Genomic DNA, 72,089 nt, shown 5'->3' with positions numbered 1-72,089 from the left:
GGTCATTCATTCTGGACACATGGGCATTCACGCATGTTGACTGGTAGATAGACTTTGGGACATACCGACACACTGACCTGTTGTAAACTTTCACTGAGATCACAAGGCCTCATCTTCACAGGATAATAAAACCCCCTTCTTAGCATTTCTTACCCTAGAAATAATCCATGAACTATTGTCCCCTGGACAAATGTGTTGATACATCCGTTATAAGAGCAAAATTGGGGAAAAAAAAAAAGAAACGCTTTGTTTGAACATATGATTTCCTTTAGCAGCATAAATTATTTCATGAATTCATTGATAAAATTATTTGGTTGATGGAGGGACTGAGTTCTGCAGTGCATGAAGATACACAACTATCTACTTTAAATGAGTAACTTGGACATTTCTTTTTTTTTTTTTCTTTTTTCCTTTTTTTTTTTAATGTAAAGAGATGTTAAATGATACACTCCTATTCCCTGCTCTTTACAATAGTTCTTAATGCAGTCTACTGATCAAATAAAACATACACATACTCACATCTAGACACACAGACCAGCTTTAATTCTGGAGGAAATTTTCCTTTCAAGACATCAGAGGCAAGATTCCATAAACCTTGGCAATTCTTCAAACAATAACTAAATCCTTTCTGTGCATGAGATCCACGTACCTGACTCACAGGGATGTCAGTCTTCCTCATGTAAATCAAAGTTTGAGCTAATTGGTATTTTATCCATTAGATTTACTTATATTTCACACTTCTGAAGACTCTTCTGGCATGGAGCTGTTCCCCACTGAGCATCAGAGATGTTTTTCTAACATAATTATCCATCCTTTTAGAATATTTCACAATACTGTAAACTTCACACCTTAATTATCTTTTCCAACACCTGCTGTTCTGCTATTACCAAAACCAGCTAACTTTGACAGAGAGCCTGTCCCTTCCTTTCTTGCTCCTAGATCCCTCCTTTCCTCAATAAACTCAGGTATCTTTTGTCACATAAACCTCCTTGATAGTAACACTTCATCCCCACTGGCATTCATAGGCAGGCACAAGGGCTGGATGTTCATCTGAGAGCAGTATCACTTCCAGCTAAAGGATTCTGTGGCAGCTTTGCAGCCCTTCCTGCCTTCACAGGCACACACGTTGCCACTGAGTGCAGCCCTAAATACAATGTCAACTTCTCCAACAGTTCTCCTTTCTGCTCCTCCGTCCTTTTCCTTCCTACTCTAAGGCTGACTCCTGATGTAAACTGCAAATGGAACAAAATGGGAACATAATTACAATGCAGAAGAGAGTAGTAATGATGTAAAAATATTTCCATTTTCCTTCAGAAGTGATGTGCCATCCTGCACTCTGCATTTCCATTCATTGTCCATTCATTGTTCAGTATGCATTCTGCTCCATATCAGACTCCACATTTCACACAGCGTGTCATTTCTTATACAGTCACTCTCTAACATCAGCATTGCCAGGCACATGAATAATTAATTGCACATTTTACAGGCCTGTCTGTAGGAGGACATGAAGAGAGTTATGACCTTCTTTGATTTATACTCAAGAGCCTCCACAAATTCAGCTTTAGAGCACAAATTTGCCTTGTTCCTAGGACCTAGCTCTCTGGTAGCAAACCTTTAGCCTCCTCTCTGAGCTTGGTTTGCCTCCCTTAATCTAGATTTTTCATTATTTCCACACAGAAAGTTGTTTTCAGCCCCAGTTAAAAACTTTTCTTAAAATACGAGCTCAGTTTTCTTTATTGTAATTAATCAGATTTCTTCCTCCTGTCTCCCCCAATCATAGTGAACATGGAGAACAGTTGCTCATTGTCTATTTTATAGCAACTTGCTACAACCAGAATGCTATCTTCATACTTGCTCTCATGTTTTCTTTTCTTGACTACACATATTCAATTATTGTTTAGACCTTTCTCTTAGGTCATGTTATCTAATCCTTTAATTATTCTTGGAGAGATCTCTGAGAGCAATCAGAATTTATCTGCATTTTACTTAAAATATGATGCTCAGACTGGACACAGTATTTCAGTAAGGCCTAGCTTAGCTAATTGCTTAGTAGACTGAAAAACATATCTCTATCTTATCATTTCATTTATCATTGTTTCTGATTTATTGCACCCCTAAATCCTTTTTCTGAAGTTCTTCAGCTGAATTACCATTTTTATATTTGTGCATTTGATTTCCTCTTCCTAACAGTCATTCTCCACAATTGCCTCTATTGAATTTAATCTTGTTGATTTAAAATTTTGCTCTCTGAAGTCTGCTAGGATTTCCTCTCTTACAGAAATTCTTGCAGGCAATTTTTAATGGTTAAGTTCTTTAATGACTTCAGAGTGAATTTCAGTAGGTCTGAACAAATTGAATCCATCTAACTTATCTAAATGTCTTTAATGCCTTCCTGATCTATCTTGCTCTGCACCTTTATATTGTCATTAAAATTAATTTAAGTACCCAGTGATGGTTGACATTTCCTTTTTTTTTTTTTTTGCATTGACTCAAATGAAGCACTGTGTACCTCAGTTGATTCTGCAGTATCAATCATACCTGCTGCTTCACTGTTCCTTTTTTCTTCACTGCTATCATGGTGAAAATACACACTACGGGTAGCAAGCAAAAGCTCAGACTATCCTTCCCTTTTGAAATGAAATCTAACTGTTATCACAATGAGATATCAGCCAGCTCAAACAAATATTTCTCATTTCTAGTGTGATTAAAATGTAACCAAGGTCAGACAAGAGGATATCTAGTCATGTCACTTTCTTACTTAGCAGAGTTTTTCCCCCTCATGTTTTTGAGATGGCAGAACACTTACTGGGCAAAACATCTCCCTTTTCTAATTAAGCTGCATTGGTTCTGGTGTGCTAAGGAAGACAGAGCCACACTCAGCTCCTGGGTTAAAAGCAAAATTCTAATAACGCAATTTTTTTTCATTTTTTATTTTCTTAGTGAAAATAATTAAATGGTCAAGAAGAAGACAGTCTCATTTTTCTTTTTGCAGATTTGGAGTTTGTTGCTGGCTATCAGATACATCTTTTGAAATCTGAAAAACATAGGAGAAATATGGAACAGCATGCAACTATGATGTTATATGTTTGGGCTTTTATGCTCATTGCTGTCCTGGTTCTGCAATGAACTAATTGTGGGTGCATTTTTGTACTTGAAAAATTTTCATCGCAGGGAAAATGGCCATGGGCTAGAACAACAAATCCAAGAATTATCTCTGAGAGGTTCAACGATAAATGCATGACAGCCTCATAGAATCACAGAATAATTCAGGTTGAAAGGGACCTCAGGAGGTCTCTAGCCCAACCTCCTGCTCATGGCAGGGTCAAATACAAGATCAGACCAGGTTCGTCAGACCTTTATCCCATTGACTCTTGAAAATTTCGAAAAAAGCCCGTGCTTGCGCTCCATGACTTCTCTGGGCAACCTATTACAGTGCTCAGTCACCCTCATAGGAGAAAAGTGCTTCTGATGTTCAGAGGAAACCTCCCATGTTTCAGTTTGTGCTGATCACCTTCTGGTCACTGAGCAGCACTGCAAAGAGCCTGGCTCCATCGTCTTTGCACCCTCCCTTCAGGTATTTATAAACATTTATAAGATACTCCTAAGCCGACTTCTCTCTGGGCTGAACAGTCCCAGCTCTCTCAGCCTTTCTTCTCAAGGGAGATGTTCCAAGCCCTTCATCATCTTCATGGCCCTTCATTGGACTCTCTCCAGTATGTCCATGTCTCTCTTGTATTGAAGAGCCCAGCACTGGACACAGCACGCCAGGTGTAGCCTCACTAGTACTGAGGGGAAGGATCACCTGCCTCGCCCTGCTGGCAATACTTTTTCTAATGTAGCCCAGGATGTAATCGGCTTTCTTTGTGACAAGGACACACTGCTGGCTCACGTTCAGCTTGGTGTCCAAGGTCCTTTTCTGCCAAGCTGCTTTCCAGCTCAGTGGCCCAAGCATATACTGGCGCCTGGGGTTGTTGCTCTCCAGGTACAGGATTTTGCATTTCCTTTTGTTGAACTTCATGAGGTTCCTGTCAGTCCATTTGTCCAGCCTGTCCAAATACCTCTGGATGGCAGCACGACCCTCTGGCATACCAGCCACTCCTCACAGTTTTGTAGCTATGGTGAGTGATAAAAAGGGCATTTGTAAAGTCATCTTTTTGTGTCTTTTCGCAGTCTTGAATTATTTTGTATGTACTTCCATGTTGGCTGCTTTTCCTGACACTTCTCATCGCTCTTGCTTTCTTGTGTAAATTCCACCAATTTATTAGATTCCAATTTCCTGGCATGTAAAAAAGCCCGCTACCTTGAATAACATCTCTGAACCTAACTCTATCCAATGAGACGAAGTCACAGACACACTGTGTGTGGTGGACAAAATAAAAATGTATGGCCATAACGGTGTGATGTGTCACATGGTGATAAAGCAGAGCTAACAGTTGCTCGAACCTCACACAATGAAAGGACAGCTATGGCCTACCAATATGTCCTGCCAGGAGCCTGCTCCAGCGCGGGCTTCCCATGGGGTCACAGCCTCCTTCGGGCATCCACCTGCTCCGGCATGGAGTCCTCCACAGGCTGCAGGTGGATATCTGCTCCACCATGGACCTCCATGGGCTGCAGAGGTACAGCCTGCCTCACCATGGTCCTCTCCACAGCTGCAGGGGAATCTCTGCTCCAGCGCCTGGAGCACCTCCTGCCCCTCCTTCTGCACTGACCTGGGTGTCTGCAGAGTTGTTCCTCTCACATCTTCTCACTCCTCTCTCTGGCTGCAATTGCTCCTGGTGGTTTTTTCCCCCTTCTGAACTCTGTTATCCCAGAAGCTCTACCACCAGCACTGACGGGCACGTCCTTGGCCAGCGGTGGGTCCGTCTTGGAGCTGGCTGGCATTGGCTGTATAAGACATGGGGGAAGCTTCTAGCAGCTTCTCACAGAAACTGCCCCATGTAGCCCCCCCCAACTACCAAAATCTTGCCATGCAAACTCAATACATTTAATGAAAATTATTCCATGTTTTGAGAATGCCCTGTTGGAACAATTCCTACTGAATCATGACTACATACAGGTGAGCAGATTAGAAAAACAGAGCTCAGAGAAAAGGGGGTTATTTGCCTGTTCACAGAGAGAATTCAACACAAGCCCTACATGACCTTTGTGATCTCTGCGTTGTATGTTCAAAAAATTAAAACTGGAGAAGAATCCACAAGCAGTAGCAAACTACCAATCTGTAGTACCCTTGCCAAACTTTTTTTTTTTCTAAAATAATAATTATTGCTTTCCATAGTCCAACCTCCTCACCATTTTGTGGAAATCAAGATAAACTTCTGAAGAAACAGGAACTGAAAAACATTTTTCTTCTGATCCAGCTACTGTCTAATCTCTGCAGCTAGTATCATATCATAGTAGATAGGCAATGTGTCTTATTAAACAGACTGCATGTAGGTGCATCAGTCTGTGAAAATGGGGGTGATTAAGGAGAGGAATTGCATTAATTCTGCCATTAACAATACTGATTTCTTGCCTGGAGGTAATTAGCTTATTTAAAACAAGCCATCCTTTTAGCTTATTAAAATATATATGAGAGCGCAATCCAGGATACGTAATTTGGAGCTTAGCGTTCAGCAGCCTCATGATGGGATTGCTCATTGGAGCTCATGTCTCTGCTCTGAGGGATTCAGATCACTATCAGGATTACCACTTACCTCTTGTTGAGGTATTCAGGCACACAGTCAAACTAAAGCATATTCAAACTTAAATACTTCTTTTCTGGATCAGAAAACAACTAAAGTATTATCAAAATCTGCAAGGTGATTGGAGTTCTGTATTTACTCTTTCACTGATTGCAATATCAAATTTGCTTAGTTCCAAATTTTAAAAACTATGGGGTTCTAAACTGCAAATCCTGTTTATTCAACAGGGCTTCTGGAAATTAAGGTGATGTTTGTCCCTGCTAACCACAGTCTCACAGAAATATCTTCATGGAGAAGATAGGAGACTGTCAGAGCAATTTCATAGGTAATGAACACAGAATGGTGGTGTTCATTTCAAAGAGTTTTCTTTATTAGCAATGGTGGTAATTGGGAAGTCAAGACTCTAGTTAATTATCAGAGTTTAAAATGAGTTTAAGGACTAAAAATTAGATTTTTATTTTTTTTGTGAACTCAGCAGATCTACTGCTGAGTCACTGAGACACAGAAATATGGCACCTCTTTATTTTTCTCTGACAGTCATTTTTTTCTAACCCGTTCACTGTAAGTACTTAATGGATTTGATATAATGGCATTTGAAAAGGGAATGCAGATCAAAACTGTATTGCAACCCATATGTATCCTACCATTATGTTACCAAAATAAGTTTTGCTGCTTCTAGAGTAGTCAGAATGTAAAACATTAGACTAATTATAGCATGCAACAAGACAGGTGAGACTATTATTAGCATGGTCAAAAATGAAGCTAAAACATTTTTGGTGATGGTTCAAGCGCATTAGGGATAATATGGTCTCATTTAATAATTAATAGCACAGTAACCAGTTTCACTAAAATCTGTCTGCAATAGGCTGTGAAACTGATGAAGGAATTCATGTACCTTCAGCCATTCATGAAAACCTGCGGATTTAATATGATAAAACTCCATTGCCTACTGACAAAATACCTCACTTTTTCATATCAATTGTGCCACTGAAGTCTCACAACACCTCTTCAGATTTGTATTCCACTCAAATATGACTTAAAGCGATCTAAAATTAACCTTCCTTTGCCATTTGTGGGCACGCTGCATAAATATTAATGTGTGAAAGCATTCCATTTATAATCAGTTGCACTGCCCAGACTTGGCGATCTCTCCCCCCACACACATCCCCTCTGACAGCCCACTGCTGACCTCACTGATGGGACAGACGCAGGTCAGAAACCTGCTGAAGACAGAAACGGCACTTTGCTCACATTTACATCCCTTCTCTGAGATCAAATGCTAGCTCCTCTTTGCACACCTTCTGCCACTCAGCCTGGCCATTTCTGTCGAGATGTATTTTTTTGAGGCAAAACTAAAGTCCAAGTGTTTGAGAGGGCACCGGTGCAAGAAAGCAGTGTTTGCTTTTTCTGGCTGTGAGACAATGTGCAGGCAGGACTAACTGGCTGCCTGAAGCTAATGTACATCCCAGTGTTGCACATGCTTCCTTGCCGCTAGAATTGAGACCATTCCTGTAACACTGTTGGACTTGATTAACCCCCTTGTGAGGATGCCGCCACTTCCCAGGTGCTTGGTGGCAATTGCTCAGCTGCGCTCAAATGACCCTGGTCAAAGGAGCCATTTTATAAAGGCAGGTTTAGACTTAGGAAAATGTGCCAAATTGGGAAGTGCCAGATTTAGCATTCCCAGGTGGGAATGTGGCTGTGCAAAACAGAAGGTTGTTTCTTCACCCTACAAATACAAATGGTGTAAGGTGACTAAGTAAATCTCCTGGGACATTCAGTGAGAGGGAGCAAAATGAGAGAAAAAGGAAAGACAGTACCAGAGGCCCAGGTTGTAAACATAAATCACAGTAGGCAATTACTGACTACTAAAGGAGTGCAACCTTCTGGGTCAGGCAAAAGTGGTTTAGGAAAGCAAAAAAAAACCCAGATAAATAAGTTTAAGGCAGATCTGGGAACCAATGAAGGAAGTGCTAGCAGGCTGAGTGGATGTGTTGCACTGTGCAAGCTTTAAATGGAAGATCAGAAATTGAATAATTGTATTAACGGGATGAGCACAAGCCAAATAAGAGCACAGATGTATATGTGGGGTTGAAAAAGTTGTTAAGTTCTGTATGCTGAACAATAAGGCAGACAAGCCCCAAGTTATGACTAGGTCACATTTAAAACAACTGTTGTGGATGGCTTTTCCCCAGGGCTACGGGTCTGCAACTTTAGGGTCTGTAATTGTGGAAGCCAGTACGGACTAAGCTAAAAGCGTGGTTAAGAGACACAGCAGTGGTATGGACAAAAGTAAATGATAATAACTGAAAGAAAAAAAATCTAGGAAGAGGAATAATTTAGAAGCTATACAAACTGTTACCTTTGATGGTGTAACTCCCTCAATAATCTTTCACAGGGTAAGCGGTGAGTGTGGTGGTAGAGTAAGGACTGGCAGAATAGAATAACCCCTAAGGTAGTGCTAAGAAATAGCACAGCAGAAGATACTCAGCATGACCAGATATATATAAACTCCCTCAAAAGCATGAGGAGGGTTTGAATTGCTGGGATAATGCCCCAAACAGCATTCTGCTGTATTGCTTGTAGGAGATCAGTGCAAGGAAAGAGGAAAGTGGGCTCTGCATCCTCTCCCTCCTAGCCATAGTCTTGGGGACTCTTGGCCCTCCCCTTCCTATGGCTCATGGTCAAAGTAACACTGGACCACTGGAGAAGGCTCCATTCTGGTGGAGCTGAGAGGTGATCAGGAAACAAATTGCCAGGTACTAGCAGATCCATGAATGTACCAAAGAAAGCTTGAACACCAGGGGCAGGCTGTGCCAAATCAAGAAGCAATCAAGAAGCTACTCTGATGGAGTAAATGCAAGAACCTAATGAAGTGCTAAAGGGTTGTTTGGGGTTTGGTTTTGGGTTGTTTTGGGGTTTTTTTAGAGAAGGAGCATGCAAAAGAGAAGTTGAATATTCCATTAGAATCACCCAGGCTGTTGATCCCTGCCATCCTCCTGCAGGAGCTGACCACAAAGGATGAGAGAAACACACAGCAGCCCTGTAAGCACAGTTTCAGAGTCATAATGGGTTTGTTACAGCTCTTTGGGAGATCTGGAACACTAGGATGGAGAGACAGTCATCCAGACCCTTCCAGACTATGGACTGATAATAATAATTGTGCTGGGGAATCTGGGAATTAACAGTTACTCACCACACCATGCACTATTGCAAAACCAGCTCTGCAATATAGACAGCCTTAGCTGTCTAAGCAAGCAAACCTGTAGCTCTTTTAATGATCAAGACTGTAGTAAAAGGGAAGGGCCAGAGATGTAAAAGCCGATTGCTATCACAAGGAACTGAAGTCCTAGACAGATTAAAGCAATAACAAAAATGACAGTGCTCTTAAATAGGGTTACCAGTATGGAGTGATGAGTTAATGAGAGACAACCATTGGGACAGCAGTATGGGAACCTAATTTGAGCAGCAGCAACCACTGAATCAGACTGGTAACCATTTCTTTGGTTAAATTGGCACAGAGGTTCCAACAAGCAAGACAAATTTTGAGACATGAACAAAAGGCTCCAAGGGATAATAAACACAGGAAAGAGTCAGGGCTTTAACATTTGCTAACAATGATCTGCAGCAGTCCGACCTAAGAAAGAGGGCTAAGAGTGGAGCATCGTACAAATAAGAAACCTAAATATGGTATGACCCCTAGAATTAGAAAACAAGAAGAGAAAAGGCAGCATCAGCTTTGAGGCTCCTCTAACATGCATTCTGAAAAGTTTTGGAAGAAAAAGAGAACCATATACGAAAGAATACCTAACTGGTAGAAGTATAACATTTAAAAGCGCAGAACAAGCCTAACCGATTGTCGTGGTTTTACCCCAGCCGGCAGCTGAGCATCACGCAGCCACTCGTTCACTCCCCCCCCATCGGGATGGGGGAGAGAATTGGAAAAGTTAAAGTGAGAAAACTCATGGGTTGAGATAAAGGCAGTTTAATAGGTAAAGCAAAAGCTGCGCGCACAAGCAAAGCAAAACCAGGAATTCATTCCCCACTTCCCATGGGCAGGCAGGTGTTCAGCCATCTCCAGGAAAGCAGGGCTCCGTCACGCGTAACGGTTACTTGGGAAGACAAACGTCATTGCTCTGAATGCCGCCGCTCCCCCCCCACCCCCTTCCCCCAAGCTCCTTATAAACTGAGCATGACGTCATATAGTATGGAATATCCCTTTGGTCAGTTTGGGTCAGTTGTGTCTCCTCCCAACTTCTTGTCCACCCCCAGCCATCCCGCTGGCAGGGCAGTGCAAGAAGCAGAAAAGGCCTTGGCCCCGTGTAAACACTGCTCAACAATAAGTCCATAGAACAAACACATCTCTATATTATCCATGCTGTTTCCAGCACAAATCCAAAACATATCCCCACACTAGCTACTATGAAGAAAATCAATCCTCTCAGCTGAAACCAGGACACAGATGCAATACAATTAACGTGAAAACAAGCAGTTCAAGCTCACAGACAGTTTTATTAAATTCACTGAAACATGTGAGTATGTGCATGAAAGAAACATAGCGGAATGGGGGGGGTGTACATTAGCTACAAAATCAGGAGAAAAAAGAAAGAAAAAGGACAAGTTTGAAAACAAACACCAACAAAGGGCTGCTAGCATGTAAGTAGCTAACAGCTGAAAGAATGGTGGATTAGGCGTGACCCTATGAAGGCAGAGAGAGAGAGAGGTATCGGGTATTTTATTGAACTCAGAGAGATCTGACCCTTGAAAACTGAAGTTAACACTATAATTTATGATTTTAAGTGATATCTAAAAAACAGTATTTTTTTTAGAGTACAGAGAAGGAAATGGAAAAAAAACCAAAACAACAACTAAAAAAAGGAAAGGAAAGATGGTAGAAATCTATGCATAAATAAGAACTGCTAATTTAAGCTAAACCAAACTTATCAGTTATAAATAATAGATAATAAGTGGATAATAAGCATTAATTTAGCTTATAACAATAGTATGAGGATATTAGCTGATTAATTGTATGAAATAAAAAAGTAAAAATGCAGTTAATCAGGCCTTTAACATCATTAGAAAACCCTGTGGAGGGAGATACTTAAGCTGGAGTAACTCAGACAACTAATAACAATCCTTTCTGTTTTATCTTCCAGAGGTAGAACAGAAAAGTAATTCATTCTAACTCTATGAATATTATTCATTATAAGTAGCTTGACTTTGTTTCACTTGATTTTAATTTAATTTTATTATCATATCTGAAAAGGGATAGATATAATACTTTTATAGGTCAATTGCCCTGTCTGAAGGTAAAATAAGAGAAAAACATGAACAAGCAAAAGTAACTGGGAAAATTGGATCTGAATCAAAGGTGTCTCTATCTCCAAACAGAAGAAAGTCTGTTTCTCTCAGTGATGATGGATATATCTTATTTTATTAAAAGTGAATATGATTAATAGATCACCAGCTTATAAAGGTGTGTATGTAATATAAAAATGCACATGGATATTACTTTGTCTATTTATAGAACTTAATATTTTGAGTGTTGAAAAGCAGAGGTAGATCAGTGAGATAGATACAGAAATGTATCAGCTATATTTTAAAAGACTGCACGTTTGTGTAGTGCTACCGCGAAGACATTTTAAAACAGCTATGTATAAACTGATGGACCTGGGATAAGTAAAAAGTAGCATAGGGTACAAACCAGAGGCTTCCCAACTACGGAGATATCAAAACACTACACATGTGTAGAATATGTGATATGTAGCAATTTGATGGAAAAACTTAAATTTTTATCAAGGAGCTGATCAGGTAATTTTAGGAATATATAATGATATTTCTTTTGAGATTAGAGCTCTGCATCAGGGATGGACTATGGAACAAAATGGAATTTTCTAAACAGTCTCTGCAGAAGGAAGACAGCAAACAGCAGGACAAGGCAGGCATGACACTTGGGAAGATTACAGCTTTCTGCTTCAGTCGTGGTCAAGAGTGATTATGAAATTGCCCCATCTATCTCCAATCAACCTGTAACTGTATATGTAGGCTCTAGTTCTCTTTGTGTGTGTTTTGTGCCCAAAAATGCCATAAATTGTGTAATTTATTATATGTATGTATGTTTGTGTATATTTAGTGTAAACTCTATGGAAGGATGTTATTTCTTACGACATACATTTAAAAGTAACACTTATTAAAGAAATCATTGCAATTGTCTGCTATAACAGACCAGTAAATTTTAGGGTAAATTTTAATCAATTGCAAGAAATGCTAAGGGTACTCAAAAGGTAGTCTGAGTTGGACTTCATGCCTGAAAAATCATCAGGGTGATTTTAGTGATTGTGCAAATTGTATAAGCTATAACAATTCAAAGCTCATCAGGTTGATGTGTAACCAATACTTCATAACGATGGGCTGCCCCAGCCCTTTGTAAGTTATCACATCACAAGACCAGACAGGAAAAAGTGAAAGCCTTGAAGAAGATCCATTGCCCTGTCCTGATCGTGACCTCAAATATGTCAGTTTAGAGTCTTAATATTAAAAACTATTAGTGGGATCTTTGCTTCAGTAAAACCTTTGTTTTATATAAACATGCATTTCAGAAAGGCTTTGCTGATGCAAACATAAATTTTAGACAGACATACTTCAGTCTAACACTTGATTTTCTTCCAAACAAGTAAAGCTCTTAACAATTCAGTTTTAAATTTACTATCTGACATGGGACAGCAATACCAGAAGTAGGCAGCACTAGCACGGTGCAGGTTAAGGGACATGTGTACTTTTTAAGTGCCAAAACCTCACTGCAACATAGTAGTAATGGCGGAGTAAGCTTTCAGTATTTCTGCAGGAGTTACAAAACTAGGGAAGTCCTATGACACAGCAGTGCAGGGCTACTTTTTCTGTTCTTTTGAATCCTTTTCAGTTACAGAAGACAAGGATATCCTATTGCGGTGAATAAGAGCGTATCTTTCAGTATCCTCCTTAATCTTTCCAATTAGATTTTTTTTTTCACTGCTTTGTCACATTTCAGGGACACAGTTTTAATTAGGACTGCACAAAGTAGTATAAATGCTGCCACTTGGCTAGACCCATTAGGCTATCCTCCTCCAGCCTCACCTACTTGGTCCCATGGTCTCTGGAACAATGCAGCCTCCACAATGATAAATGGAAGCCTGAAACAGCAAACTTACATAACAGCATGAGCCATCATGACTTATACACAGGAGAAAAGATAGGAAAATGCTTGTCATTTCAAAGGTCTCTGAGGACGCCTTTAAAACAGCTTTCTAAAATTATGCTGGTGAGCAAAAAGAAAAAAAAAACCCACCCAAGATCAAAAAGTTTTTATGTTTGGTCCATGATCAGCTGCTGTGGAACAAAGGTGGCTTGGTAGTTTTCTACTCTTACAGTTATAGCACCAGCATTGGCCATGACAAGCTTGATGTTTACCATCCCTGAAGTCTGGCTAGTTTTAGGATAAAGAATAAGAAAATAAAGGAAATCCCAGTGAAATTATGAAAGCTTCTTCAAAGATTGAGATGGAAATTCAGGATGGAGAAACTCTCTACAATAAATATCAGGAAAGAAGGACTCTGAAGACAAGAAAGGGTAATCATAGTTCCTAAAAAACTGGCTGAAAAAAGAGGACCAGTTTGTTTCAAAAGGTGGCAAAAAAAAAAACCCCAGCTTTAAGAGCACACGTAAAACCACATACGGATATAAGATTGCAGATCACAGACACTATGGATAGGCAAATATTGCATGAGATAGAATGCTCTGAAGCTGCTATTCACTTTCTGCCTCCTTTTCCCAGAAGACGCAGTCAGTAAACTCAAGACTCACCTTCCCTTCTGCGATAGACTCTCAAGAAGACATCCATTAACTGAACCCCACCATGCCCCCAGGCCATAAAGAGCTGCTGACACATCCTATGGAACTGAGCTGCTCAGACCCAAATTTTAGGCTAATGTCATGCTGTCCCCAAAGCTACAGGGCAACCCTGTCTGTAGCTCCTATTCTCCTTGAATATGCATGAGTTTTTCTCAAGTTCCAATGCTGAATAAAATGTGAATCCCCCCAAAACTTGCAGAGATTCTTCTCTTTCCCCTCTGTGACTATTGCAAATGTCACCTCAAAAGAGTGGTTGAATGTGTTTCATCCCCTCCTTACCACGCACACTGACCTGACTGTTCATGGTTCAATAGAAAGCTACAGGTTCTTCCAAAGGTCTCCCATGAAATGGCTGTACTGAGTGCAACTGGACTGGGTTTATGACTGGAAACAAAAGCAAAAGCAAAACTCCTATGTGCTCATTGGCCTCAAACCATGCTAACACTCTTAATGCACAAAGGAAGTTTTCTTCACTTAGTATGGGGAGGACGAAAATCAATCTAATGCAAGTCAAAAGCAAGACATAGTGAGAGGAAAAGGTAGGTTAGGACGATCTGCCAGGCAAGACTGGTACAAGGGCCAGCCTGCTCTAGAACCCGAGGCCAGAATTTCATAAATGAAAAGTGAAGAAAGCAGTAAGACAAGATCCTTTGAGGTACAGGTACCTGGGGAGAGAAAGAGAGATCAGCAGCAAAGGAGAAAGAAAATGCAAGACTGATTGATACTGAACTACAGGAAAAGGATGGTGAGATTGGGAAGCCATACAAATAGGGAAAAGGGTAAGACGAAACTTTCATGGTAGTGAAGGGCGAATTGGGCTTTGCTAGGCAAGGACTCTCTCTGCACGTGAGGAAAGGGAGGTACTGGGATCTCAGAGAGAGATCCCAAAGGGGAGACAAGGACTGCCTGAGAAAACAAATAGGAACAATGCAATGAGGAGGAAGAAAAGAGACTAGAGTAAGAACAAGGCATGATACAGCATAAGGGAGCAGACATGGAGGAACAGCGTAGGATAGAGCAGAAGGGAAAAAATATGGGAGAAATAGGTTGAAAGGTTAGAGCCCTAAAAACAAAGCCTTTCCAGACTCTAGAATGGCACCCAGATTCCTGAGCATCTCCAGTCTTCTGCTGAAAGCAAGCAGCCATGAAACTCAATAGCCCCAGACTGATTTAATGCTGATGAAAAAAAGAGAATGACAGCTAATTGTGACTAGTCATTATCTCATTAATTTGAAGGGAAGAGAGCTGTAGAGAAGATTTAAATACATAATGTTCACTATCAGTGACAGCCCATATATAAATAAATCCTGAATGACAGAATATTTGATTTTCAGTTTTCACAGAATCACAGAATCACAGACTGGTAGGGGTTGGAAGGGACCTCTGGAGATCATCTAGTCCAACCCCCCTGCTAAAGCAGGATCACCTAGAGCAGGTTGCACAGGATCGCATCCTGGCGGGTTTTGAATATCTCCAGAGAAGGAGACTCCACAACATCTCTGGGGAGCCTGTTCCAGGCTTGCTTTCTTAAAAAACAATATCTAGGACATGACATATAAAGAATTCCAGAAAATTGCAGCTTATGGTTGCAAGTCAAGAAATTGTCAAACAAATAGCAAAATTAAGGTTGGTGAAATCTGAATTCAACCCTTTTTGTGTTACCTTATGACACAGTTTTGGATGACCACTTATTGACTGTAAGGGACCACTTATTGACTGTTCCACAAGTGAATCAAGTTTAGACCATGCCAGCAGTGGGTCAAATTATTAGGCTTCTCCTGCCAAAATAATTGCTTATTGTCAATTTGCATATCTCAGTGGCCTACTGTTGGTTTTTTGGGGTTTTTTTTGAATGTGGTCCCTCTGAGATCCTTGACTGAAAAAGACTATATTCTATTGTTGTTCATATGCTACTTTAAGGATTTTAACTTTTAAAATTGGACATGGTTTTGGTTTCCCTTCCCTACTGTGAAACCTTAAATGTCTAATAGTTCTAATTGCCTATCCCCTTGTGATACTCTAAACCTGTTTACTCCTTCATATTAGTGCATTTTTCAAGTAACTCATTTTCAATAATGTACTAATTAAAATTCAAAACTAGAGAAAAAGGCCAGTTTTGTCATTTCTTCCTTTCCTAATTTTCATCTATGTCCCATGCCATTTCCCTGTAACTCATGCAGCCCTCATCTACTGCCAGCCAAGCTTCACTTCATAAATCTAGCTACGTTGACTTTTTTCCTTTATGTTAGTTTTAAACATAGTACCACATAGCATGTTCCAAATTGCTTCCTGGATTCTTCATTTGACGTTCTTCTTTCAGTCATATCCTCCGTGTCAGCAATACTAAGTCTGGCAGTATCTCATTTCTTATTGTTTGAGTTAATGATCACACTGAGTTAAAAAACAATTCTGAACCACTTCCACAAATATACCTCCAGGCGTTTTGTCCAGTTAATGAATTCCAGTCAATGCATGAATAGTTAACATTTACCATAAATATAACTTCATCCTCTAATATGATTTTGTCCTTTGTGCTAGGAGAGTGCCAGAAGAAAAGCATGATTATTACTGCACCCTAGATGAAAAAGTAGTTGGAGATTCTTTAGAACCCTTTCTACAACTGACACACTAAAATGCTAAACTAGGTGTATAATTTCAAGATTAAGCTGAAGACAACTCTAGTGCAGTGAATGATTTAATATCCATAAAACCACAGTTCACCTCAAAGACTTTAATAGATGAAACTCACCTGGAATGAAGAGCACTATACCACTTCAGGTAGTACAATAATGTTTCTCTCTTAAGCACTATTACAGTAACTGAAGTGGTGTTTAGACTTTATGTTGACTGTCACTGAAGAGAGATACATGGCTCTAAAGACATTACCCCCAAACAGCAGCTATACCTAGGGTGGCAAATAAATCAGTGTCTCAGTTTTAGTTATTCATGCAAGGCAATGAATCCAGACAATAAGTTCCAATTTGCACAATGATCTATTGTTCTGTCTCCCAACCCTGAAAGACATGATCCATCTAGATTGAACTGAATGGCACCACACCATCCACCACTGTTGACTTACTGGTACTCTTGTTAGTTATGAAAGTGAAAGGGCCAGACTGTTGCCTCTGAATCATAGGTAACAGTGGAAAAACAAATCCAGCTAAGTATATTATTTGGTCGGTGTGATGGTGGTTAACAGAAAATAATTTATCCTAATCTAGCAATCACCAAGTCTGACTTGCTTTTTATTCCTATTAGTCCATCATGTTCCAGGTCCAGTCCAAGTCCTTATTTCTCTGGCATAGAAGAACCAAGTGGATACAGCACCAGGTAGTCTAGATGGATGCACCCCAAGTACTGGACCACTGTAACCTAAACTTCCTATGGAAATGGGACTTAAGATAATCAGGCCTTCTATTAACACATCTGTCCTTTTGTTAGCCCATCCCAACAGTATTTAAACTTTTGCTAAATTCCATCAGATTTGAGTCATAGCCTCAAGCTTCGAGGTTATTATACTTCTAGAGGTTTTGTGAAAATCAGGAGCTGGCTAGAAGAGCCAGACTTCTGCTCCTTTGAGAAAAAGGCAGCTGTAGTTCTGTGTCTTGTGCATATCGTGTCAGCCAACAGACTGATCTCAGGTGATACTTCATATCTCAGCTGATACCTTGACACCATGACACAGCTCAAGACAGCACAGTTCATAGTGTCTTCGGGACAACACTGGTGGAAACTAGTGGTAAGAATAAAACTTGACCCCTTTCTTTATTTAAAAATTGTATTTAAGTTGTGAACTTGTTTGATTCACCAAACCAAATTATTCCTTGGTTCCAAATTGTGGCTCATGTTGAACTCATGGTCAACCCTGTGAAGCAGACCATCTGTTACTGCTGGTATTGGCAGAGAACTACAGGCTGGTTTTATGCAGTTTAGGCCATCCATGACAGCTTTGCATTAACTTAAACAAAAGACAATAAGCTGCATACCAAAATTAAATCTATTTTAAATCATTAACTAATTAACTCTCAATTCCCTCCCAAGAAGTACATAACAATTTCCTTAGCTTCATTTTAATGTGACAAAAGAGACAAAGAAATGAAGTTAGCTAGCCCTAGTGCTGTGGCAAATCCATGGGATGTCACCACTAGGACTTCAGAACCTCCTGACTGCCAGTGCAACGCTCCCTCCCCAGCCCATCTGGGCCTCCTGGCTGTGACAAAACTAGCAGCTGCTTGCAAAAACAAGCTGAAGGACAGAGATAACAGCACCTGAATGCTACATGAACAAGGGATTTTGGTTAATAATATAAACCAATTATTTTCTTCTGGCTCTGTCTTCCATCTTAAAAAGGATTAGTCAAAGGGTTAAGCAGGATTATGGAATTAGCCTTTCACCCCTGAAAAATGTAAGTTCAAATATCAGTTTGGGTCATGAATGAAAATCAGTTTCTTCCTTTCCAACCTAGCACTTATATGTTAGAAAAGCAAAACACAAATTGGCAGAACACTCCTGGGAGTGGAACAGCAACAGCAGCTTGTATACAAGTATACACAGAAAGTGTGTGTGTGTGTATACATATATGTGTAGTATACAAAGTACATATATGCATATATCTACTTACACTAAAGAATAGGGAAGATGGACTGAGGTGTTTAGAGATAGGATGGCTTTGAATTGTTGATACGAATCCGAATCAGGTGATCAAGGTTTAGTTTCATCCCTGCTGTGACTCCTTGCAGTAATCTCCAACGAGACTCACCTTTAACCACCTAACACCAGTCCAAGCTAGTCACCAAAGCTCCTCTTCAGTCTAGGCAGAAAGACAGGCACAAGGCTATCCATTCCACCTACCTCCCATACCTATCCAAGGATGACAATACAATGAACGTACACAGTCCTTTGGAAGTAGATTGATCTCTCTCTCTCAGGTTGAGATGTACCCAACTTAAATCCCTTCCTGTGCCCCATCTTTGTTTTGCCCAATCTATTTAAAGTTTCAAAACCAGGTGACTTTTTATTGACAATTCACAGCAAAAGGATCCTGTTATGTGCCATGGAAATTCAATGTGACTAAAATACTAATAAATTATTAAGAACAAGATGATAAATCTCATTTTACAGGCAATTTCCAGCAGGAAAAAAGGGTTGGAAAATTATGGACAACAAAATAACCCTTCCCGCTCTAAGGCTTTGATTTCTACTGTCCTGGTTTCGGCAGGGATAAAGTTAATTTTCTTTTTGGCGGCTGGTATAGTGCTGTGGTTTGAATTTAGGATGAGAATAGTGTTGATAACACACTGATGGTTTTAGTTGTTGCCAAGTAGTCAAGGATTTTTCAGCTTATCATACTGGCCTGCTAATAAGAAGGTGGGGGACACCCGAGAAGCTGGGAGAGGACACAGCCAGGACAGATAACCCCAACTGACCAAAGGGATATTCCATACCATATGACGTCATGTCCCATTTATAACTGGGGGCGGGCTGAGAGGTGTGTCAGCTGGTGGCCTGGCACAGCATCTGGGTGTCTTACACAGCATCAAATTCAGTGTGATGGCATTTGTCTTTCAAAGTAACTGTGTGTGACAGAGCCCTGCTTTCCTGGAGATGGCTGATCACCTGCCTGCCCATGGGAAGTGGGGAATGAATTCCTTGTCCTGTTTTGCTTGCGCGTGTGGGCTGGGAGGTTGGGCAGCTGGGGGTCATGCGTATCATTGACTTTGGGTGATAAGAAATTGTGCTGTTCATCACTTGTTTTTTATTATTATTATTATTATTATTATTATTATTATTATTATTATCTACTTCTTTTTGTGTTCATTCTATTAAACTGTTTTTAACTCAACCCATGAGTTTTTTCACTTTCACTCTTCTGATTCTCTCCCCCATCCCACTGTGGGGGAGTGAGCGAGCAGCTGCATGGTGCTTAGCTGCCAGCCAGAGCTAAACCCTGACACTACCTAAAAAATATTAACATTGCACAGGGATAGATGAAACCCAAACCAGAAAATGTTACTAAATGTATCTTCTTTTTCTACAGAAAAGACATATCCTTCTTTATTGAAGGAGACACTTTTGTGCAGGCTCATGAGAGCAGTGGACAGGCAAACAGACTTTCATTTAAACAGTGGCTGGGCTTGAGTTGACTCAAAAATATATATAAAATTGTTAAAAAAAAAAAAATGGATAGAAATGGAAGCAGTACGGAAATCCAAACTCCAGCCTCTGCCACGGTGTAAACTGTGAAAACAGTCAACTCAAACTGAGACAGTTAAAAGCAGGAACATTATTTGGAGACTGTGTATTTTAGCTCTAAGTGCCCTTTGGTCTTGTAGGAATGTGTGCTGACATAATAAACATAGAAGAGACAGAATTTCTTCTTCTGTTTTACTGGAGTACCCAAAATTCAAGAGATTTCACCAATAGGAGCCTCTGTCCTGAAATTTCATTCATGCTCATGAAAAGTTTTGACTTCCATGACCAATTAAAGAGAAGTTCCTTCAGAAAATCAAATCAACAAAACACAGAAAACAAAGTGCATGAATGTATCTCTAGGAAGCAGCCACTAGTCTTCAGAATGAAAAGAAAAAAAAAAAAAAAAGGCAAACAAGAGAGTACAGCCTCCAGCAGCAGAGCGATGCATGGAATATTTGATTGTTCCACCATCCAGACAATTCCTGGTCTTATCCTGCAACACAAATATAGTTTGTCTTATAAAGCTTAGATTGCTTTCAAAAAGAAATACAGAAACAGTTATTTCTCCTAGACATGGGATTAGAAGAAAATTTCCCAAAACTTAAACATATAAAGGTCTTAACAATCCAACTGTGAAGAATATACCCATTTCTTTGAGATGGAGTGCTTCCAGCGACAATGAATTATTTCATTTTAACTGTAACAATCAATAGGCTTAAACACACATTTTACTTTCAAAGATAATTTAGTTAATTTGAAATAAGGCTACTAAAAAGCTGAGTAAGAACATCTATAGATTGTTTAATGGAGTTTAATCAATCATTTTGAAAAGCAAATAAGATTAACATTTATAACTTATCCTTTTATAGATAGCTCTAAATAATAATTCAGACCAATGTTACTGATATAAATGAAGAGTTGGAATTCAGATCAGATGAAGAACCTGCCCTTTACAGGTTGCTGAGGCAGAAAGGCTACCATTTTGATTCCTACCTACTTGTTTTCCTACTGTCAAATGCCAGTGCAGCCACAGAAGACAGACTGTTGTTACAAAGCCAGCAACACTTATTTTATTTCACATTTAGTAGCAGGCTTATACATCAGGCCAAGTTCAGGCCACAGCTTTCTAATTTTTCTCTAAATCACTTGGCACAATTTTGGGAGCTATAAAATAAAATGAGTGATGATACATAACAATTGTGTGTGGCAGGGAAAATATATAGCGTTCCTCTTGTGTGGATGAACTGCAAACCTGGAGAATGCCAGGAGCGAAGTCTACCTTGAAAAGTCACATTTATGCTCAGGGACAGTTTAAGCTTTTGACAAACGGTTACAGATAAATCCTGTAGTAATAACAGACAACAAAATGGTACATTTCTCCTAAAAGCACTTGCACAGGCCCTGGAAAGATGCCCAGAAAGAGCCCGAGACATGAAAATAAATGATAATATCTGTAAGTTTTCCATAATAAGTCAATAAGACTAGAGCCGTACGCAGATAACGGGCAGTGAGGATACCAACTTTCTGAAAAGGGAAATTGGAACAGACACAGATAGAGGGAGACACTGTAATGCAAAAGCTTTTCTTAAAGGTAGATTATTCGCTGGAGAAAAATCCTTCTTTGCACTGATGAATACAGAAAATAGGCATTTCCTTGGATAAACTTCCTTTCAAACTTCTGGAGAAAGAAAAAGAAAAATCAAGTAAACTTTTGCTTCCATCAAGAATGAGCCTGTTCTGTCAAGTGTGCAATTATTACTTTCCTGTGGCAGAACTGCAAAATAACTATTGAGGAGTGATAATTCTCAGAAGACAATCCTTCTTTGGTTCAAGCCGTGAAGCCATGATAACATCATCTGTAGTTTGGAAAGGATCATGTTGCCTTACATATTGTCTACATTAAACAGAAAGCATCTGAGGTATGTTTTGGTTTTTTGTTTTTTTTTTTTAAATCAGTGTAAATAAGACTGGTGGAAAAACCCACATGCACAATTTTATGTTTGTTCCAACCAGGAGTACTTTAGTATATCTAAAATTTATTAGGAATATATTTAACAACAATAAACTATTTCCAATTTGGAAAAAGAAGTCCACACAATATTTTGTAGTGTTTTGATTACACCACTGCACATTTGTGTAGAGTCTCAAAGAAGCAATGTGCTATAACAAATCATCTGCTACTAGAAAGGACAGAAACTTGCCCCATTTTTCCAAATTAATTTGATGAGGCAGGCTATCTGAAGATCTAATTCTTGAAAAACTATGAGGCATACCTTTCTCTGTGCTGAACAGACACAAAGAGGAAGAAGAGGGCTACACAGTAACATCTTTTGCAGGTGTAGCTTCTGCATCATTCTCAAAAGTGGGACAAAACCTGGAAGCAGGACAATGAGCCGGTGTGGCCTGGCTGGCCTGAAAGTAGTGCAAAGTAGGACATAAAACCCTTCCGAGTTATGTCTGCTGTGAGCAGCCCTAATTGTCAGCACGTGCTATGTGAACCCACTGATACCCTGCCCATGGCAGTGGGTAACTACGCCAGCCGTGCTGGAAGCCAGGCACAGAGACATGCAGGGTCTGTCCTCCTCTGTGGCATGCATCTTTTCTATTTAATGCAAACGAGCATATGGCATCTGTCACTTTGGGATCCCAAATGAAGCTCTATGTTTCAAACTCAAGTACAGACTGAAGCCCATCGATGCCCTGCAGCTTGAAAGGAAAAACCTCTGAAACGCACACATTTGCCAGAGTTGACATTGGTTTGCAGTATGTCCTGTCCGTGACTTTTGCAGTTATCTCCCTGCGGGCACTGTCCTTAGTCTTGATCTGACAGACTGTTTTGTTCAAACGTGAAGAACAAGGCCGCGGCAATGTAAGTGTAAAACTTTCTTAGATCTGTAGCCCAATCTAAAGGAAGGAATGCATCAGAAAAACCCGCCGGGGCGAACTGAGTGTCTGGAGGCCGTGAGGGGAAAGGGGTTCCCTGGCCTTGCACTGCCGGGAACACACTGCACCGAGCCTCGGGGAAATAAAAAGGTTTCCCCGCCGCGGAAGGTGGAGGCTGGCGGCTGAGCCCGGCGGCGGAAAGCTGCCTGCAGCCAGGTGGAGCCGGGGGCTGCCGAGGGGAGAGGCGCTGAAGAAGCGGGGCTTCGCCGCCGGGCGCCCTCGCCTGGCCCTTCGCCGCCGGCGGCTGTCCCGGCGCCTCTGCCGGGCTCTCCAGCCACGCAAGCCGTCACCGGGGATAACCGAGCACGGCCGCCTCCGCTGCCCGTGGGCCCCCCCGCCGCCTCCCGCCCCGCAGCGCGGAGAGACGCCCTCCCGCCGGCCGGGAATCCCCTCACCCCGCCGAGGGGCGCCCCCCTCCCTCAACCGCCGCCGCGCGCCTGGGCGGGGCAGGGGGCGGGGCTCAGGCGAAGTGCCCGCCCCCGGGCTTTCCCCTACCGCCTCGGGGGGCTCTAGCCCCGCCCCTGACCCCGCCCCGGCAGCTCCGCGGGGGAGCGGGAGGGGCAGCGCGCGCGGCGCGGCCGTTAAAAGCCTTCCCGCTCTCCTGCGCGGTCAGTCAGCGGGGTTGCCGCGCCGGGGGCGCTGACCTGCTGCCGAGACAGCGGCCGGTCAAGGAGAGGAGGTGGTCGGAGCGCAGCGCAGGGCGCTGGGACTGTGTGTCAGCGATGCTGGAGAATGGCTCCCTGAGGAACTGCTGCGACCCGGGTGGGCGAGGCCGCTTCGACTTGGCGGAGCGGGAGGCGGCGGGTGCCCCGCGGCCAGCCTGGGTGGTAGCGGTGCTCTCCAGCGTGCTGATCTTCACCACCGTGGTGGACATCTTGGGCAACCTGCTGGTCATCGTCTCTGTCTTCAAGAACCGCAAGCTCAGGAACTCAGGTAAGGGCTTGAGCCCCGGCACCCGCCCCGGCGGCGGCAGGTGGTAACGAGCGCCCAGAGCCCCACGGGCACTCTAGTCCCCGCTCCTGGCTGTCCTGAGGAGACCAGCCTGCTCGTGGAGTCTGGACGGGCCACCTGGTAAAGGCAGGGGACCAAAGAGTCCGCCTGTATCGGTGCTTTCCCTATAGCGTGTGCAGGGACAGTCCTGTGGCAGTGCTTCCTAGCACACTGCCCCTGCGCTCCCCTTAGCCTGTGCTCTGTCCTGCCCTAGCCCTTCAGGGGGGAATGCGGGTCACAAAGTGGCTCCTAATGAGGCATTGTGTAGTCTTTGTGGAGCTACTGATGAGGGGAATCGGTGCCATCCGACTAAAATACCGGAGACAAAGGGCGTGCCCAAAGCGGTTGGAGGAAGAAAGAAGGAACTTTAAAACTTTCGAAGAGTTCCTCTGAGGACGAGGTGCTGTGCGTGTGTAGGATAGCGGCTCAGCCCACGCTCCGAAGTCTTCACCGGAGTTCATAATAGTCTTTCTTTTTGTCACCTCGCCAAATAGCCTTCAACCAGAAAGCAGCAAATAAAGTGAGGTGTTTTTCTTGAATCGTGTCTATAGTTTTTTTTGTGTGTGCTAAAATGTCTCTGTGTTATTTATTTGCTAAGCTTATTTGCCTCATCTTCGCTGGGCTAGTTACACTACAAAACTCTGTAGTCAGCACCCACTTCTCGGATTTGCCTCCCTCCGGCCAATTCACCCGACTCACGTACGTCCCACTCCACGCGGATACTCGCTCCCCCCCACGGGGCTGATGCAGCCGGCTGCAGTTGTTACCTGCTGTGCGGAGTTCGGCTGCTGCTCGCGTACCTGCACTCGGCTGGCTCTTCGCTATTGGTGCAGTATAAGGTGCTACCCCTGAAATAGTCGTGTGTCCACTAAGATTCTCATAGCACTAAGCAGCTCCCGAAACTGCTCGCTTATTCAGGTCTTGAATGACATCGTTTCACTATGCCCACGCAGGTTCGAGGTAACAAAACTTTGCTGAGAGCTGAGGGAAGGCAGGTGCACCACATCTCCTGCGGGCTCTGTATCATGTCGGTCCCAGCCCCACACCCAAGCAGCAGCGGGGTGCTTCCTTGCCGAGGAGAAGGAGGGAGACCTGCTGACTTGTTTCTCTGGGGTGATTTTGTTGTTGTTTTGTTTGGGTTTGGTGGGATTTTTTGGGCTGAGCGAACACACCCCACGGAGCAGCGCCAAACTTGAGGTCGTCCGAAAGTGTGTTTTGGGTGAGCAAGAACACTCCCTATTGGAAGAAATAGGGAGGGGGCCGCTCGGGGCACCAGGCACGATCCTTGGGCTGTGCATCCAAGGGAGTCAAGCCGCATCCAAGTAGCAGCGCCGTCCCGAGGTCGATAAAGTCTTACCCCGTACCGAGGAAGGCGGCACCCCCCGGCAGCCGGCAGTGCCGGGAGCTGGAGCCCGCCGGGGCCGCCAAGCAGCGCCGGGCCGGGTTCGGGCTGGCGGAGCTCCGGCGTAGCGGAGCTGGGCGCGCGGCGGCGGGAGCCCCGCGCCTCGCTCCCCGGGGAGCTCCCGTGACTCACCAGCGCCCTCCCGGCCCCTCGGCTCCGGGAGAAAGCGCGTTCCGGCAGGGATTCTCGGCTGCGCTCCGGGGAGTCGAGCGCCCAGGGAACAGGCTCGCTCTCGCTGGACAGCGCGGTCCGGCCGAGGCATCAAATCCCGGCCGAGGAGGGGGCAAGAGAGAGGCTTTCTTCTGAGCCGTTTCCTTCGTTCAAACGATAGCAGAGGGGAGGGTTTGGACTGGAAGAGAGTAATGCCTAGAAGAATAAATTTCTAGATACTGATCAAAGTGCTCTGTGGAGTCCTAAGACTGTTGAAATAAGACATGGTCTTCTTATCTAATTCAAATAGCTACTGATTGATCTCCTTCTAGGTTCATTCTTCATGTCACTGACCCTGTCCCAAAGATTTCTAATTTCTTTGATAAGTACCTTGAAGAATAGTAGGGAGTTCCTTCTGCATAATCTTCATAAAGTTAAATAACTTTTAAATTGCCAGTTCTTAGTTTTCCATCAGGGATAGATGGCTATTGGGGATGAAGCTGAAAGAAGATAGTTTGGTAAATGTCCACAGAGGTGTTTTCAGAGAAAATTTCTTAAGGAGGGAGCAGAGTGGAAAAGGACTGTAAACTGACGTGGGTGGAGTGATGGAGGGAATGAGGAGGTGGAGGAAAGCTAGGCCAGTGCTTGGGAGCCATTAGTCTCTGACAAGGAAAGAAGATGGACAAGCAGAGGCACTTACAGGTTTTCCTTTTTGAGCAAACCAGAAATGTGTTTGTACTCACAAGGGAAGTGGATGCAGTAGAAAGTGAAATGGTGAGGAAAAATGGCATGAAAGGGGTTAGACTTGTAGTAAGGGATGTCAGAGAGAGACAAGATGAAGCTAATGGAATGGTTGTGACAGGAGACAGGAGGTCTGGATGACCGACGGAAAAATGAAGAGCTATAGGATCATGAACACTCAATTCTCTTTGAAGAAGCTAATGAGAGATTTTCTTGGGTAGGGATGAGAGTCTGGGACTTCAAATAAGGCACAGGTGTATGAGGAGTAAATTAAGCAGCTCTGCCCACTTCTCTAGTACAAATAGTAATCTTCCCTTCAGAAAGCAAAACAGGGCTTTAGCATATTTACAGGGTTTATCCATACTATTCTGTCCTAGGATTTACAGAGAAATCTGATAATTGTAAAAAAAAATGTAATTATGCATTACTCTCCTTAAAATTAAAGTGTGATCAAAAATGAATTTATTTTAATGCTGTTATATAATATGAGGCACAAGAATGGAGTGAAATAAAATTACCTGTTAGCCTTTATGTTGGTAAGTATTATACTTAGCAGGAGAGAGAATGGAGAATGGGTAGGATTGGTGCTTTTAGACATTGCTCATTCACTCCTTTAAACAGTGGGAATTTTGCCAGCCTTACAACGGAAGGATTGTTTCATAGCATACAGAAGCCTCTTTCCCACGTTTAAATTTGGTTTTGGAGGGGGAAAATTTGTGAAGGCTTTTCCAAGTAATGCATAGCATAATTGGTATGAATCAACATGCTTGTCCTCTTACATAACTGCACCCAGTCTTTCTGTGAGAGGCTGAGCAACTTCTGATCTCTAAAAGTGATTTAATTTACAGCAATTAATGCTTTTATCATTTCTGATTTGAGAGGGCAGTAACTTTTGAAATGCTAGTTTACATGTGCTCAACAACCACTGCTGGACAGTCAGGTATCCTGAAGGTGCATCAAGTCAGTCAAAACCACTAGATGCTTTTAAGAATTTCAGGATACATTTGTATAGCCATAGCTATAACTGTAACATTATGGGCTGGGGTAAGAACCCAGCAGGAAGCACTTCAGAAGGTGGGAAGTGGCAAGGCACTCACACAGGAGTGAGATAAAGCAAACCATTTGTATTTCATTGGCCTTAAAGCCAGCAGAAAATCAGTGAGAGGTGAGAGAATTAGGCACATTAACTCAGTATCATTTCAAAGAGTAGTGAGGACTTGGGACCCTTTGACTTTTGGCAGAAGGCCTAATATTAACCTTGGTGCACTGCCAAAGAATACATTAGCAGAGAATGGTATTTTTAGTGCATTGTGTCAACCCTCTTCACTATCTCCCCTATTTTCATTTCTATATATAACAGCTAACACAGCATGACAAGACCCTGATTTCCATTCAAATGGCAAGGTGCTGTTGCAACACAAATTAAATCAAAAATCATGTTTCTTTTACCTGTAAGAACATGGGTGTATTTGCATGTTTAGTTCTATCTAATGCGTGTGTGGCTGTAGAAATGGACAACACTTCTCGTGTGCGTCTGTTCAAAATAAAACATTCCTGCACATGGAATTGTAATTTCAGTACTCAACTGTCTATTAAATAAACATGTTTGGCAATATAATCAAGTCTAGTATCTTTTTCCGTGCTATTTCCCTATTTGGTATGTTTTCTCCATTGTTACATGCTGGTTTCAGTTATCTTCATCTCTTTGGCCACACCAGTTCTCTTTCTCTTCTTTGTTCCTCCCCTGTTATTATTCCTGTTGAATGGGATAGAGGAGAGTTGTCTCCTGGGGTGGAATTCATCTCTTAGAAGATTACAGTGGAAATACCTGTTTCTGAACTTCTTCCCTTGGGTTCCCTTTATAATCAATGGAGAAAAATAAGCATTTTTAGGGCATAGTTAATCTAACTTATTTTTGACATCTACATTAGGATGACATGGTTCAGCCCATAAAAGTGTTTATTTCTCTCCACTAAAAGTGAAGAAAATCATGAGGGACTATCTCAATGTAGTTACCTACATTCAGGTGAGAAGAAATCAACATGTGAAGTCAGAAGTAATCAAGTAATTCTTCTAGTAACTTGTCAAGTTCCATTTTTAAATTTGCACATTTTCCTTCTCACTGCCTGTCCTCCAAGAGATCATATTGATTCAAATAAGACCGACATAAAAAAAAAATAAAATCATTACTGATACAACTGAAATGTTCAATAGGCTTCCTGGGTCCTGAAACTGCTTGGCAAAATTGTCTTTTAATATCAGCAGTGAAACTGACAGGAACATATTTTGAGGAGCAGAGCGTGAGATCCCACTCGTATGGTTTCAGCTTTTGTACTCCTGACTTCTTGAACCCTGAATCCATGGACTTCTTAGCCCTGGAACTGTCTGTGTTTGGCCTTCACATCCTCTCTCGTATTCAGGGTCTCCAGCCTTGAAGCTGCCCACTACTAAGAAAATCATGGGAACATGACTTCAACATTCCAAAAGTTCATTGAACCCAGCACTTAAAATAAAACTCTTCTATCTCTTTGTAATAATGCTATGGTTCAAACTTTTTCTTTTTATTATTTTAACTTTTTGCTTATTAGTTGCTAATTTATAGTGGATCTTTTTATTTGTAGAACCATAATTGTCATTTAACTTGGATTGATCATCTCTCTACCTGGTGAGAACTCTTGTGCAGTATTAATGGAGAATAATCACGTATTTATCTCTCAACCTGTGTTTTTCCATGGTAAATAAGACAAATGCTTTTAGTTTCCTCTAATTAACCAGGCTCTTCATTTCCCTGATTGTTTTAGGCCTTTCAGGTCACCTATCCCAGCTGAATTAATCTGTCTTGAACAAGAGAAAACTGAACTGTTTACAGCAGTGCAGGTGAAGTAACACCAATATTTTCAAGAAAATAATATTAACATTCTATTCTGTTCTGTCCTTCCCTGGGTGGACAAAGTGGACCTGGTATGCCTTGGAGACACATTTTCTTTTTATGCGATAGCATCATATAGATGACTGTTCTTGGTGCAGCCACTTGCTAATGGAGGTCTTTTTCTTTTGTCTTTTCAGTCCACACAATTATCATTCCTTCAGTACCTGACCTCATACCTCATGCTATTATACTCTATCCACTTTCTGCTCTTTTAGTCCTCAAGAAAAAAAAGGTCTTGACAATTCCCTGTATCAACGTGGGCTCTCAACTTCGTATTATCACAACATTTCATTAGTTCTCTTTGTGTTTTGTGACATAATACTTCTGAATCAGACAAAATTAGTTCAATGTAGGTTATCTCCCTCCGGTCCAACAATTTTTTTTCATTACCATCCACGCAGTGGTAGCAACAGACTGTGCGTGGTACCTTAGCATATGTGCTTGCAAGGCTAGATCAGTTTAGAGCAGCCTCCCAGGTACAGAAAGTCCAAGTCCAGCTTTCATTAAAGATGATTAGATTAGTTGGTACAACTACTTTGTATAAGCCCTCATTGAGTTTTATTCCATTTGTCTTTACCTGCATCTTTAACTTTCCTTTCATTCCAAATTTGTTTCTGCAGCCTTGCCTACAGTTAAGATGAGATTAAGAAGCTTGAAGATTACTCAATTCATTCTTCCTTTGCAGCCCATTCACCACCTTAATACAAGTGCCATGTTAGTATATACACTATGGTATACAAATGAATCTTCCAGAGGTGGCAACATTGTTTTAGTTTTTCTCATTACTCCCTCTCCCTGACTAATTGTTTTTCTGACTTATTGCTAGCACCATTCATGCAAAAAGAAACAGCATTTGTGCCAGCACCATAACAAGGGAGGAGGAAATGGGTAGTAAAGTGTGAGAGCACCACAGCTGCAGGTGAGTCATGGCAAAACTGCTCTTTGGGATGCATGTGGAAGCCAAGCTCTGTGCCACAGCCTGAGAGAAATCAGCACTTCCCTACTGGGAGTGATGATCAGAGAACATATTTGTCCCCTTTTTACAGGTCCCACACGTAGCTCTCTGTCCTTCCAGAACCCATGACACTATCTCTGAGATAACAAATGTTAAAAAAATCCAGCCATCAAGTATATTCAATCTCTCTGACATTTTTGCATTATTGTAGATATAATTCCTCACCTGCCAGACTGCCTTGTCCCCAAGCCCACCATTATTGTCCTTATTAAAAACTATAGCAAAATCTTTCTTCAGACCAGCAGCCATTTTAAGTTGATTTTCAATTCCCCTCCCCCAGTATCTCCTCTTTCCTTTTTCCTTTTGTTAATGTGCTGAAAGGGCATTTTATTCATTTTAGAAGTCTTTGTAAAGCCAATTAAGTTTAGAGTTTTTCTGTCAGTTCCCATTTTATCCAATTTTTCTTTCTCTAGCAGTTTTCTTTGGTGGACATATCTTTCCCTGTTCCTTCTAGCCTCATTTTGTGCCTGTATATCCTTTCTGAGACAACTTTTCCTCCAGCTAGATCTGGAATTTTTTCTTGTATTATTTCCCTCTTTTGAGTGCAAGTTCCAGGGAATATTTTTGTATCTTTAATATGAAGAAATGACAAGCTTTCTCCACATTCATGTCCCTAAGCTCCTCAATACAGTTGACTTCACTTTCCTAATTAGCTTCTTTTATTTATCAAAATGTGCAAACCCCCTTCTTAGTTATGTCTGTTTTGTTTATTCTTCCATTTAATTTAAACAAAATAATCTCATCTACTTTCAATACAACCTTATTTTCTATGACAAGCTCTTCAGGGATGTATTTGCTCTTTGTCAGAATAAAGACCAGGGTATGTTGGCAAGTAGGCTCTATATTGAAGATATCTACTGGGTGTATGTCCAGCACTCAGCAGCCATTAGTATGTTTATTATATCCTTTACATATGAGGACCTGCAGTGTCCCATCATTAAACTGTTCCCATTAGTATTTCCCTACTAAAACAGAGGTAATCTCATTGTACTGCAGGTTTCTGCGTACTTCCCTGCACATTGTCTTTACAACTGTTCCCCAATGTAATTTTGGCTTTTACCAGAATATCATCCTTTTTTTTTTTTTTTTTTTAATTTTATTTTTTATTTTTTTCCTTTTAGGTTGACTATACACCTTTCACTTAATATTTCTCTTCTCTGATCACCAGTGCAATTCCATTATAACAGCATTATTTCCATAAAGTTTGATTTGAATCTCTCACTGGTTTTGGATCCCCTGTTTTGTTGCATAGGTTTCTGGCATTCTTTTACTGACTTTAGTGATTTTTTTTTATTACCACTCCAGTTGAACTCCTCAGACTTTGAGCTCCTATTTTCTATATTTGTTGCCACCACCTTCCTGAAGCCAAAATTCCCCCTGCCCTGGGTGTTAAATGAAGAAACTATATGATTCCTTCTCAGGCTTTCTTCCTGAATTTCAATCTTTCTTCTCAATTTCAAGTTCTTTTTATTCACTCTGCCAGCTTGGATTGCAAGCTGGTATCCCATATGCTTAGGTGAAGTCTGTCCATGAAGATATGAAACCTCTTCTCAGAGAATACCTCAAAATGATCAATACTCCCAAGTCTTTCTACATCAATTCTAAAATTATTCAGTCATGTGCCTATGACTCATTTCATACTTCTAATTACATTTCCATTCTCTTCTTGGAGAGGAAACAATATAAGTTCATCACCAATTCCATCCTCTTTTCTGTGAGACTTGGTTCAAACAGTAACCAGCTGAGAAAATAAATCTTCAAAGTTACTCGTAAAATAATAACTTCAAACTTTGGTAACCTGTTAATAATTCCAAAAGTAGAAGAGCAAAGTGAAAAGCCGGTATTGTTCACTTGCAAATAAGGAAAATTACTTTGAGAAAGGAAGTATCCTTCAGTGAAAGGAAGTAAACCTTGCAAGTAAATTTTGAAAAAGTGAAAATCAGAGACCTAAGAATATTCTAGATGAGAAGAAATCTAAAGAAGATAGAATTTTAAAATCTTTTGGAAGTAGAAAGTTTGTAAGGAAATTATCATCCTGAAGGGATTCAAAGAAGCCTTTAGGAGTACAGAAACATCATAAAGGAGAAAAATAACTTCTGTATCAGTCTAGATCACAGGGAATCCTGAGGAGATAACCAGTTTCTTCAAAAGCAATAGGAGATGGCTTTATATGATGCTGTATACAAAATAATGGATAGCCTTAGAGAAGATAGACTAGAATAATCTTTTTTTCACCATCTAGAGAATCATGACACAAGACCAAGGACATGTTCAGCATAATCTGGAGATGGAGAATATTAAAATGGAAGTCACTTTCTCAAATGCTATGTAATCTATGGAAGTCCGGGATTTGGTAAATTTAAAGAACTACTGGCTCTTCTGTGAATATTTTGAGTGTTCAAAGTCATAATGGCTAATGCTACCAAAAATTGGAGAAAGTATGGAATATATTAGTGGCAGGTTTAAATCAAATTCTAGCAGCTAAGGATTAGAGTAAAATTGTAATCTGAGGCAGGTTATTCTGCAGCTACAGTGTACTTTGTATCCTCCTTTGAAGCACACCTGGCAATAACTTATTGGATAATAGCTCTAAATTATAATTTTCTTTTTATCCTGTAGAGGAAGTGAGCAATTTACTGATAAGTGAATAGGAAGTATGTTGCCAAGGTCAGCTCCAAGTCACTTTTATTTTAGAATATAAAGCTAAGTTCTATTCCACTTGGTAAATGGAGCTATTAGTGTGCTTATCTTTGGAGGAAATAGAATGATAAGCATTTAGTTGAACTGGAGAAGTATAAGGTTTTCCTGAATCTGTAACAGAAGAATCTAAGGGGGTGTTTATGTTGTGTATTTCATTTGGCACAAGTCCACTCTACCCATGTTCTGAGCAAAAGGAAAAACCAAAGGATGATTTTAGTGTGATGTTTTGCCTGCAATACCATACCCAGGCTCTCCATAGGCCCAAGTCTAACACACTCACACAGCTCTTTTTTTTTTTTTTCAACTCCAAGTATGAATAACTTTCCTTTCATCTTTCCGAAATAACGAATGCAAACATACCCTCAGATACAGGAAATTAGAAGAATCTCTTAGCAGCTGTAGTATGGCAATTCCAATGTGTCTTAGCAGCACTCCCTTTGCTGCCAGCTCTCTCCTGGACTCTTGATTGGAGTTTCTTTTGCAAGACTCACTGACTGCATGAGGCATGACCTCTCTGCAGTAAAACTTTATTATGGGATGGACCAGCAGAAGCAATTCAACGATTCATGGTGCTCTTTGACACAATTGGCCAAAGAGCTAAGAGACCAAATCTACTCACAGAGAGCCAGGACAGCTAATTTTAAAAGACTAATTTTTTCAACTATTCTTAGCAGAAATATATTTACCAGGTGACTCAAACCATTCTATTGAGGACGTTATAGGAGACTACCTTAATCTCCTTAAATCAGTGATAACCTGCTCTCTGTCTCTAGGAGTAAATTCTACTCCTACTCCAATTCAGATCTATTCTGAGTACCAGTATCTTCAGATATGCTCCAGATTTTAGCTGTTTAGAAGTTATCCTTTACAAGCACATATTGTTCCCTTGTCATAGACTGTCAAGAACACTGCCTTGTTCCCAAGAATACATATGAAAACAGCTATGTTGTCCTGAGCTGATAAAACAAAACCTGGTTTTGCCTTTGCAGAAAGTAAGAAATGCTATCGTAATTTTCATCTTCCTAAAAATCAATCTGAGGGGTTGTTCTAGTTTTTAAACTCCCACCTTGATATGGGCATGAAACAGATTTCCTGACAGCAAAAACTAACAGAAATATGTCTAAATCACTGTGAGTGCAACTCCATTGTCCTTCTTAACAACAGTAGCTGCTTTGGAATCTTCTGATTTACTTTATTGAGACTAATGGTCTCAATACCTTTAAGGACTGAGTTATGTCACAGTGTCAGCATTTTCCCGACATTTCAGCTGTACATCGGACACTCATGTCTTGACACGACAACAAATAACATCAGCCTAAACACATTTATTAAGTGGCTAGGATCTTGATTGCTGGGATTCTTTTTTAATTATTTATTAATTAGAGAGGTATTTGATTACACTGTTTAAAAAATGCTGCTTAAATTATGTCTGAAGGAAAAATAACCCTTCTCACAAATTTACTAATTTTTTCAGCTGCTTTTTATGGACTTGGCTCATTTTCAATGTTTAAATACCTGTATGAAGATTATAATAATTACATGACACTTCCACAAACATTATCATCTTTCTGCCATAGAACAACATCTGTTCATCTGTTGTTTAGATTGCCATATTTGCACAACAAGGGCAATAATTGTTGTCAGAAAATATAACATACTGGAGCTAGCAGTCTGACTAACAGGAAAAATATCTGCTTAATACATCAGCCTTGTGAATATCATTATGCTAACTAATTATAAGTTCAGAAATAACATTGAATTGTAAAATATATTGCTGCAAAAAAGACAGGGACCTGTAAAGGGCAGCCTCATGTTTCTAAGATTTGCGCAAATCCTGCCTGAAATTCTCAGTGTCCTCTCCTTCTAAAGCCAGTGCAATTTTTCCAACTACCTCAACATACACAGCATTTTATTTGAGTTCAAACAGGGAAAGGGACCTTATGTCAGATGACTATCACCTATGAATATGTGTAATCTAATCAGTCTAGGTACTTTTATTTCCTACTTTTCATCCAAGTAAAAATAATCTACTTACTGAATATTATCTGCATAGGTTTTGTTTGTTTTTTTTAAAGTCTATTCAAGCTGTGCAGATCCTGCCCATGATGAAGTTCATCAGCATTGTAGTCTAGGGTTTTTAAAGGATGTTCTTAGAAGTAGACAACTCTATTCAGCTTTTCTACTGACAAGTAAAAGGATGTTACATTAAAACATGCTGCTTTGCTTCAAGACAAGTAAAGAAATGCAGGTGGCGTAGTCACTATGTGCCAACTGGGAGCTATCTCATCCCTCCTTCCTGTGAATGACAACTTATGGTTCTTAAGACTCTTGGGAATCTATATTCAAGACACTGAGCATTCCAGCACACTTATCTGAAATCAGGCATTACCCACTGTAATGCACAGGGTGTAATCTTTGGATTGTTACAGAGGAAAAGTTTCACACAACACTTCAGCTGGAATTTCCATCTTCACTCAGACAAACCTTCTGGTCTGCAAACTCAAGACAGCATGCAACTTTAACACAGCTTTGTTGTTTTGGGGTTGTTTTTTTTTTTCCATGTTGTCTTTAAAAATAAAGGGTCATCCTTTTTAGCCTCTTAAGTAAAAGTTAATTCCACTATTTTTTTAAAAGCACCTCAGCAAAACCCTTCTGATGTAGTAAACTACACAGTAACTGCTACTGCACTGCTCTGAAGTGACGCCACTCATTGTGGAGGGCATTTTTAACCTCATTCACTGAGGCTGTTAACAATTCTTGAGTTCAGGCTTAAGGACTGCATCCTTCATGTATCCAAGAGCTGCTAAGAATGGTGGGTGTTATCCACCGTACTGAATACAGAGATATTCAGAAAGAGTCGGCATGCCATTACTTCTACATAAGCAGGAAATGAAAACAGCAGATTCTCCAAAGTGCTCACAAGCCAATGAACTTATTTAGCACCAAGCTGTTCAGAAACAGCCCTGACTTTACACCTATATGAAAAATTGCTTAATTCCATTATCTACAGTGTTAGAATTCACAGAAAGCAGATGCGAGGCGCTTTACACAAGGAATACTTCTGTACATTCTGAAGCAAATAGATGTCTGTTCCTGAAGCTTTTCTACAGGAACTGGCTAACTACATTATTAAAGTGTAGCTAACTACCAGATAGAACAGGTAACTTCACTGGTAGCTGCACTAAACCAGGTAACTAACCAGGAAACTAACTGGTAACTATGCTAAACCAGCTAACTACACTATTTAAAGCTCCACCAAAGCTGATCATGCATTATCTTCTGAGTAAAATGCTATGCTCTTTCAGATTCCCAATGCTTCATTCCTGAAATGTAAATAAAATTCATCTGCAAAGGACTGAAACATAAGTACTTTGGTAACTGTAAGAGATGCAGCTATGAATTCCTTCTTTTATCCCCAAACACTGTCAGTATCACTGAGGTCAAAAGAACTTATTTGAAGAGTTGAAATGCCTTCCACAACACTTACAGAAATTTCATGTATAATTTATTTTCAAGACAGGATTACAAGCCTGTGGGTAGCCTCAGCCTATGAGAATATGTGACGTTTCCAATTAGTGTCTCACTCTCGGCTATTGCTTTTTAGATTAATTATATCATAATCTAAGCAAAGTTTGACTTAATTAATGGTTGGAAGACAAGCAGTCAATAAAATTGCAGGATGCTATAAGAAGGTAACACTTCTGATTCATTAATAAGGTAATGAATAGTTGATGGAGTAACTAATCTTGGAAACCATTTCCAAAAACATTAAAGACAAGAAGGTGATTGGTAGTAACATGCTTGGATTTACAAATTGAAAATCATGCTTAACCAACGTGATAGCCTTCTACAATGACACAATTAGCTTGGTGGATGAGGGGAGAGCACTGGATGTTGTTTACTTTAGTAAAGCATTTGACACTGTCTCCTGTAACATCCTCATAGAGCAGCTGACAAAGAAGGGGTTAGATAAGTGGACAGTGAGGTAAACAGAAAACTGGCTGAATGACTGGGCCCAGAGGGGTTGTGATCAGTGGCACAAAGCCCTGTAGGAGGGCAAGCCACTAGCAGTGTGCCTCAGAGGTCAATACTGGGACCAATACTGTTTAACTTCTTCATTAATGACCTGGATGATGCGGCAGAGTGTATCCTCAGCAAGTTGACAGACGATACAAAACTGAGAGGAGTGGTTAATACACTAGAAGGTCATGCTGTCATTCAGAGGGATGGGAACAGTCTGGAGAAATGGTCTGACAGGAACCTCATCAAGTTCAACAACGGGAAGTGCGAAGACCTGTACCTGGGGAGGAACAACCCCAGGCACCAGTATATGCTGGGGGACACTCAGCTGGAAAGCAGCTAGGCAGAAAAGGACCTGGAGTCCTGGTGGACAACAAGCTGATCATGAGCTAGCAATGCACCCTTGCAGCAAAGAAGGCTAACAGCCTCCTGGGCTGCATCAGAGTGTCGCCAGCAAGCTGAGGAAGGTGATCCTTCCCCTCAGCACTGATAAGGCCACACCTGGAGTGCTGGATCCAGTTCTGGGCTCCCCCATGCAAGAAAGAGATGGACTTACTGGAGTGAAGTCCACTACAGGGCCACTAAAATGATTAGGGGTTTGGATCATCTCCTGTATGAGGGCACACTGAGAGAGCTGTGGAAGTTCAGCCTGGAGAAGAGAAAGCTAAAGGGGATCTTATCAATGTGTATAAAGACCCGGTGGGAGGGAATGAAGAAGAGGCAGCCAGACTCCTCTCAGTAGTGCCCACTGAGAAGAAGAGGCAATGGGTACAAATTAAAACCTGTGAATTTCCATCTGAGCACAAGAAAACGTTTTTCATGGTGTAGGTGGTTAAACACTGGAACAGGTTGCCCAGAGGTGTTGTGGAGGCTCCTTCGCTGGAGATACTGAAAACCCAACTGGATACAGTCCTGGGCAACGTTACCTCACTGACACTGCTTGAGCAGGAGGGGTTAGACTAGATGATCTCAAGAGGTCACTTCCAACCTAAAAGAGTCTGTGATATGGTAATTCTGTAAGGCTCCAGCACACCACTATAATTTGCTTTAAAAATTTGTATTTTAACCTAAGTACTGGTGGATTTTCATCTGACATAATTGGCAGAACTCTACAACAGCACTGGCTTACAGACACATGAGTAGGCTTTGACTCATCCTGACTTCTGAGACCCCTTATTTCTGAAAAGCTTGTTTGGTTTTTTAGTGCACATATATTTAAAGGTGGTAAATTTCCTGTGCCTTTAATGTGGTCTTTTATTGCTTACTGCCACTAGTTTTCCATTCCTTTATTGCTTCAGTTTGGAAAAGACCAAGCAGGAACAGAAAGTGAAGCTGGAAATATGTTTGCAGTAGTATTAGTGCCTTTGTTTGCATGTCATCTGTTAAGCAAGGAATAGCCTTTTCATAAATAATAGGAAGAGAATAGTTTGTATTGGCAGAACTCTGTATTTCCGGTATACAGTGATACTGAAAGCAGCTGGGAGGTAAACTCTCATGAATCTTCTGCATCACTAGGTCCAACTCTTAACTGAAACATAAAAATAATTTTCCAAAAGAGAAAACAAAGCAGCACACTTTCTCACACTTTTAATTACATCAGCACGGTCACCTGACAGAAAATGCTACATATAAAGAAATTTCTGTTAAATAGAAAGACCTGATACTTAGATAATGCAACAATTTGTTGGTTTTTGATTAATAGGGGACCAGTATCTTTATATGGCTTTATCTTGTTACGTTAGAGATCACGATAGAAAGAAAATTTAGAATTCAAAGTCCCCTGCCAAAAGTCAGGTAGTACACTGGCATATTGCAGTTATTTTACTGGCATAAAATATAATGGCAGAAAGTGACTGTTGTGCTGTGGGAATACAGAGCAGTTCTACTCAAGGACACAAAGCCTACTTGTGAGACCTCTAAAGTCACTGCAAAAATACTTGTTATTAGATTCACAGGTGGGCTTAGAGCCCATGGACAACATTGTTTTCTGAATCAGTTTTCATGTTAAGCAAGATTTTCCTTTCTCTTTTTATGCTTTCTTTGCAGTCATTAGAAGCAAAATGTGTAAAACATTAATCAGATGGTGAAGCAGACCTTGTAAAAAGATGGTTTAACCATAGTGATTTACCTAGAAAAAATATTCTACTGGTAAGAGAGTTGAAATAGTTAAAAAGATTTTACCTATGACTATGGTCCCAGGTATGAAACATTAACTACACAATCCAGAGTCTAAGTTCAGCGCTGCACATTTGTTGCTTCAAAGTTGAACAAAAATTAACTAATGTGACATCCTGTAATTATGCCTTTAGTTAGATAATCTAAAAACAATGTAATCCTTTAAGTCCCTCTTATGAAACACCTGGTAGGCTAGGACCATAAAGATTGTAAAACTTGCTATACACTCAGCTTCCTGGTTAAATATGAAGTAAGAATTTCTGGTCTGCTTATGGAGACCAAACAAAATGCTCAAACACAACATTCTCATGTAATATATATAAAAGTTATTCCCATTTGAGCCTGATTTAGTAAAAATTACATTGGTTTGACCCAATTTTCAGGTGTTTTCACCCAGCAAAAGATGTGTGACTCAGTACTTCATGCAGAGAGAAGTCACCCACTGCTCTTTCTAGACAACAGACCACCAGGTCACTCCCTTGGGTTACAGCTAGGACTCCCACAAGGAGTTGGTCTGAGTAGCTAGTTGCAGTTCACAGTGCTCAAAGATCATAAAAGTAACATGTAGAAAAGAATTCTGCAACCTGGGTAAGCTGAACCTAGTATTTGAGTATCTAGATAAGGAGGGAAATTCTGGCCTTGCTAAAACCAGTGGGAACTGGTTTCCAAAAATGTTTCTGCTAGGATCTGGTGCCTCTTCCCTCTTTCTGTGCAGCCCTCACCACGCTCCACCCTCTGCCCTCCAGGTCTGTAAACATTTGTTGGTCTGGATTCTCTGTTTAGCTCAGACCATTATGTCCAGTCAGAGACTGTTCAGACTCTGCTGCCACAAGGCATTTGAAGACACAAGCATAAACAAAACAAAGCCCCACCTACTCTAATCTGCACTGGGACCTGTTCTTCTGACCAAGCAACTCTAGTTCACTGTTAATGACCACGTCTTTTCTCTACCTACACAGTAGCAGGTACAATCTTAGATACTCTCTACTATTTAGTAAATCAAGTAGAGCCCTCATCTGTTGCAAAATCAACAGCATCTTCCCCCTCTTCCCTAGTGAATATCTGTATACCCATTCCTTACTAGAACAGGTCACCCAGAGAGGCTGTTGAGCCCCCATGGCTGGAGATAGTCAAAACCTAACAGGACATGGCCCAGCTGTCGCTGACCCCATTTTGAATGGGAGGCTTAGACTAGATGATCTCCAGAGATCAATTCCAACATAAATGATTCTGTGGTTATATTGGTTATGTGGCTATGCCTATCACCCTTCATTTAACTATCTCACCAATAATCAGGACTCACAGGCCCAGCCCAAACAAAGCTTTTGTCTACTCATTTTGCAACGCTTTTACTGGTTCTCAGAAAAGACCTTAATTCAGGAAATGATCATTACATACTTTATCTGTATCGAATTGAAACACAAACCAGCCAATACTTTAGAAAAGAATACATAACCACTTTCTGTAAAAGCATTTTATTTACTCATCTGTTTACATGTTGTTTACAAACCTATGAGTATCATTATAAGATGAATCATGTCAGTGTACTTTGCTTTAAGACTTTGTTTCCAAAAGAAGCAGATGGCACAGACTGACAACAGCTTCTGAAGACGTTCATCTCCCCAAGCATGTACAGTGATGAGGCCTTCCAAAAGCTCAGAACAAAAAGGGTAAGACGTTTCCTCACTGAAAGGTTGTAACGGCCATTTTCATCAAGTATCATCTATTTTCTTCCTTTGCAAAATAGGAAACAAGAGAAGGGCAAAGAAGATCATAATGAAGGGACTCCAGAGAATGTTAGAAGCATTGGCAACTTGTCAACATAATTGTTCCCCATATTAGATGTTCCCAGATACTATATTTACTCAGTGTATCAGATCCCATTTTATAGAATTCCAAGACTTAGGATCCCTCACTATGTCTGGGAGTTGAACATCGGAACCCCTAAAAGTACGTAGCAGCAATGATAGGCTTAGATCTGATTTCTTTTTGCAGCTGTAACTAGTTTGCAATAATTTGTTTCTGGTTGTGTAGCTGTCATACGTTGCGAGTCTTTCATCTGGAGCCCCAGAGAGCAGTTGAGTAAATCACTGTGGAAATGATCACTTGCATGTCTTCATTTCCCAACATTTGTACTGGTAAAAATGCTCTGTTCTGTTTAAATGGGTCTACAGGGCAAAGCTACAAGATATATCTTATCATAGCTAACCAAATCTCTTGGCTAACTGGTGCTGAGTATGTCCTATAGTCTGCAATACTCCCAATTTTGTTCACTTGATATATCTGCTGGATATTTTGAATATCTTCTGTAATGTCTTGAGCCCTATATTTCAAAATAGAAATTTTTTATGTTCTGGGGTTTGTTGTTTGGTTTTTTTTTTTTTAATTCAACTAATCTCCTAGTGTATATTAAAAGAAAATGAAACACAAACCAACCAGCTTAATAAAACAAAACATGGTTTTTGTTTGCACAAAATTACTTTCATTCTTCAATTTCCTGTCCTCCTTTCTAAAAGAAGGTGGAAGATAAGTTATTCTAAGGACCTGAATGCTGTTTTGTTGCTGTAAGAGAGACAAACCCCAACATTTCCTTTGACACAAATTTAGGCTAAAGAGAGTAGCAAAGATGAAGGTAATAGAACATAATAGAAAATGAGCTAGCCTTTCATACGATATAAATTAGTATATGCCAGGACACAATAAAGTTTTATCCAGTGTTTTTAGCGGTGAAATGTCCTTACTTTGTTTGCTTCCACGCTCCAGTCTTTTATAGTTGATGTGAACCAAGTTTTAGGGTTGTTTTTTTTTCTTTTTTAACAAAATAACATCCTATGCTACATATTTTGCTTTTTTTTCCCTATGAAATGTAATACAGTGTTGGGAGACTGAAAAAAAAAGTTATTAACAATAATAGGTTGCCTAGCTATTTATAGGATCTGACTAGATTGCACCTGTTATGTTTTACAGCTTTTCGTATTAGCCCCTTTGTCAGCAATGAATGAGTTTTCATACTTGCAGTTGTTCATGTAGGTTTCCTATTCTTCCTTGGTTGAAGCAATCAACAGCTGTGATTACTTCAAGTGAAGAAAATTAAGCTGATACGTACTAACAGATACAGGAAACACAACTTCTTTCATGAATTAGTGGGAAAGAACCAGTCTGGTTTTGTCGTTATTCGGTGATTGTGCTCAGCAACCGGCAGTTTTGAAGCTGGGCTGTCACTGGTGCCCACAGTGGTAAGCACTCAGAGTGGAAATCTTGGCTTCATTCCCTGCATGAAAAGCAACAGTTCACTGGATAGAGACATTCTCTCAGCCATGACAGGGACCTTTCGCCATCCTAGACTACCCTGAAGGCAAGATCCTGACTTCAGTGTGAGGGCATTGGTATGAGGGGTCTTCGCGCCTGAGCCTACTGCAAAATGCAGCTCAGTTGCAGGTGCACAGACGTACAGAACAAGGCTATTGCGCCTTCAAACATTTTGTCAACAAAACCGGTCTGGTTGTGTAGAGGAGTAGCTGGCAAGGACCTGAATGAGAATGTCACATCACACCACTCAGATCAGCACGACAGTGGAGCCCAAAAAGGAGATGTGCTTCTGAATGGTGTCACTGAAGCCTACTGTCCTCACCATAATAGCAGTTGTAATGGTACAGACCAAGGGCATAGCTAGGGTCATACTCTGTCTTTCATTGTAGATATAAGCCGTATAGGCACTCAGGAAAAAAAAAAGAGAACAGAGCAATCATGTATGATACTTCTCCTATATTCTCTCAACTTGTGATTCCTTCCAGCTCAGAGGATTTCCTGAACCTAGTATGTTCTATGTGTTTAGTAGCCTTCAGCTGATGTCTCTTTCAAGTACTTTTCCAGCCTTCCCTTGAATACAGGTAAAATTTTGTATTTGCAAAATCTGTTAAGGAGTTCCACAGGTTTACTACCTGTTGCAGCAACCACTCCCTTTTGTTTGCTTTGAAACCCACTAGCTTCACTTAATAGGTCCAGTTCTTCTATTGGCTCTTCCCCCAGTACCAGTATGCCACTACAGGGACATTTTGGAGCAGTGAGCTGGACAGGTGCTGTTATTTCTTCCAAGGTGTACCTAATAGAGGTGGTATTATCCAACAGAGAAGAACAAGGCTTATGAACCTTGAGTGTTCTTCCTAGTCTTTGTCTTGGGAGAGTCCCTCCACCTGTCTGTCTCAGTTTCCCACCTGTTCAGTCATGAGAAGGATTTTAATTTTTTTTTTTTCCTGCTTTGAGACAGACTGATGAAGAACAATTACAATGTAATTCTGTGTTCTAGTTCTAGAGTGAAGTTCTTGAACATAACCTAGAAAGAGACAAGCAGGCTAACCCCAGAAGAGCAGCAGGGCTGGTGAGTAGGGCACTCTCTTGGGACTATGAGAGACATAGGCTCAAGTGTTTTTTCAAAGCAAGGCTCATCTACCAAGGAAATGTCCTAGGCAACAGGGAATTCTCTAAAGACCTTGTCTCGCCTCTTCTGCTTCCCATTTTCTCACTGAAAAACACCCAGTACCAGGAAAGTTCCTGCACTCTTGGAAAGTATCAGACGTCCAGAAAAGTATTTATTACTCTGTAAACATGCTATCTGATTAGCTCTGAAAGAGCCAACCTTTTGCCTCCCACCGTGCTGGACGGTGAGATGTGTTGTCTCTGCTGTGGCTGGTGCACTAGGTGGCAATAGAGAGTCACCACTGCCCCTGCTCGCACCAGAGGAAGCCACAGGCGAGCAAAATTATACACCTAGGAGTTAAAAATCTCCAGCCTTTACTAAGTTTTTAACAGCACAGCACTAGAAATATTTTTTTGCACCTGAAGTCTATTATGAAACTCATGGCAGCAAATTCACAGCAAGTGCTAGTGCTTCCATATTTAACCACAGGAAGAAGCCTGAGCACACAGAAAAACCAGAGGCTTTGCTCACTGGGTTATATTCATACCTAGCTGCCAAGTAAGCCAAAATCATGATCTCAAAAGCATATTAATCAACAGTGCAATTTAGGTGTCTTTTTTCAGTAAGACTGTGTTGACATCTGAGTGCTACGGCTCATAAGCCTAAAATTCAGCTCCTGCAAATGTAGCTTCCAGCACCAGCTCATAGTTGCAGAGGTAGGGCCAAGAACACAGGTCTGTCGCAGTCCAGCAGTCTGCAAGTCACTAAGCCACAATTTCAATCTCCTTTTTATATGCTGAGCTTCTGTTCATGTGAATCCTGCATTCTTTGCATTGCAGCACAGCTTGAAAAAGGGGTGTACAGAGCATTCTCCACTAAACTATCCCACAGTGGGTGTTGGTGTTGTTTCATATTAAAACAAAAAGTTCCTATTCTCATCTTCTACATAACAACATAGTGCTTTCATCCAGAAAGTGCATGACTGAGGTTTAAACCTTATTTAGTCTGGATTCCAGACTTTCCTGTGAAAACACAGGCATCTAACTTTCAGGGTATCTAGGCCTGGATTTCTTCTGAACAGAAAGCTCTTCTAAACCCTTTGAGTAGCTGCACAATAAAAGGATAACTGCCACAGTAAATACTCCTCTTCTACTCTGCATGTAGTTCTCTCAGTGATGGTAGAGAATTTTCCTTATATATATCATAGGAAACTTATATTCACCAAATATTTTAAACATTTTCATAGAATATATATTTCCTAAAAAGAAACAACCGGAATGTTCCATAGATCAATGACCAGCCTTGATTCATTGTCTATGTTATATTTTTTGCTAGAGTCTCTAAAATACTGTGGTTCTAGGGAAAATATAGTGTCTGTCCCCTTCCATTACGTCAATGTCTGCAGTATATCCCACTAATATCTGAAATCATGAAACATGACTACAGAGGAGCATATCACCAATTTTAAACTGTCATATTCAAGGAAAACACAAACCCATCTGGCACTTGTTTGAAGCATTGTTAAACCTTCTGTTAATAACAAACTGTTGAACATTATACTAGATTAACATGTCTCAGTAAATCAAAGATTACCGTAGGTCTTGGCTTGTAGCATCACAGGGAATTCAAATGTCAATGTGTGAAAGACTTAATTCTCTGCTCCACCTGCTGCCGCTGTCCACTTGTGGTGGCTTCATTCCTGCTTACATGAGTGGAATTTCATCTGGGTTAGGCTAGCAGTTTTATTTTTTTCTGATGTAATGTGAGGAAAAAAAAAAAAAGGAGTTGACAGAGGTTATTTTAAACAGATTTAAAATTTAACTATTTAAACAAAAAATCAAGAATTACAAGAGCTTAAATACTGTAAAAAATTACTGATCAAAGCAGCCAAAACTAGAGACAAAAATTAATAGTGAGGAAGTAAGAAGCATAAACCTTTCTCCAAGAGCAGCTAATGTCTCCCTTCATGACATTGTAGCCATATTTGCTGAGCCACGCTGGAAACAGAAACAAAAACCTACCCAGTCCTTAGTTCTGCCTGCCTACCTGGTGGCAGTTCTTCAGCCCCTCCAGAGTCATGTTTTTCTTTCCACATTAAAGACCAAACCTTAAAAAGAGCCCTTACAACCAAGCCTGAAACTAGCTGCAAGAATTATAGGAGCTGAAGCCCAGTGGAAAATATCGTAGGTCAGAAAATGTAGGTGTCACTGGTAGCATCAAGAAGCAGCAATAAGGTGGCCAGGGCTTCCCTTTAAAAGCCACCGTCTGGAAATTTAGCAGAAGTCCTGGCTCTGAAAGCATAACCTTCTGTCTTGTTATGTAATTCTTCCATAAAATATGTCAAAACTAACTCAAGTTTTGGGAAAGATAATAAGCTGAATAAGTAGTAAGTATCTATGTGTTCATGGACATACATATAATGAAGAAGCTCCAGGAGCGAGACCAGCTACACAGTTCCATCAGAGTAATCATCTGTTTTGCCAAAATCCTGAACTCCAAGCTGGAAAACTACTCTTACCTTGCTCAGGTTTGCACTTAGGCTGGCACTTAGAATAATCTGCTCCTTAAATGGTTTGGCTGAGCAGATTGGTCCTTCCTTTCAGTCTCAGGGCTATTCTTATACAACCAGGAGCGAAGATGTAGACAAGTGAAGTCAATTTTATACCAATTTGCTCTTAGTTGAGTATGCTCCTGTTTTATCTGGTCCAGACCTTGAGACTCACTTTAATGATTATTCAGTAGGATCTGGAGCCTGGAAATTATATTTAAGCCTGGTTCTCAAAAGGTGACGTTGCACAAGAAAGTTCAAGACAATACTTCATCAGAGCTGCATAGTTTCTATTACTAATTAGTAACTATAGACAAAGGGAGATTAAAGAGGAACAGTCTTCTTGACTGAAGGACTGATTGCTTTCTTCAAGCTGTTACATATGCCTCTTCAACCTCCATGTTGGTCTGGACTCAAACAGTAGATCCGATAAGCCACTTGCTGTAGTGAAACCTAGCTAGCATGCCTTGGAATTAAAGCACTGCTATTTCTCTGTGTCTGAAGGTAAGATCATAAAATCCTAGAATCATAGAATGGTTTGGGTTGGAAGGGACCTTAAAGATCATCTTGTTCCAACTCTCCTGCCATGGGCAGGGACACCCTCCACTAGACAGGTTGCTCAAAGATCTGCTCTTTTAAAAGTTGTAGGAACTATGAAAGGGGTTTAGGCTTTGATTTTTGTTCTTTTACATCTAAATATAATTCAAGTGATTCATTTTTTTCCTTGTTGTTGCTTTTGCTATGTGGACCAAATGCTTTCATTATTTCACATTCTTGTTAATAAGAGGTCTTTATTTTCTTATATCTGATTAAAGTGTCCTTTAAGTCTACGGCAATTCTCCCATTAACATCAGCAGTCATTAAAGAGGCCTAAAAGGCAGATATTTTACAATAATATAATATAATATAAGGCCATAACATTAAGATTAAAACTATAAAAATAACATTTTATTTCTGCAAATTGCTGGTAACCAGAAACAAAAATTGTAAGCCACCAGCAACTTCCACACCAAGCCAAGTTTCAGGATCAAGGTTACCTTAATTAAAGAGAGGTGATGTCACGGCTGAGGAAGGATTTTGAATGCAAGCAGCATATCACTTGAAGAAATTTGGAATTATAATGAAAACTGTAAAACATTTTATTTTTTTTCCTTTAATGACTTACAGGAAAGAAATAAAAGAGTAGACTTACCTTGTGTATTTTGCGAACATTTTAAAAACTAGAGAAAAAAAGTATTTTGTACACTTAGTGTTTATATGCAAGTAACTCACAAAATGGATGACACCATGCATCCCTGAAGTGATATCTTGTGTCTTTGACTGTAAGGCTGTCTAGAACCTGAGCCCAGATTCTGTCTTCATACATCAACCACAACAAGAAAGCTATCAGAAGCCTTCCAGCACTCTCCTTTTTAAGTTCATTTTTAGTACAAGGGCTATGGGAGTCTGCAGAGGAATGAAAAAGGGGGCTGAAGAGTGAGCTAGAGAAATGCCTAAGGTGTACGGACAGAGCCTGTCAGTCTAACTTCTTCTTGAGGATGCCTGTTACTGTGAACTCTCAAAAGAAATGGCTGGCTTCATCTTCTAGAATGACAGGACTCTTACTTCATTAAAGTCAAGATCTTCCTCCTCTTCCTTTGGTACAGATAAATACCTACAGGTAGTTGTCAGAGTGATATCATAGAAAAACTCTAGTTCTTATTATTGTCAGCCAGTATAAAAGACTATTCAGTTATAAACGTAGTACTGATTATTAGAGAGGGGTTTAAGCCTTAAGCCCAAACACAGAGTTTTCCCCCTAACATTCGAGTACAGTGTTCAGTTTTGGGCCCCTCACTACAAGAAAGACATTGAGGTGCTGGAGTGTGGCCAGAGAAGGGCAACAAAGCAGGTGAAGAGAGCTAGAGCACAAGTCTGATGAGGAGCGGCTGAGGGAACTGGGGTTGTTTAGCCTGGAGAAAAGGAGGCTGAGGGGAGACCTTCTCGCTCTCTACAACTACCTGAAAGGAGGGTGTAGCCAGGTGGGTGTTGGTCTCTTCTCCCAAGTAACAAGTGATAGGGCAAGAGGAAATGGCCTCAAGTTGTTCCAAGGGAGGTTTAGATTGGATATTAGGAACCTCTTCTTCACCAAAAGGGTTATCAATCATTGGAACAGGCTGCCCAGGGAAGTAGTTGAGTCACTGTATTGGGTTTACATGCCAAGGGTTTGGTAGTGAGGGGGCTATGGAGGTGGCTTCTGCGAGAAGCTGCTAGAAGCTTCCCCTTTTTCAACAAAGCCAATGCCAGCCGGCCCCAAGACAGACCCACCACTGGCCAAGGCCGAGCCCATCAGCAATGGTGATAGTGCCTCTGGGTAACAGAGTTCAGAAGGAGAAAAAAAAAAAGAAAGCCTCAGTTTTTGCAGCCAGAGAGAGGATTGAGAAGATGTGAGAGGAACAACTCTGCACACACTAAGGTGAGTGCAGAAGGAGGGGCAGGAGGTGCTCCAGGTGCCAGAGCAGAGATTCCCCTGCAGCCCATGGAGGAGACCATGGTGAGGCAGGCTGTCCCCCTACAGCCTGTGGAGGAAGGATGAGGGGGTGTAGAGATTCCACCTGCAGCCTGTGGAGGACCCCACGCCGGAGCAGGTGGAGGCACCTGAAGGAGGCTGTGACCCCGTGGGAAGCCTGCACTGGAGCAAGCTCCTGGTAGGACCTGTGGGCTCATGGAGACAGGAGCTGGCGCTGGAGCAGGTTTCCTGCCAGGACTTGTGACCCTGTGGGGGACCCACGCTGGAGCAGTCTGTTCCTGAAGGACTGCACCCCGTGGGAGAGACCCACGCTCGAGCAGTTCATGAAGAACTGCAGCCCACAGGAAGGACTCACGTTGGAGAAGTCCATGGAGGACTGTCTCCTGTGGGAGGGACCGCACGCTGGAGCAGGGGCAGAGTGTGAGGAGTCCTCCCCCTGAGGAGGAAGGAGCAGCAGAGACACCATGTGATGAACTGACCACAACCCCCATTCCCCGTCCCCCTGTGCCACTGGGGGGGAGGAGGGAGAGAAATGGGGAGTGAAGCTGGGTCTGGGAAGAAGGGAGGGGTGGGGGGAGGTGTTTAAGATTTATTCTTATTTCTCATTATCCTACTCTGATTTAGTTGGTAATAAATTAAACTAATTTCCCCAAAACTTCCTTGTTGTAACTGAAGCTTGTTTGTGTTCACCACAGTCATGGGAATGGATTATATCTTTCCTGTTTCACTTATTTGAAGATTGTTATCATACATTGCCTCAATCTTCTCCCTAGTTTGTTCAATCGTTCCTCAGAAATCATAAAACTAGTAAATATTTTCTTTGTTCTAGTTTTGCTCTAATTAGAGTTTCCTTCTTTCTTGAAGTGTGAAGCCCCAAACTGGAGACATTTGTCTGATGCTTGAACAATCCTAAGACAGAAAAATTACTTCATGTGGTTTTGCACCTGAAAATTATGTTTACCTTTTTCACAAAAGCATGACATTACTGAATTGTATTCAGTATAGCGCTTATGAAGCCAGCAAGAAACATCCCCTTGTGCAGATCCAACATACTCAAATAGACCCGCCTCAACCTAAAGCAGGGAGTGACTGTGGCTTGGGAGGGCACAAAACCCAACACAATACTAATGGGTTTACCTCCTACTTCTAAGACAAATAGCATGGAATTGCCTTACATCCAGTACCATGTCAGTGAACTGTAGCTATGAAAACACTTGTGTGGCCTTTATGAAGTATAAAGAGAGTATGAGACAGGCTGCTAATGCATAACAAGTAACCACCTAAAATAAGTTGTACACTGCTCTTGAGATGAGCCATGTTTCTGTAGCTACAGATGGATATTTCTGCTTTCTGTTAAGTTCACCAGCTGTTGGGCAAATTCTGATGAGCGTGGTCTTCCCCTAAAGCATATGGGGAGAGTTCTGTAATTCAGGTTATGCGAGCTACAGATACAGAGCAGGTGGAGGAAACGGTATACAGGTGAACTGCCATTTTTTGAGGAGTTTAATCCTACAAGGTTGTTGGTTTTATGGCTCCCAGCTAATTACATCATTATCCACAGCATTATTTCTGTGCTTAAAACTAAATGGAGAACTCCTTTCATAGATGAGGACTAGAAAGCTCAGAATTCGTAGGACTGAGCATCTAATTGCTCTTTTCAAAAACTAATTACGTTCTGCACGCAATTTTAAAAGCTACTTGGGTCTTTTGTGCATCTGTTCACGCTGTGAAGGACTTTAAGCAAAAAAGTGAGTATGCAAACCAGAAATGTGTTTTATACTACCTAAATGCCAAGAATCTAACGTTATTACTTCTATTTTCTGTCTCTGGGGAAGTTCCTAGAGAATTATTTCAAACTTTTCCTAAAAAGCAAGGAAGGCACTACTTACCATGCTAAGAATCTCATTTTTCAGGAATATAGTTTACAATCTCACTGTTTTATTAAAGTATCCTTAGATACAATGTCCAGAAATTTCAAATTGATGAAAAGGACACTGTTTAAAGAGAAACAATAAGTCTCAATCATATCACTAAAACTCCTTTAAACATCTTCAGCAGAAAAGGATCTAAAGGCTTCTCCATGAAGTTGAATACTTTCTGTTGCATTCATGTATTTTTCCTTTGTATAATTAAATAAGCCTTTCTACAGGGGGTGGTGAAGGCAATTCACTCTTCCTTAGTCAATCTAATGGGAAAATAAGTACAGTCTGGGTAGGCCATTTATGCAGACAATGTCTATACTACAAACTATTGTGTAGCAATTTAGACATAAACTGACACATCCTTCTAATCCCTACAGGCCTAGTTTTTTATATCCTTCCCCTTGATACCTGTTGAGCCTGTTGTACTCCAGTGATGGGTTAGAATGGCATAATAGCCTGCCTACCTGGCACGATTTAGACTTTTTTTTTTACCTTATTCGATCCAGTTGTGGAGTTAGCTACACTGAAACAACTCAACACATGCTTATGTAATAGCTCGCTGATGATTATGTTTATTAAAGATTAAAATAGAAAGGAGAGTATAATCGAGCCACCAACAGATTTGAAACATCATGTTGCTGCAGGTATTTCCATGGTGTTCTAAGTTGAATTGTAGAATTACTTTCCATACAGACCTATTGGTCCTGTATACCTACTGCTTGCTGACATCATCAATAATTTAGCATTGCAGATATCCAAAATAATATATCATATTTTCTTCTTGTTCACAGCTATGCTTGCTTTCAGTCTTATGTCTATGTATTTTTCTCTTTCCCCAGGTAATGCATTTGTGGTTAGCCTGGCTTTGGCTGATCTGGTGGTGGCCTTGTATCCATATCCACTGGTGCTCTTAGCTATTTTCCACAATGGATGGACTTTGGGTGAAATGCATTGTAAAGTGAGCGGCTTTGTGATGGGACTAAGTGTAATAGGCTCTATTTTCAACATCACTGCAATTGCAATAAACCGATATTGCTATATATGTCATAGTTTTGCCTATGACAAAGTGTACAGCTGTTGGAACACGATGCTGTACGTCTCCTTAGTATGGGTATTAACAGTAATTGCAACTGTGCCAAATTTTTTTGTTGGCTCTTTAAAGTATGATCCACGCATCTATTCATGCACATTTGTTCAGACTGCAAGCTCCTACTATACGATATCTGTTGTGGTAATTCACTTCATCGTCCCTATCACCATTGTGAGCTTCTGCTACCTTCGAATTTGGGTTTTAGTGCTTCAAGTTAGGAGACGAGTCAAGTCAGAAACAAAGCCAAGACTGAAGCCAAGCGACTTCAGAAACTTTCTTACCATGTTTGTAGTTTTTGTGATTTTTGCCTTTTGCTGGGCACCTCTAAACTTCATTGGGCTGGCTGTAGCCATCGATCCCATGGAAATGGCACCAAAAGTTCCTGAATGGTTGTTCATTATAAGCTACTTCATGGCCTATTTCAACAGCTGCCTTAATGCAATAATATATGGACTCCTTAACCAGAATTTTCGGAATGAATACAAACGAATTTTAATGTCACTGTGGATGCCAAGGCTTTTCTTCCAGGACACATCCAAAGGTGGAACTGATGGTCAGAAGAGCAAGCCTTCTCCTGCTTTAAACAACAATGACCAAATGAAAACTGATACCTTGTAAATGTGTAATAGGTGTAAAAATAAATGTCAATGCAAGAGGCTGTCATGGACAACTCCAAGAATATAGTTGTAATATTCTGATCATTCTTGCTTACTTTTGGGGTCTTTCCATTTGGATGGCACTTTGTGACTGGAATACTGTCTTTTGATAAAGCACATTGCTCTCACTTCATGATTTATACAAGATATCAATTGAAAATGCATTTCAGAATTAAAGCAGCAGGTGAGTGCAAGCTGGTTTAGTTCTGAGAGTTGAATTCTGCTCCCAGACATATGAATGGAGCATTTTTTTTACTTCAGTGGGAGTTTTGCATTCTTTACACAAGGTCAAGATTCATTTCTTAGAAGAGGTAGTGAAGGTACTTGTCTATGGGCATAGCAGCTCATCAAGGCTGTGGAGTGATATTTTCCTCCCTACTGTATCTGAACAAAGAGGGTGAAGCTGATACTCTCTTTTCCACACATGAGCCAACCATCACATTTCTGTGCATGTAATGGTGGCAGTAGTAGTATCTTTGAATCAGACTTGTAAATTGGAGAGAAGAATGTTGGTGTAAAAGCACATATTAACAGAGCCTTTCCTCACAGGTTTTTCATGCTTATATACACTGTATTTCAAATCTCAGTGTATTTACTCTGTTCATCTTTTGTGATTGATTTTATGGTAGATAATATAATACGAATAGTTGATTTCTTCTATGTTTGCTTAACACAATATTCTTCCTTTAGAGAGCATTAAATTTTCTTTGCACTCCATTTATTTATCTATACATAGACATCCAATGTCATTTGATGCCCTTTAGCCCACCTTACACATTTGCAACAGGCTGGAAATTATGGCATATGACCTGTGATCATCTGGAGTGGCAACTGGAAAATTCAGGATTTCTCAGATCATCTCAAATGACACTAGACCAAAAGAACAAGCCCTTTTGAGTATAATGGTAGCTGAGATACTTGCCTCACATGTAGATATCTAATCTTGAACAAAATCCACTGTTGGTGTCTCATCTAAACTAACCTTCAAGGTTCCCTATAGTGGAGATATGATTCCTTCCACCTGTCATGAACACACATCCAAAGATGAGATAAATTGTTTTGTGGAGGTTCTAGTCTCCTCTCATTGACTTCAGAAGGAGCTTTGATTACCAGTTCAAACATCTCACTTTGGATAGCTAGGCTGGGATTCATCTTGCCTAAACTGGGATGTCTCTAGTGTAAATTCTAAATTCCCATTGTAGTCCATGGATGTCTAGGAAATTATTCCTTTTATCTTGAGACAGGGCCCTTTATTGGTCAGAGGAACTGATCATCAGACTCACTGACTGTGTCTTCATTGACTGTCATGGAGATCAGGCAGCTCATTTAGACTCACTTCAGAAAAAGACAGGTGATCTCAATCCCATAATTAGTGTACCTACAGTTCATATTTGCACAGTTCATAAAATGGATGATTTTCCATTTTCTTTTCAAACTCAGCTCAACTTCAAATTGAATGTCTTTTTTTCAGGTAGCACATTGTAACAATGACTGTACAGATCAGATTACAATATGGGTTATACCCCACAGCATCATAGTAATTTACACAATGATGTGGTTTGCGTTATCTCTGAATAAGATTAGAGATCTGTGTGCAAACACACAGTCAATTAAGTTATTTTATCATTAGACCTGAAATGCACATTACTTTTAGTAGTGCTGTTCAGGAAAGAGGAGATAGGCAAATTAGATTTTCTCTGATAAATCCATGTCAGGTATTGAAATAGGAAAAGGAGGAATTTAGGTTGCTATTACATTCCAGTTTGGCTTTCCTGACCTGGCTATTATGAAAAATATTTCATAATTTGTGTAGCCAATACACCGCTCCTGAAGCCATAAAGACATATTACACATCACCCTTATGTTGCTATACTTATAGCAAACCATCAAACCACAGTATTTTAAATGTTTTATTTACTTACCAAAAGTCTATGTAAAGTACAGCAAAGTAACAAATGTCATAATTCTTCTAGCTTCTTTCACATTCTTCAGATAATTTCTGATAATCTCTGAAGATCAGTACCCTAGGACTCAAACACTAGTAGCCTGATGAAAGGTGAAAACTTTGTGAACAGTGGCAAGAAAGAGACGGGACAAATTTAACCTGGTGGTAGATAAAGAAAATACTGTAGCTAAAAGTAGCAATCATTAATCTGTTCTACATGGAACATAATTTTATGTCTGACACAGTTTCTATATGTATTGTCTTTCCTCATGACTTCCAGAGCAAGGTACTGAACACAGAACTAATATACATTTATGTCTAAATGCAAAACTTCCCCCAGAGTAAATAAGGAGTTTCAAGAGTCTGGGAAACTTGCAGGAAAGAATATCAAGTTTGCTTCATTGACAACCCTGCTTTTTCTGACTTCTATGAGTGATCAAAATTGTGACTTGAAATTCAAAATTTGTTACCTGACTTGTAGATGAACTAGGATTAGAAGTAAATTGATTGACACTGGTTTATCACTTGCTGACATGAGTCAGAATACAGTGCAGAATTTGGATCAAATTCCCATTATTGCTTTAAATCCTTAAAACAAATCTAAACATTGTTACCACTTGGCCATAAAAGTGAGCAGCTATCATTCTGCATAGTCATGGGAAGAAGATTTGAAATTTCTATGAAGTCATTTTACAAATTATCTCTTCACATTAAAAATTAAAGATCACTTTTAAGAAACCTTGCGCTGGTACCTCCTCAGCTATCCTAAATGAAGCTCACACAAGTAATAGAATAGAAACATAGAATCATAGGGTGGTTTGGGTTGGAAAGGAACTTAAATATCATCAAGTTCCAACCCTTCTGCCATGGGCAGGGGCGCCCTCCACTAGACCAGGTTGCCCAAAGCCTCATCCAACTTCTCTGGGCAACGTGTTCCAGTGTCTCACCACCCTCACAGTAAAGAATTTCTTCCTAATATGTAATCTAAATCTACTCTCTTTTAGTTTAAAACTGATATCCCTCATACTATCACTACACTTACTGATAAAGAGTCCCTCCTCATCTTTCCTGCAGGCGTCCTTTAAGTACTAGAAGGCTGCAATTAGATCTCCCCGGAGCCTTCTCTTCTCCAGGCTAAACAACCCCAATTCTCTCAACCTGTCCTCATAGGGAAGGTGCTCCAGCCCCCGATCGTCTTCGTGGCCCTCCTCTGGACCTCCTCGAGCAGGTCCATGTCTTTCTTATGCTGGGGGCCCCAGAGCTGAGCACAGTACTTGAACACAGTAATGTATTGTTCAAAGAAAGAAGTGTTCCAAAATTTGATTCTTCCTCACAACTTATGAAAAATTTTTGGAACAGTACTAAATTATTAAGTGTGGATTCTACCACCACAACATTTCCTGAATGAGATCCTGCTCTGCATGGTGTCTACAAAGCCAATTGAGCTACTTAGTGTGCCAGGTACTGTTATTAATATTGAGTCCTGATATACAGACAATAACTCATGCCTGCTTAAGTAAGTTTTTATACCATGTATTATTACAAAGCATTGCATTTGAGTTGACGTGGAAATCAATCAAGTTCATAAAATTTGTATTAATTTAGATTACTAGATGCAGCTCTTGCATGGTGGAACCTCTTTATGTAACAATATTTTATTTTTCCATATAGTTATGTATCCATCTATCTACATCAAAAGCCTTAAATTAGTTTTATCCCTCTCTTATTACAATTCAAAATCCATTTTCCCTCAATTTACATTTGAAGAAAAAATTAGAAGTCCAATTTAAAATGTAACTAAACATTGAAATAGGTGATATTGTTATAATATGATTTGAAAGTATACTCAGGAAGAACATATCAGCTCTGTGCAGATTTATGCATCTTTGAGGAAATTATTATTTCCATTATGTAAAAGTATTTATACCAGCATATCAGATATAGACACTTTAAGAAAAAGGAGGAAGAAAGGTAGACTCGATGTTCTGCACAAGGTAACTAGTGAAGGCAAAACTAGGGCCTCAGGGACAAAGCCTGTTTCCAGAAAATTTGGAGTGTTTTCAAGCATTTAATGTTATCTTGATTAAATGTGTTGTGTTTTCTGTTTATTAAAACAAATAAATGTATTCTAGAATTATTCTTACAGTATAACTCTGATTAGAAAAATACTTACCCTTATGTAGGTGGGTGAAGACCACTTGTAAATTCTGTTTCAGTAAAGAGGAAGTGGAGGTGTGGTAAAGTCTACATGAGACTGAAGCAATGCATTAGCCTTATCCTGTCTCTCCGTGTAAGTGAAAATTTCACTTTCACGGAAGAATTAAAACTACGAATTCAATCCTATTACTGTTAACTTCAGTGAGATCAGGTTTTCACATCAAATTATTGACTAAATAGAGTAATTCTGCCTGGCTCATTCTCAGGGGCAGAAATGCACTTCTGTCTCTCCACTTCTTCCTTTAAGAACACATTTAGATAAAAGATTATTACTTTTATTTCCCAACTGTATTTTTAAAGAACTGCACAAGTCTCGGAATTCCACAATGAATAAATAGCTGTGGAAGATTGTATATATTTCTTAATATGTATATAACACACTTTTGGTCATCTGAACAATTTCTTACATTTAAAGGCATTTTCAGATTCAATGGAAAATGTGGAAGGTAATTTATTTTCAGTCATCTATTGATATGTTGCTATTTTAACTGGATCTTGCACACTTGGTCTATAGTAATAAATCAATATTTTGCCTCAAGTTATAATGAGCATGCAGAGAGACCGCTGTGGATGTCAGTTGTAGAACACATCACTGATTCCTGTTCGTCCTCTTGTTAGTAACACCTCAAGCTGTAGTAAGACAAAAATAACTAAAAACTTTAAAAAAATGTATATTCTTATCAATATTTTTGTGGCATAAATTTACTCTGGGGTAAGAACCATATCATCAAATGCATTGCCAAAAAACAGATACTCTGAAATTAGAAACTGGAATTGGAGGTTGAAACCACAAAGAACGTGACCTGTTGTGTGTCCCACTGGACCTGGCCACAGAGGTGGGACTGTCACATCGGCTAACCATAGAAATTCTTGTGTTCAGCCCTGAGGTCTTTAGGCCTTGGGGACAGCTGGGAAGGTCCTATGGAATATTTGTTTGTGTCCTCACAGAACAAGTTAATCTCATGTCATTGTGCAGGCAAAACTCCAAATAGTTCAATGGCTGCAGATTGAAGCCTTGAAAATGCTGTATAAAGAATCATTCTTTGGGAGAATAAAGAAGAGCTGGTGATGGTAACAGCATTTTAAAAATCATATTTTATGTTTGAAATATGTACTGACTTATTTTACTCTTCTGTAAACTTACTGAGGTTCCCTTCTACCTGCAGTCATGTGATAAAATCAGCTAAATGTGTGCCAACTGAAACTATAGGCAGTGACAAGTGAGGTCCATTGATGCCAGCTGTGGTCTTTTAATTATAAACTAACAGACAGTGAGTTTTGTCCTTAGAAAAGAAAAAAAGAACAAAACCACCACCAACAAAAAATGCCTGTGAAAGCAAGCCATGTGACCATAATTTTAAATTGCTTCACAGAGGAACCTGTTTGCATGTGTTTAGTGTAAATGTAACCATTTAATCATGGGGAAAAAAATCCAAAAAGCTCTACAAAATTCAAAAAAATAAAATAATATTAACCTGTTCCAAGGCAAAAGGTCGTCTACTGTGGAAACATACACTTTGCAATTCCTAACTTTTAGCAGTCTCCAGAAGACACTGAAGACACACACAGAATAACATGAGAGCAAAATATGGAAGATTGCACAATGATCTCCAGACATGGAGAATTTCAGTGCTTCTTATTTTGTCCATAAAACAGAGCTTAGCTGATTACTGTGAACACAAAAGGAGTACACTAGTATGCCAGGCCCAGGAAGGACTCTGGAAATCCAAGCTTTTTGTGTTGGCCAGGATGGTTTGTGGGAGGCTAAGACCACAGCTATTGTTAATAGGAATGTTCTTCTAGCAGATGCAGTCACTGTTTCCTCCTTCTCATCCTCTGCTGATTCCCAGGGCTCTATTTTTTGCATTGCATTTGTACCTCTTCACTGCATTGCATTTGTACCTCTTTCTCATGCTGCTCCCTTTTTCATGTCAGGAGCAGCTTTGTCCAGCTTTGTTTCCTCAGCCTTAAGAAAAATTTGCTTATATGTCTGAGGACCCTGAAGCTGTCTCTACAACTGACCCCCCCCCCAAAAAAAAAGCTTTTCCAGGAAGAACAACCTCTTTCACAGCCTGTTGCTTTCAATGTCAATACTTTTTCTGGTTTTGCACAATTATTACTGAAAAGGAAAAAAACCTTCACAACCATTTTTAAGAGATTTTAAAATAACTACCTCTGGCTTGAAATGTTCACATCTGTGTGGTAATCAGTATATGAGTAGCTGTAAATTTTCCCTCACAATCTCAGTAATACTGTCAGAATCCCAGAATCATAGGCTCCATCTTGTCCAATCACCTGCTCAAAACAGATCTAAATGGACCAGGTTGTTCAGGACCAGGCTCAGTCAACTTTGAGTACCTCCAATGGTGGAGACTACACAACCTCTCTGAACATCCTACACTAATATTTGATCACCTTATGGTATATTTTTCCCCCCTAATGTCTCTTTGGAATCTCCCATATTGCAACTTGCTCCCATTGGCTCCCATCCTATCACTATGTACCTTCAAGAAGACTAACTCTTATCTTCTCATCAGATACTTGTAGACAGCAGTAAGGTCTGGCCTTCAGCTTCTCTTCTCCAAGCTGAACAAATCCAGCTTTCTCAGCCATTCTTCATATGGCCTGTGCTCCAGGCTCTTGACCAGCTTCGTGACCTCTGCTGGACTCACTCCAGTATATCAGTACCTATCTTGCACTGGGGAGCCCAGAACAGGACAAGGTCTTAAAAGCACTGAATAAAGTGGAAGGATCACTTCCCTTGACCTGCTGGTGACTCTTTTTCTAATGCAGCCCTCTACTGCAAGCACCTGTTGCTGGCTATCGTCAAGTTCATGTCCACATGTCCTCATGTCCTTTTCTGCAGAGCTGCTTCCTAGATGGCTGGGCCACAGGCTGTAGTGTTACATGATGTTATACTATCCTACATACAGTATCTTGCTCCTACTGAACTTCACGATGTTCCTTGAAACCCATTTCTTTAGCCTGTCCAGGTCTCTCTGAGTAGCAGTCCTGTCTTTCAGGATATTGACTGCTTTCCCCAATTCGGTGTTGCCCACAACTTGCTAAGGATGCACTCTGTCCCATCATCTGGGTCGTTACTAAAGACTTTAAGCAGCATTGGTCCCATTATTGACCCCTGAGGGACCCTATTAGTTACTGACCATTAGCTGGACTTTTCACCACTGATCACAGCTTTTCAGGTCCACAAGCTGAGCCAATTCACCACACACCTTTTTGACCAGTTAAACAGCCCTTATCTTACAAATTCAGTGATGAGATTATGGGAGATTGTGTCAAAGGCCTCGCTAAAATTAAGATGTACAACATCCACTGCCCTCCCCTCGCGACAGCACCAGTCACCTCAATGTAAAAATCAATGAGGATGGTCAAACATGATTTCCACTTGGTAAACCTGTGCTGACTGCTCACAATCACCTTCTTGTCTTTCACGAATTTAGAAATGGCTTCTGAGTGGGTTTGCCCCATCACCTTCCTGGAGACTGAGATGAGACTGACCAGCCTGTAGTTCCCTGGATCCCCCTTTGTGCCCTTCTTAAAGATGACGTGACATTTGCCTTTTTCCAGTTATGAGGAGCCTCCCCAGTTCATTCAAAAATGAGCCTCCCGTGTCATTTCAAAAATGATGCAATGTGGCATCACAATGTCATTAGCGACCTCCCCCAACACCTGTAGGTGCATCCCATCTGGTCCCATGGACTTGTGTATGCACAAGAGGCTTAAGTGATCCCTAACTCTTTCTTCCTCTACTGCATGTACTGGTTTACTCCCACACATCCTGCTAGAAGGCTCAGGGACCTGGGATGACTGAGGACAAGCCTTACCATTGAAAACTGAGACAAAAACCGCATTGAGTACCTCAGTCTTTTCCTTGTAGCTTCTCAGTAGGTTCCCTGCCCCACAGACAAATGGGTCCCCATGCTCCTTACCCTTCCTTTTAATACCAATGTATTTATAAATACCTTCCTTGTAGCCCTTCACCTTTCTCCCTCCTGGACTATGTACCATGTGAAGGAGATTATTGCACAGATTCAATGCCAATCTCTGTGCTCCAGAGTCTGAAGAAGCTTTTACCTTTCCATTCCATTTGCAGCAGCCTGACATTGCAACTGGGAGAAGTAGGCGCTATTTTGTGTGACTTCCTGTAGTGAGAAAGGTTAGCTGGCACAGGATATTCTTGATGATCCAAGCTGAATGCATACCCCAGTAGGAGAGAGACTGTATTGGCAAGTCATCTAATATTCCTTGACAGCAGCCTTTTGATCAAATGCTAGAGCATGGTGAGAAGTAAATCTTTCTGTGAAGGAATCAATCAATCAAAAAGAAAGATCAGGGTTTGGGATTTTTTCCTTTTATATTTCAGTACCAATCTAGGGACTGCTAAAAGATATTTTTGACATTGAAAAAGTTGTTATCATATCCTGCACTTTTCATTATTCTCAAGAACTTCACCGAAAGGCCATTTCATCAGCCTGGTTCAAGCACTTGTGTGTCTCTTTGTGTTAAAGCATCCTTGTCAAAAGTTGCTCTTAGCCAGAGTAACTGCTGCAAACCTTTCTTCTATTATTTCCTTTATCATTCACTTTGTTTAAAAGGTAAGGAACCAAAAATATTTATATGAAGTATATGCAATATATATAATTTTAAAAATAAGATAGAAAAGATAGATTTTCCATGTTGCAATGTATCACCAATCCCACGTACCTTAGCTTATATACTATAATTCATAAAGCCAAGAGCTAGTGATCCCAATGTTTTTCAAATAGTAAGCTCTAATTCAGTTTTTAATCAACTGCAGCCTTTTTGCCATGCTTTAATTGCTATGTCATTGGAAATCAACGCAAATTTTGTGTTTGTAAGGCTAGATTCTTGCAAGGGTTAATTAGTCTTAGTCCAGCACTTTACATAATAGCACAGCAGGAAATTGGAATTTCAAGTAACATTACATCATTAAACATAGTGCATCAAAAGATTTTTTCCCTTTGCTCTGAAGTGGCACTGATCTTAATTGTGTGTCACTGCAATGCCATGAAAGCCTGTTCTGCTGCTCAATTTCAAGCAGACATTTAGTATTTTAGAGTATTTTATGTAATTAGCAGATATGAACTATCAAAAAGCTACCACAGTGATTGATCTGGATACTCTTGGGCCATTGGTTACAATGCCAAGCTTTCAGCTGGAAATACAAAAAGTGAATACAATGGCTCTAATAGCCCTCTCTGGTGTATATCATAAATTGATATGGCATTCAAATCATCTGTATTAAAGCACATTCTGCATATGGGGGTTTTTTCCCAGATTTATTTGTGAGGAGAACAATTAAAAAAACCCAACAAACACAGCATGACAATGTCTTCTGCCATCGTCTTAACTTTTCCTATACCAAAAAAAAAAAAAAAAAAGCATGGATTTAACTGACACCTATGAATCAAAAATGGTGTTGTTTGAAAGAATTCAATGTGCTACTGGTGCATTTAGTTCTGTGCCCCCCACTCCACCCCAGAGGACCACAGCTTTGTTACAACAAGGCTTTCATCCCCTGCCCTTTTGAGCTCAAACAATTCTCCCTCCTGCTCTTTTTCTTGGAACTAGGAAGGGATTTTACAGTAAATTTGAATGTGGCACTCTCATATAAATATAAATAAAAACAGATCAGAATCTATGATGCCTTCTTCATAGCTTGTTAATTAAAGGCATTTGAAGCTGCAAAGATCACCAGAGAACATGAACGCAAACCATGATCCATTCCGTCTGTCTCTAGTCCAGTATGCAGCAAATAAATAGGATACGGGGAATTTTGTTGTTGTGGTTCTTATTAAATAATACATTTGTGTTACTCAGATTGCTTCCAGGAAAGCTCTCTCTAATGAAAAGAATGGTTAAATGCCTCATAATTTTTATTCATGACATATGAATAAAAATCATAAAAGGCATCTCTGCAGCCATGTAATTCAATCCATGGTATGGGAACCTCCTAGATATCACACACCATGCACATGTGATTACTCGCATACACTGAATACTCTCCAGAGCAGTACGAACCTCTGTTAGCACAACAAGACCTACGTGGCTCACTGAAAATGAAACCCAGGTAAGCAGATTTTCTGCCTTTTCTTTTTTTCATTGATCTCTACAGATTTGCTAACGCTACAAATCATACTGCCTTAGAGAGCAGAGATCCAAGTAAAAGGTCAAATTACACTGGCTTTGAGGACAAATTTGTTGTGAGCTGCTGTAAGATAAATGGTCAAATGAATGACATGTTTCTGCTCCTCGGAGTAATGAGACTCTAGTTCTGCAAATGGCCTCTTTTCCCGTCACATTCACAAATATAGGCACCTTGGAGTCTCTATGAACTTCTCGCACCCTCCTCTGGGAGACAAGCAGATGTCTACAAAACCAGGTTGTTCAGAAAATGGTTAAGTAGGCTCAGAATTCCTCAGTGACCATGTCAGCAATATTTACTGTCCTCCTGCTCTAGTGCTGCCACTAACATTTGTATCATGAGACTGTATGCTAAAGAAAACACCTAACTATCATGAGTGATAAAACCACAAGTGTTAGAAACAATCAATCAGGAAAAAAAAAAAGGGGGGGAGTATTTTGTTTCTTTTTTTTCCTAGATATTTTTTATAAGTAGTTTGAATGGGATGCCTTATAGTTTAGTGACACAAAGCTAAAACATGCAGTATTTTTCTTGGCTCCATGGAAGACATGGAAAAGTAGCCAGTATTGGTTCAATGTCTTACAAGTGTTGGTATTCCCAGCTTAGACAAAGCCTCCTCATGACCAAGGTAAGGGCAAGAAGTCAGCACTTCTGCCGGCTTTCAATTCTGGCTGCAAAGATTTGCTCCACAGAGGTCCTGGGCTCTGCTCACACCCACACCCTAAAGGCACTCCATAACCTCAGGCATTTACGGGACACGCTGAAGCAGCTGAAGAGAGGACAGCTACATAATGTGTGTTTCCTTGTTCCTCATGATTCCACAGAACTTGAATATTTTTGGGATCTGTGCTCCCCACTTGGTCCTGTACTGCCCATACGTGTGCGTGAATGAAGACCTAGCGTGCAGAGCTGCTGTAAGAGTTTGGTGTGCTAGCAGCACATACATAAGGATAGCTAATAAATGTCAGCTACAGGTATATGTGGACATATAATACCACACATAAACATACGAGGTCCTTAGAGTTGTTATGCCATAAAAGAGTCAGCACAAGCAGGACGGGATTAAACTGTTATTTATGCAGTTGCAAAACCACCATGAGCCTTTAGGAGGGATACAATGAAGAAATCAAGACATACTAGCTGCGTTGGAAGGTCTGATCTTAGGTCTTGCGCTATAACGTGGGAAAATCTCACCTGAAATTTCCTACTCCATCCTGTAATTCTATTTTCTCAAATTTAGGATAAAATGATCACATACACTGGCAAAAATGGGATAAAGAGATGAACAGTTCTGTAACACAAATGACATTTTACCCTGTTTTATGTCTCAACAAAATCACATGAAAGAATATGGGGTTTTTTCCACTGGAAACACAAAGACGTCAAAGTACATTTGTAGTCATGAAGGTAAAAAATGAAGTTTCTTTTATTCTTCCCCCAAATATCACTGCCTATTTTTATTTTAAAAACAGTATAGGTATTAACAATATGTACCTTAAATTTTATAGAGTTTTTTGTATTAAGAAATTAGTTATTTCTTTAGAAGTTCTGTATTATAAAAGGTGTGTATGCTTTTGGAGGGTAAGCATAATCTTCTTTCATTAGGCCATAAGTAGTTAGCACATTCTTTCTTTCCAACTGGCTGACAGCTGACTTGTCTGTTGCATTTAAGCAATTTCTTCATGGTCTTAATTGGATATTTTGTAACATATAGTTTTTTAAAATTATTTTTTAAAATCTCTTAAAAGAAAACACTTGGCTAACAGGGTTTTTATGACTTCGTATGTAATGTATGGCTTCTTTTGCCTTTAGACATGCTGATAGACCTCTTCATCTGCAGTGTGAAGTACCAGGAAACGAAGAAGCAGGCGTCCAAGTGGTGTTTAGAAAAGCAGGATAAAATATCACTTGTAATGCTCATATTTCTTCTCTGCTATATGAGATCTGACAGCAATAAGAGCTGAACCATTTCCTACATTTTTTCAGAGGCATTAGCTGCTGAAAGGATAATGGCTATCTCTTCGTGCAGAGACAAATGCTTCAGATTTGACTGAGGATCCTCTGGTTACCCAAGTGTTAAACAACTAGCTTATTTTGAAAGAACGAGTAAACTGAGACCTTTTTGAGATGCCTTCATTCCAGGTAACTATTGCATAGCTTATTACAGAGCCCCTGTAATTCTTCATCATAGCCCTTTTCATTTATATTTACTGGATTGGCATAGGATGCAAGATTTACCTTATGAGTTTCAAAAGCCCATGATTCTTTCCTTGAAGATGCAAGTGCCCTTTGTTAAAAATTCACATCCTCAACTTTGAACTTCAGCAGCAGACTAATGTTTTTACACTTCATTTAAATGTTAATGTGTTATTTTCTAAACTTCAGACTTCTAAACTGCTACATGATTTCCAGACTTCATGATGAAGGTTTTCCTGTTGGAATGACATTTCCTCTACATTATACAGAAAGAAGTATCCATAGTTACATAAAGAAAAGAGGAAGACAAGGGTTTCAGCAGAAGAAAATACACCTGTGGTCACAGCTGAGTTGTTAACTGATTAGCTACACTGAAATAGAGGCCAGTCATTCTCAGGTTGCATCTAGCGTTAGTGAAAGGCACTTGGAAAAGACCATTTAAATCCCCCATGCAGCCACAAAACAAGCTAGAAGCCTCATACCATGCTGCATAAGTAATAGCAATCTATTGGTACAGTTGATGTATTTATGAAAGACACGTGTACAGTTTCCAGACCTAAGTAAGTCCAAACTGCCAATGGTATTGGCAATAGTGATGCTGACTTTTGGTGTAGGAGGAAGTCTGCACGCTACAGATTTCATTTTTCAGTAGGGTAGCGGTAATCATATATGGCTACTATATGGCATCTGTTCTGCCACAAGTATGTGTGCTAAGTAAATAGACTGCAAGCAAAACCATCCTGGGATTTCATCCTGTCATGGTAAAATGGGAAGCAGGTCTTTTGACCAGAGCGGGATCAAGAAAAATCTTCAGGAGCTCAAAGACAATATAAAAAAAAAAAATCAACTGCCAATTCCTTCCATTATTTACTATTTCCTTCAATCAGTGCATCCACAAAATTTCATCTCTGTTCTCCTGAAACAGAAACAAACAGTAGGAGATGTATGGAAGATCTAGCTACACTGTGCATTTCTTCCTATACTCAGAGTCACCTACAAAGGCACAATGGTTATATTTACTACACATACTTCATCCAAAAGACCATTCTGGAGCATCCATGAGCACAATTTTAGATTCCCCTGATTCCTGTGCATAAGGCTGCTATATGAGTGTCCACCAGACAGGGTGTTAATGTCTTTTTGCTAGTGGATTAAGACACCTATCAGGCATATTAGGCCACCAAGCACACAAAGGCATGTAGGGTCCTACAGATTTCTTGCTGTCACCTCCTAGTTGCCACAGGGCCACATTTGTAAGCTGCGTGATGAGTTTCTAGACAGTCCTCAAGATGCAGTGAGTAGGTTCACTGGTTTTAGCTTGATTTGGTTCACCCATGCTCCTTCATCTTAACAGGCTCCTGATATGAAATATCAGGTCCAGTCTTCCTCCATAGATGAGTAGAAATTCCAGGATAATTCTAGAATCATGGTAGAAATCCATAATAAACAAACACTGCTAATCCATTAAGATCCAACCTATTTCTTCCTTTCTTTCATCCTAAATTTCAGGTTTTGAACTTATGGACACATATATTAATCTTTAATCTTAAACAGAGGATATTTCACAGGCTAAATGATATATCAGTTTCATGAAGGTGGCTAGGTTTCCTTCAAATTAAAGTACTATTTACTATGATCAGGAAAGAGAGACAAACCCATAATTACCAAAATATCTACTTAGTTGCTCATAGATTCCTTTTTTTCTGTTAGACATAGGTGCAGTTTGCTACAAGCCATGCTCTCCTGTCCTTTGCAATTAGAAACATAAAATTCCTTTCTAGAGGACTGCACTCACACCATCTGGGAAAAACATCCTCTCTATAAGCCCCTGTGAAGCCTAAAGGGTGACTCACAAAGAGCTCAGCTTTGAAGCCAACTTGTTCCAATACAAGACTTGGAAATCACCCCTTGTACAGCATGGCCTCTGTCACCACACACACTGACTTGGAGATCACAGAATCACAGAATCACAGAATGGTAGGGGTTGGAAGGGACCTCTGGAGATCATCTAGTCCAACCCCCCTGCTAAAGTAGGATCACACAGAGCAGGTTGCACAGGATCACGTCCAGGCGGGTTTTGAATATCTCCGGAGAAGGAGACTCCACAACCTCTCTGGGCAGCCTGTTCCAGTGCTCAGTCACCCTCAGAGTGAAGAAGTTTTTCCTCATATTGAGATGGAACTTCCTGTGTTCCAGCTTGTTACTGTTACCCCTTGTCCTGTCACTGGGCACCATTGAGAAGGGTCTGGCTCCATCCTCTTGACATCCACCCTTCAGATATTTATAAGTATTGATGAGATCCCCTCTCAGTCTTCTCTTCTCCAGGCTAAACAGACCCAGCTCTCTCAGCCTTTTCTCATACAAGAGATGCTCCAGTCCCCTCATCATCCTCGTAGCCCTCCACTGGACTCTCTCAATAGTTCCCTGTCTGGGGGAGCTGGGGAGCCCAGAACTGGACACAGAACTCCAGATGTGGCTTCACCAGGGCAAAGTGAAGGGGGAGGATAACCTCCCTCTTCCTGCTGGTCAAGATACATTGTCAGACAACAGTTAGGGAGACTGTTCAAAGCAATACTCCTGGTATTTTTCAGCCACTTACGTGGTGATGGACATGTCCAATTGAAATGAGCTAAAACCACGTATAACCAGACTTGCTTCTCATCCTAGCTTCATCCTAGCTTGTCCTTTCTAGTAAAATTATTACTTTCTATAGAAAGGGTAAGATATCAGTCTTATGACATCTCAGTTTAGAGAATTTTATGTAGATATCTGCATGTGATCTGGGTGTCCAAGGTTATACTACACAGAGGAATCTGTACACTAGTTCAGCTCACCCTACAGTAGATATCCAAAATATCATCCAGTTACCTAAAAATAGGTATTTAATGCTGCTTTGAATAACCTGAGATACCTGAGGCTATATTCTAAGGTATGTATGACAAAGGACCTGCGGGAAATGTATACATTTCCAGACAAACCCTAGGACATTTCAGATAATTGATACACCTTTGCATAGGTTGGTCAGTTGGACCCTTGTGGCTGGTCAGCCAATTTGCTTTCAGTGCTCCCTGGTGTTTATGAGTGGATCTCTCATAGATGTGAGCTTAGACACTTGGCTCATATATGAAAATTTTCATTTTGACGTCTTAATTTAGAACTGAACCCTATTGCTAGTGACTTTAGCTGATGTCAGATCAGATCCCACAAAGTGTCAGCACCATACCCAGCCCTGAAAACAAAGAGTTAAGCCCAAGCAACAGGAAATTTTCTAGTGGGCAAGAGGGACTGATGGACAAGCAGCAAGACTCCTCCAGAGTTGTTTGTTTCCTTTAATCAAAACCAGCAACAAAACCAAAACAAAAACTGATCAGATGGTTAATTTTTGCACAGGAGTGATAGGGAGGTGTAGTCATTATAAGCAGAATTACAGAGCCCTCTGGAAGGTAATTAAATGTTTTCTGACATACTGTGCAGTTGTAATTGAGGTCTGCTGGGACAAAAAGGCTTTGAGCAATTATTATTTACTCACTAGTTCAGAAAGGTCCTTTTTATTTACAGCCATTTGGGTTTATTAAGTAACTACATAGAATATTTATAGTATCCGCAGTCTGTTCACTATTCGTTTGGAAACAAATACGGCACATTCACAGTAGGTAAGTTAAAACCCTGTATTATGTCGTCAGGGTGGAGGCAAGAGCCTGTTACACAGCATTTAGAGACATTCCCACACAGATCTGAATCATACTGTGTGCGGAGACGTGGGCAGCTCTCCCTGTTGCCTCTCACTGCTGACTCAGAGGGGCTGCTCACCCCCAGAACAAGGAGGACTTTCTGCAGGGAATCTAGAAAGGAATCAAGCTACATCAAGTAGGCAGTTGACATGCAAAAATCAATGGAAAAGTTTAGATTGTTAAGGCTTTGCAATATTAATAATAAAAGAATGACTTTCATTAATTAGCAACATTAATGTAGCTTTGCAACATCAGTAATGAAAGACTGACACCAAAGAGCACCTTAAATTTACACTGCTGTATTGTAGTGGGCTGTGGAGATTTGGAAAGCGATGGGTAATTCTATAGGCCACCGATCATAGTTAGCTCTGAGCATGGTTTCTACATCCCTCAAAACTAAGGGACTGTTTGACATGGAGTTTCAACTTTCTCCATATTCCTAAATCACCACTTTCCTTGGAGAAAGCAGTTCAGATAATGAGTAGTGTGTCAGCTTCAACTCACGCAAACGTCTTTAATACAAAGACCTAGCTGTAAGCAACTACATTTAGTAAGTGAATGACTTAAAGTGAATAAATAAATTAATTAAAATTAATTAAAATTAATTGCCAATACTAATTATATCTAACGTAATTTACAGCATGTCAGTGAGTTTTCTGTCTTTTTCTTATGAAAGGACCTCAAACCTCTAAAACATTTTGCAACAAAAGCATGGGTCCCTACAAAATCAATTAAGTTAACTCAGAACTGGCTTGCTTTTGCAGACCACTTGGAAGTCTGTAGTCTCCAGTGATGCAAAGACCTCAGGCTGAAAAATCACATCCAAAAGAAAAGCAATTCCCAAGGCTGAGAAACACAACACAGGCTAAAAGCTTAATAAATTTAACTCAGGTGTCAGTGGTGGGTAGAGCTGATCTGTGGAGTACTTAATTCAATAAAGTGAATTGGCTTCAAAAAAGTGTAACGCATAATTCAATAACATGTCAGCTCTCTAAGGAAGAAAAAAGAATAGTTCCCAAAATAACCAAGGGAAATACCTCTACTCTTTATCAGGAAAGGAACTATCTTAAAGTTGGGCATGAGGTTTATATCGCTGATGTTGTCCCTTTAAACTACCTGTTAGGCTAGATTAAAGCCCAACAACCACTCAGTCCTGACTTTTCAGTAATTTATAGCTTAAAGTTATTTTGAAACCTTGCTGTGCATTCAATAGTAGGCTCTTTTTACCAAAGGTCTATATATATTACCTGTATGCAAAATACTGTAAGATTAGTCTTTGGCTGTGAAGAATGAAAATTTTTCTGTCCCTGGCCTATGCCCAAAGGCTGGTCACTGTACTTCACATCCATTGGTATAACTGTCCATATAATTGCTTCCGAGCAGAATTCATTCAATACAATTATGACTACAAGAGATCTACTTTAAACTGTTTAAGAGAAGGTAGATCATGTCTAAGTAATTGGATTAGACACACATTTATGTTGGCAGATCAAAGGTTCAGAGTCAGCATCAGTAGTTCAATGAAGAATGATGCAAGCTCTAGAAAGTTCTGGACACATCTGCCCTCAGATGGCAGACAATATGGGAGAATCGTTCTTTGTATACAGGTAACTAATGTGGTATGAAATCACACAGGACAATCTGCTTTTGGTCTCTTTCTTCAAGAGTAAGAACTTGAAGAAGAAGAGTTGGAGGTTGGAATCACAGCAGGAAGAACCAACATCCTTCCAGGAGCCTTCCAGGCAGACTGGAGTGCTTGGGCTCAGTGGCAACCTGTCCTCCCGCCAGTCCCCTCTGCCTGAGGGTAGCAAATACAGAAGCAGGTGAACGTAAAATATTATTACATGCTGTTGAAACATCTTCAGAGTTGCCAAATGGACTGGCTTGGACTCAGTCTTGGGTAAAAGTATGAGTTCAATTTCCATTTTATTTCAAGGACTTGAGGAAAAGACAGGAAAAAAAATTGTTAATGCAAATTTAGAAAAACTCAGCTTAGAGTGCAGCCCACAGCTCTGATAGCATTTATTCTTCTCAGGAATTTTTCTGCTGTCTACTTAGAAAAGCTAGGAGGGACTAGAATATGTCTTCAGACTCTTGTTCTCCTTTAACTTCTGAGATGTCTAACCAAGAACAAGCTCTGCTAGTAAGCAGTAGGTGGTATGTGTTTTCTGACAGAGAAAGCTAAATCTTTCAACGCTAAGTAGGTAGACTTCAGGAGTCTAATAGTAACAGTTTCAAGAGACAGGAGTCAAGCCACAAGCTCAGGACTGAAAACGTGATATTACTACCTCAAAGTTTGAGGACTGAAATGTGTGTTCTTATAGTTCAGCCTTTCCACTCAAATGTCAACACAGAGGGAGAGTTCCTGCTATTTATCTGTCTGTCTTTTAAGAAGTTTTTGATTGCTGTGTAAGTGCGTGGCTACAATGATTAAATGCACAAAGGGATTCTTGGGGGCAGTCTTGCTAAATCATTGTCTCATAGATGAGTCTCAAATCAGAGCAATGCTGAAGTGGTAAGAAACAACAGAGCTTCCTACGACATTATTTGTTAGAAAGAGATGTGAAACTGATAACCCCCATTTTTAAGAAGGGTAGAAAGGAAGACTCGGGGAACTACAGGCCGGTCAGTCTAATCTCCGTGCCTGGCAAGATCATGGAGCAGACCCTCCTGGAGACTATGCTCAGGCACATGGAAAACAAGGAGGTGACTGGTGACAGCCAACACGGCTTTACTAGGGGCAAATCGTGCCTGACAAACGTGGTGACCTTCTATGATGGCATTACAGCATCCGTGGTTAAGGGAAGGGCAACTGACATCATCTACCTGGACTCGTGCAAGGCATTTGACACCGTCCCGCACCACATCCTTGTCTCTAAATTGGAGAGACATGGGTTCGATGGATGGACCACTCGGTGGATAAGGAATTGGCTGGATGGCCGCATTCAGAGAGTTGTGGTCCACAGCTCAATGTCCAAGTGGAGAACGGTGACGACTGGTGTTCCTCAGGGGTCGGTACTGGGACCAGCACTGTTCAATGTCTTTGTCAGCGACATGGACAGTGGGATCAAGTGCACCCTCAGAAAGTTTTCTGTGGTGGGTTGACCCTGGCTGAGGGCCAGGTGCCCACCAGAGCCGCTCTATCACTCCCCTCTTTCATTAGACAGGGGAGAAAAGGTACAATAAAAGAAAACTTACGGGTCGAGATAAGGACAGGGAGAGATCATTCTCTAATTATCATCACGAGCAAAACAGACCGAACTTAGAGAGGAAATTCATCTTATTTATTACTAAGCAAAACAGAGTAGAGGAATGAGAAATAAAACCAAATCTTAAAAACACCTCCCCCCACCCCTCCCATCTTCCCGGGCTCAACTTCACTCCCGGCTTCAACCTCCACCCCCCTCAGCGGCGCAGGGGGACGGGGAGTGGGGGTTACGGTCAGTTCATCACACGGTGTTTCTGCCGCTTCTTCATCCTCAGGGGGAGGACTCATCATTCCCCCGCTCCAGCGTGGGGTCCCTCTCACGGGAGACAGTCCTTCACGACCTTCTCCAGCGTGAGTCTCCTCCATGGGGTGCAGACCTTCAGGAGCAAACTGCTCCAGCGTGGGTCCCCCACAGGGTCACAAGTCCTGTCAGTAAACCTGCTCTGGCATGGGCTTCTCTCTCCATGGGGCCACAGGTCCTGCCAGGAGCTTGCTCCAGCGCGGGCTTCCCACGGGGCCACAGCCTCCTTCAGGTGTCTCCACCTGCTCCGGCATGGGGTCCTCCATGGGCTGCAGGTGGAATCTCTACACCCCCTCATCCTCCCTCCATGGGCTGCAGGGGGACAGCCTGCTTC

At 40.6% G+C, this 72,089-nt stretch overlaps 1 protein-coding gene across 1 annotated transcript; it reads left to right on the top strand.

Moving 5' to 3' along the window:
* The first annotated feature begins 23,337 nt into the window (after window positions 1–23,337).
* On the top strand, window positions 23,338–55,443 carry MTNR1B (melatonin receptor 1B). The gene is made up of 2 exons (XM_075742975.1): window positions 23,338–23,639; window positions 51,064–55,443. Exons 1-2 carry the CDS (start codon window positions 23,429–23,431, stop codon window positions 51,930–51,932), a joined length of 1,080 nt encoding a protein of 359 aa, XP_075599090.1. The 5' UTR covers window positions 23,338–23,428; the 3' UTR covers window positions 51,933–55,443.
* Window positions 55,444–72,089: the final 16,646 nt, after the last annotated feature.

This window comes from Balearica regulorum, chromosome 1 (genome assembly GCF_011004875.1).
Source record: "Balearica regulorum gibbericeps isolate bBalReg1 chromosome 1, bBalReg1.pri, whole genome shotgun sequence".
Lineage (NCBI taxonomy): Eukaryota > Metazoa > Chordata > Aves > Gruiformes > Gruidae > Balearica > Balearica regulorum.
Note: the sequence above shows the minus strand (reverse complement) of the source record. Positions and strands in the feature narration are given on the sequence as shown.

Bases quoted from the DNA above. Each gene is read 5' to 3' on its own strand.
- MTNR1B (XM_075742975.1), top strand. From the start codon at position 23,429: ATGCTGGAGAATGGCTCCCTGAGGAACTGCTGCGACCCGGGTGGGCGA. The intron at 23,640-51,063 runs GTAAGGGCTTGA...CTCTTTCCCCAG, and splicing joins CCGCAAGCTCAGGAACTCAG to GTAATGCATTTGTGGTTAGC.